This window comes from Uloborus diversus, chromosome 5 (genome assembly GCF_026930045.1).
Source record: "Uloborus diversus isolate 005 chromosome 5, Udiv.v.3.1, whole genome shotgun sequence".
In the NCBI taxonomy this organism is placed as follows: domain Eukaryota; kingdom Metazoa; phylum Arthropoda; class Arachnida; order Araneae; family Uloboridae; genus Uloborus; species Uloborus diversus.
In genome coordinates this window covers 33687590-33759678 of record NC_072735.1, presented here as the reverse complement: position 1 = coordinate 33759678, position 72089 = coordinate 33687590, and the positions used below count along the sequence as shown (strand labels likewise).

General features: G+C 35.4%; 1 protein-coding gene across 1 annotated transcript; it reads left to right on the top strand.

Moving 5' to 3' along the window:
- Nucleotides 1-39483: 39483 nt before the first annotated feature.
- LOC129223417 (troponin C) lies at nt 39484-69353 on the top strand. The gene is made up of 5 exons (XM_054858015.1): nt 39484-39689; nt 53604-53634; nt 65934-66077; nt 68289-68540; nt 69116-69353. The coding sequence occupies exons 1-5, from the start codon at nt 39687-39689 to the stop codon at nt 69142-69144; spliced, it is 459 nt and encodes a 152-aa protein (XP_054713990.1). The 5' UTR covers nt 39484-39686; the 3' UTR covers nt 69145-69353.
- Nucleotides 69354-72089: the final 2736 nt, after the last annotated feature.

Here is a 72089-nt window from a genome sequence, read left to right as displayed (position 1 = left end):
AGGGTAATAATTTTTTTACAAATATGCATTTCACATATAAAATAAAGGAAAAAGAAATCATAAACTGAAATATATTTCACCCTGTCTATTTGAATATCCCTGATTGAGTAGGTGAGAGTAAAGGCTATATAACAATAGCCTGACTAGCTCCTACCACTCAGAAAAGAACTTAATTTAGGGCCAGTTTATAACATTAGATAGTAATAACAAAAATAAATGCATAATCATACAAAGAACACATAAACACAACGCAAGTAATGCAATAAAGTATGTCGAATTTTATAACAAAATCAAAGTATACTATTAAAATACTTTATCCTAAATTAACTGCAGTAGAGTTGAGTATAAATTTTTTTAGCCTTTTCTTAAACAAATTTCCACTATTAATGGTTTTTTTAACAATTGGGTAAGGTGTTCTACAATATTGGTCCGAAAAAGTTAATGCCATTAAACAATAGATTTGTTCTTGCGTTACAACACTCCTGTTTGTGAAAATTGCAACACCACGAAGGACTTACGCGAGTGAGCTGAAAATTGCAGGAAATGCAAAGTGCATTTCCTGCATTTTGCATGATGTGCAAATGATTAGAATTGCAGACCGGTAGCGCATGCGTTTGCTGAGCAGCGCCCTCTGAACGGCGGATCGAACCGAATATAAATAGACGGCTGTAGCGAGACGTGTATGATTATCGGTGGTTATATGCTAGAGTAAACGTTAACTGAATCTTTTCGTCGAAATAAATCGAAATTTGAGCAAATTTCGGAGTTTGAACGGGGCAGAATCATCGGCCTTCGTGAAGCTGGATTGTCTTATCGTGCAGTAGTCGCTCGTGTGCAGCGTAACAGCAGCACAATCATGTGTGTTTGGAAGCAGTGGACGGACGAGGGTCGGACAGCTCGGAAATCCGGGAGTGGACCCCGAAATTTGACGTCAGCTCGCGATGACAGACACCTGGTGCGTATGGCGCTGACGGACCGCTGAGTTTCTTCTAAACAATTGGCAGCACAGTGGTCAACAGTTACAGGTGTTTCATTGTGTGCTTCATAAATTCGGAGACGTCTGCTGCAGCGTGGGCTCCGTGCAAGGATTCCTTTATACAGGATTCCTCTCACGCAAAACCATCGCCGCCTGCGGCTACAATGGGCCAATGTGCATAGGAGCTGGCGTGCTGATTGGCAGCGGTCGTCTTTTCTGACGGGTCCCGCTTCAATTTGTGGCACCATGATGGCCGAATTCGTGCCAGGCGCTATGCCGGTGAACGGCACATTGGACGAACACCCGGAGTTATGGTCTAGGGTACCATAGTATAACATTGAACGATCACAATTGCTACGAATTGTGGGCAATTTGAACAGTACCCGATACATAAACGAAGTTTTACAGCCCCAAGCTATTCCTTACCAGCAAGGATTGCCAGGGGCTGTATTCCAGCAGGATAATGCCCGTCCACATGTCGCCAGGACTGTAAAATCCTACCGTGATTCGCAGCAGGTACAGCTTCTTCCTTGGCCTGTAAATTCCCCGGACATGTCACCGACTGAACATGCGTGGGATTTCGTTCGGCGCCATCTCGCTCATGATCATCGTCCTGTTGCTTCAACAGACGAACTTTAGTTGCGCATACAAACAATATGGAATACTCTTCCGCAGACGGATATTCAAACTTTGTTTCACTCCATACCGAGTCGTGTAGCAGCTCTTATTGCGGCGCGTGGCGGCCACACAAAATACTAATTTCTACCTCTTTTTATTGTTTGTTTGGTTTGAAAATGTAATCATTTATTTGTACTATTACCACTCAACTGTGTATTAAATTTCGTTCAACTATGATGCTTTTTTCATGGTGTTGCAATTTTCACAAACAGGAGTGTAGGTAAAATATTTTCACGGTTTTTAGTGGGGTAACTGTGAACCATTTCACTGATTGTTTCTATTTCCAAATTCAAACCATTTATTACTAAATCATGCATAAAAATACAAACATTATATTTATGAATTTGTTCCACGGTCTTTAAAAAGCGTCTATTGATTTGGCATCTAGCTCTCTCAATTAAGCAATCAAGAATATTTCGGTTTACATTGCCCTTTAAAATGTTCGGTGTAATTGAAGTGAAAACATCTTTCAGGTAATCAACGAGCAAAAATGACAACAAAAATATTTTTCAATTTTTTTTTTAAAGTTATGTGACTCTGCTTTCTAAAACTTAAAAATTATTTACTGCTTTAGAAAAAATAAGAAAATGGACAGTAGTTTTATTGTTATTCGCCGCACATCTTTTTACAATGATCAACTTAGCTACTGAACTTTAAAAAAAAGTAAATCAGATTTTTTGAAAAACCTGAAGTTAAAAACAAAATATGAAAAAAAAAAGTCAAAACTTTGAGCCATTCGAAAAACAAATTACGTTTCAAACCTCCGCTTACGGTCACCAACTCAATAAAATTAAATGAATACCGTAAAAGTTGCTTTTTTTCTAGTAAAGGAAAAATCAGAGAACACAACTTGTCATCGATACCGTATTGGAAGTTTTAAGTAAGCCATTCACTTCAAATTACCACCAGCAAAATTACTATCAATCTTCAAGCATTAAAGGTAATGTAAAATCATTATGTCAGTTAAATTTTGCCTTTAAAATGAGCAAGTGGAAATTCTTTCAATTACGATGTTACGTTTTGTTAATTATTTTATTAAATTTTGGTTAGCACAACAAGCTTTCTGTGCTAGTGATGTTAGATGAAATTTATTCAAGGTAGCAAACATATTTGAACTTGTTTTATTACTCTAATAAATATTAAAGTAGCATGTTTGGGTTCAGGTGCAATTTGGGAGTTAGAAAGATTCTGTTATTGGTACTGAGAAAATGAAGAATGCTGGAAAAAAAATAGCTGTGCTGTAGTACTGCTTTGCCTCTTCCGTCGAGTTCTAACAGTGCTGAGGTGCACTATACAAAATAATGGCATAAAACTCAAACCACTGCAAAGGGGTGAACACTGCACATGTGAACAATTGAAGGGATTTTGCAAAAATAACGTGAAGCAGAGACATATTTCATGTAAAAATCTCAAAAATGTCCTTAAGAAAAACAAAAAGCAGTTAAAACGTGTTGTCATTTTTGTCTTTTTTTTTTTTTTTTGTCTTTTTTTTTTTTTTTTGAGCAATCACGATTGCTAATTGTTTTCATTTGACATTCCTTGATGTTTGGTTCCTTTTTCAACCCCACCGTCCTCTGCAGGCGCGACTCCTCCGGTCCTGAGCACTGTCTCCCGGAATCCGCTTCCTCTGGTCGGAGGCGTCCATGTCCTTTTTACACACACGCACGCTCATACACATACACACTCACACGCACATACGTGCGCCTTTATATACATACGCTATACACACACCAACGTGCATATACACAGATCTACGCACACACACAAGTCACCACTTACACATACACAACTATACTCACGTAACCGCTCAAGAGGAGGGGCAGGCTTCGGGGGACAGGAGCCGTTTCAAGAAACAATAACTCAAATGAGTAGGATCCTGTCACAACTCGTGATTGCGAAAAACATAATTTGGATTTAAAATTTCAGAATTCAAAACATTTTTTTAAGTAAAAAAAAAATGTGAAAAAAAGAAAAGTTTACATTTGCCCCTATCTATTTCCTAACTCATGAAATCAGTAAACAATTTTTCAACTATAAATTTAAAAAACAAAAATCCAATAAGAAGGAATTTTTAAAAGAAATAACTACAGATCATATTCTTAACTCATTGTCCACTATGCCGTACTAAGCACAGATCTGCACATTTTGTCAAAATTGAGTTAGTGTCACTGGGTGATCATTAGTAATTTAGTTTACCTTAATCTCAAGTTCTTTGGCAATTTTGTAACGCGGAAAATTTTAAGAAAGCTATAGCAAAAAAGTGGTATCTGCATATTTTGCGTAGTTTGCTAAAGCAATTTGAACGTAAGTGACAAAAGAAAGCGTTTAAAGTGGTATCTGAGCAGTTACACCTTTTTACTTTCTTTTACAAAGTTGTATTAGATTTTATTATCGACCTATATCAACTATGAAAAGATAAACTAATTTTAGTACTCTGTTACAGTAAACAGCTACATTATTAAATATGCTGATTACTAAAGTATAAAAGCTGTATCTACATAATTACTAAGGAAACAAGCTGATGTGCAGTGGCGGATTGGTTGAAAAAATCGGCCCTGGCATCAGGAGATGTAGCGGCCCCCTAGCTCTTATAGATAAATTTTACCTAACGATTGGGATATCACTTAAATATAAGAAAATTATTCCTAACAATTAAATATGTTTTATTTAAACGAATTTTAACAGATAGGAACACTTCTGCGCTTTAATGGTGAACACATTGATACAGTATTAGCTAAACCTTATTCTGGGGGAAATTTGTGATTGTAATTGCCCATTTAAGTATTTTTATAATGCCCGGAACTTGATTGAATGTTTCCATAATGATAACACTGCTTGTTCAGTGTGTCCTTTTCTGCAGTCATAACAAGTAACTTAATTTTCCTATTTTATGAAACTGATCTAGCGATGTTCATGGGTGAAAGACTAAGGCCGTCTTTTTAGAACGTGATGGTTCCCTCGACACAAACACACATTACTGGGCCCTGTTATAAACATTCCCTTTTTTATACTACCATACCCTGACGACCCCCAGACTCGATACGAGGTCAAAAACCTGGTGGGAGGGGTCGGGTACGAGTCTTACAGCCCCTTAATTTTTTTATTCAAACGCATGTATCAATACAAAGAGAGAAAGTGGACTTAACTTTCTGGCTTCTGGGAGTCATTAAAGTATTAGCAATATAAACTTAATGGAAAGATTAACTTTGAGTCTGAAATAGGGGTCCAGAGGGCCTTTCCCCCGGAAAATTTTCGAAATTGTAGTCTTAAAAATTCAATTTTAGGCAATATTTAGCGATGTTAAGGAAACGTAGTTTCAGAGTTTCTCCTGCTGCAATTTTTCGGAAGTGTAAATCCAAAAACAGAATTTTAAATTATCTCCGAGTATATACTATGAAGAGCGGTTCCGGGAGCTCTCCTCTGAAATTTTTAAAAATATATTAGCTCTGAAAACGCAGTTTTAGAAGATCTTTGGTGATTTTAAGTCGAGATAGATTCCGAGGCCATCCACCAGAAAATTTTCAAATTGAAGTCTTAAAAGCTATTTTTGGTAAACACAGGCGGATTTACGGGGGTACGCCGTGGGGTAAATTTTCTCCAAACAACCTTTAAAAAGGAAAACTTTAAAAAATATTTTCCAAATTTTAGCCCAACCCGAATAAACACCAGAGAGAAACCAGCACTGACAGATTCTAGTATATTTTTCTTACTGTCTGACTGTTGATTAAAGTCAACAGTAAAATACTGACCTTACAAAAAGAGCCGTCACATTCATATTTCCGATCTAGAGAAAATTAGCTCTCGTTAAAAAAAAAAAAATGAATGTATAGTGCGAATAAAAGAAATTAAAAACCAAAAAAAAAAAAAAAAAAAATTGATTGCACGAACTAATAATTTACAAAAATCGCACTCACAAAAACGATACCGTTACGAAATTTGCGATCTTTTATGATCGAGACGAAACTTTACAAAACTTTTTTTTATGCAAAAATATAAACTTCACATTTTTTGTCTGGTCGTGAATGTTTTATTACATTTCATTTTCCCACTTTTTAAACGAATTATTTTCAAAAATTGAACGCGGTAAAACTTTTCCTTTTTTTTCGTGGTAAGTAGGGGGTAAACTTAAAAGCGATTTTTTAATTTTTTTTACAATTTTTTTTCTTCTAGGAGGAAGAAAAAAATCTTTTTTTATGAATTTTAGTTACACTTACTAAAATAGTCGCTGTATTTTACAAATGATTGTAAAATACTCGCTTTTGTCATCAAAATAGTCGCCTTTGCCCTCAAAATAGCAGCTTTAGTCGAGATTTGCAGTGCTGTATCCCCCTCCCCGTCCCCTGTATTGCAATGGCGTAGCTACAGTTTCTGTCGCCCGGGGCGGTTCTTCTATTTGCCACACCTTTTCATTGAGACGTATCTAATATTTAAAGCATTGAAAATTATCGCTCAAAATAGAAAACTTCATTTAAGGTAGCAAAAGGAAACTAATTTAATCCGTATTCTTCCTACAAAAATTAAGGGGGCGGGGTCAGGCGCCTATCTAGGAGAAATATTCTGAATTTACATCAAAAATTGCAGTTAAAGTAACTTTTGGGGGAATGGGGTTCTCTACAGAATCTTTATCAAAACTGAAGTCAGTTTAAACCTTTGAGGACGATAGAGAATCAGCTTTTATTCCGTAACAAAGTTCAATAATGTTTTCCCTGCATTAATTCAGCACTGGCAAAGAAACAACTTTTACAGAAATATATTTGATACTTATATACAGAAACAGATGTTATATTTCCAGAAATATATTTCATATTACATATTTGAATATTTTCCGAAATTTGAGTTTTAAAAATACAACTTAAGTGTTGAATTACAATTTAAGGACTTACAATTTAAAGACATTAAGAATGAGGAAGATTCAAGGTCTCACGACGGAAATATTACATCTTTGAACACGGAAATGATCGTTCAGTCCAAAACCTTACATTTCAAAGGTTTTTTTTTTTCTCCTTTGCCTCCAGTATTAGATTTAAAGTATGATTCCCTTATTTGATTTTTTTTTCACACCAAAAGTGCTGAATCGCCGCCCCGGGCGGACCATACCCTCTCCTCCCCTCCCTAGCTACGCCATTGCTTTTTTGTTGCACCCCCAGAATTCACAGCCTAAATCCGCCTATGTTGGTAAAGACTAGGGCACCAGCAGTTACTCGAAAGTTAAGTTCCAAAAACGAAATTTTTGCTGACCTTCAGTGATGTTAGGAAAAGGAATTTTCCGGAGGTTCACCCCGGAAAATTTTCGAAATTGAAGCACTAAAAACGAGATTTAAAACGTTTTTCATTGATGATGCCGAGAGAGAGGAGGAGACGAGGCACTTTCCCAGAAAATTTTTGAAACTGTTAAGTTAAAAACCCAGTTTTAGACCATCTTTGGAAAAGTTAAAAAAATGGGAGAGGTTCGAGTGCTTTCATACAGCAAATTTTCGAAACTGAAATTCCATGTTATGGCGGGAGTGGGTTCGGCTGTTCTCTTATGAAATTATTCAAAATTGAAGCCAAAAAATTTAAATTTTACACGATCTTCGATGATATTAGGAGGGGGGAGGTTCTGGGGACCACCGGAATTCTTCCGACGTTGGTTTTTATCAACTTATTTTCTTTTTAAACTGCGGAGCCCGAAACCGTGAGTTTGTACAGCTTACAGAATACTTTATGTTTTGTCAAAAAATGTTTGAAACTCACAATTCGGCGGCATTTGGCCTATAATTTGATAATCTTAATAATGTAGAGCCTTTCAAGCTCCTCAATGGAATTTTACGATTGCATTTTTTTAAATATTTTTTTCCGAAAAAAATATTGTGTCACTTTTATTCCAATTGTTATAAACAGAGTTGCCGAGAGAAAAAAGGGAAAAAAATGACATAGGTCAATGTTTTTCACAGGCCCCCTTCTACACCTTTCACCATTAGGATATTTTACCCTCTGCACGAGTTCAGTTAAGAGCCGGACCCCTATTCTCCAACTAAGCTGACATGACCTCACGTCGGCCCTTGTTGTAAGCTGCATTTTAGAGCAATTTGAATGGTCATATATAAATAAAAGCGTCAAAGAAACCAAAAGTATTTTAACTTTTTACGACCGCTAAGGTTTCCCTGCTTTTTTTTTTTAATTTATTCATTTATTTTTTATTACACCACTAAAAATATATTGGCAGCCCAGGGCCCGAACAACTAAAAGTAAGGCTCTAGGTCCACATTAATTTGGAGGCCCCCTTATGCTGTGATTGATTTACATTTTAAAACACGAAAGCACTTTTAGAGGTCTCTTTGTATAGTCACACAACTATGTATAAATCACTTATGTGCGTTTATGAATCCCCTTTGGGCCCCCTCATAATCGTGATCAAGGAAATTCGTTACTGGAAGAATGATTAAAAATTCCCCTTTAAAAAAGTTTTTTTCCAATTAATAAGTCACATATTTTTTGAAATACATGTATTTTTCATATCGTTGCAATACTATGAATAATTCTTTGAAAAATGTGGAGCCCCTTAGGAACATGGGGCCCCAGTTCTAGGCCTAGTCAGCCTGTGTGGTAATCAGGCCCTGGGCAGCCCCATTTCAGAAATTCCCCCTCCCCCCCCCCCCTCTTGGTAACGTCCTGCCTCCCTCCACCCGCAAGCTTTAATCCATGCGTAAAGAGGAGCTGAGGCTGTATTTTGCGAATTTGCGTTATTCTAAACACATCCGCGCAAAATTTGCATTTTGCTGTTAGTAGACAGGCCCGAAAGACTTTGCTGTTAGTTGATCGGCCCAAAGCATGACCGGCCCACCGGGCAAATGCCCGGTTGCCCGCCGGCTGTATCCGCCACTGCTGATGTGTGCATCACATGATTTGCTTTTACTCCAATTTAATATCATTTCCCCATTACTGGCAATTTTAATGTGATTCAATAGTTTACTCTCTAAATATCACCAACAGTAGCCATATTGAAATATATAAAAAAAATCGCCAAATTTGCCAGCTTGTCTTGTTTTCAGACAAAAGGGATATTAAATTAATCACGAGGGCAATTTTATTACGGAAATTTTGTAATGAATTCGGTGATTTTTTTTTTTTTTTTTTTGCATACGAAATCCAAGCGCTTTTTAACAGTAACTTTTTATCGAGTAAAAAGAAATTTTTTAATAGACAATTTAAAAATATGCAAAAAACTGAGAAAATTTAGATTTATATTTAAATTAAATTCTAGAGGATGAGGGAAACGAGAGTTTGAAGGTCAAGGTTAGAGAATTTTTAGTTTGCTTTTGTTGCTATTTCCCCTTTATTGCAATTTTAATGTGATTCAATAGTTAGCTCTCTAAATATCACCAACATTGGCGAAATTGAAACCAGATTTAAAAATTAAAAAAATTGCCAAATTTGTCACCAAGTTGGCGACAAAACTTGGCGACCAAAAGATATCGTTATATATAATATTATACCAAAAGATATCTGGCTATATATCGCCAAGTGTTCGCCAAATTATGACACCACTTGAGTTTGCATCGAAATTAACAATGATTTCCCCCCAAAAAAGTGCAAAAGACCCCTTTAGAAACACCCGAATGCAACCAAAAGGGGAGGTGCACAACTAGACCCCACTAGGAGTCTACGTACCAAATTTCAACTTTCTAGGACACACCGTTCTTGAGTTATGCGACATACATACGCACATACGTACATACGCACATACATACGTACTAGTGATGTTCCGGATATCCGTATCCGTATCCGCGGATATCTGAAGCAAAATGAAGATCTGTATCCGTATCCGTTACTTTTTTGACGGATCTTAAACGGATCATTTCTATTCTAAAATTTTTTAAATATTTGAATAAAAGACTCTTAAATTCCGTTTAAATTAGGTTTTATTCCCTATTTAAATTATAAAGTATCATTTCAGAAGCCAATTTTTACCCCCCCCCCCCCACCCCCGTTGCAAAAAGGAAGGGGAAATAAGTTTTAAAAGTGTGTATCAGTGTGTCTTTATGTGGCATCGTAGCTCCTAAACAGATGAACCGATTTTGATAGTTCATTTTTCGTTCATAGCTTGGCCTCTTTTTTGTAGAACTTTAACTACCGGAGATATTAATTAAAAACCGATTTAACGTTTTTCACAATTATGGTAGTAAAAATTTACCCGTACGTTAAAAATGTTGGCTTTAATTGAAAGAACGAAGTTTTCTGCGTTTGATATTTATTCGAAACTTCCAACTTATATGCAGTAGGAGCTATAATCTTTTTAAGTAAATTTTAAATGCAATTCTAAGCCTTATATGCGTGATTAGTAGCGATTTCATAGTCGGAAGATAGGAGAAAAAGCTCAATGTTTTAAAATTTTTACCTGCTGTCAGTTCATATTTGTTAACAAATGTGTGTTCTGACCCGCGAAATTCATCTTAATATGAGGTCGGCTCTCTGGGACATGTTTTGTTTTTTAAAATTTTTAATTTAATATTAGTTTTTGTTATTGATTTGGGATTTCTGTTATTCTTCATTTTTGTTTTTCTCGGCATCCTTTAAAAAAAATTGAGTCTAAATTCTCTATTTACTGTTTGTAAAGGTGTTCCCGGCTCTGTATTTCGTCGGTCGGAGAAGTTCGGTGGAATGGGTCAGCGCTGCATTTATGCTGAAATAAAATGGGAAAATTTTTTTTTATCCTGTCCAGTAGCAGCTTTACACTCTTGCTCCTGTATCCTACATCTACCGAGTAAGCTAGAAATAATTTTTCACACTCCATCTAAGCATTAATGCAGCTCTGACCCATTCCTTCCAACTCTCAATCAATTTTAACGGAGATTTCTTTAAAGAGCAAATCATAGTCTTGATTATATTTTTGCCGCAGTTGACATTTTTTGAAGAAACTGCCATTATTCGGACGGGAATACCTTCCGTAACAAATTTTGCAATTGGATAGTTGAATTGGGTAAAAGTAAAAAAAAAATTGAGATCCGTATCCGTATTCGTATCTGCGGATCTTGACACTAATCATCCGGATTCGTATCCGTACCCGCGGATCTACTTTTTTAACGATCCGACACATCACTAATAAGTACATACCCACATACATACGTACCTACAGACGTCAAGAGAAAACTTGTTGTAATTAACTCGGGAAACGTCAAAATGGATATTTCGGGCGTCTATACGTTCTTAGGTACATATGTACGTGCGATCGGATCGAAAAAAGATATTCAATCAACATTCATTCGAGGTTGAGCAAAATGGAAATTAAGGCCGATTTTTGAGTGAAATTTTTTTCGCGAAAACAATACTTCCTTTTTTGTAAAAGGAAGTAAAAATCGATCTGGGGCAGTCCTTGAGCTCCATCCGTTACTCTAACAATCGCTTTTTTAAAGCTTCAATTTCTAGAAATTCCTCCGTACCTTTTGCCCCCAAACATCTGCGAAGAAAGGCTAAAATTGCGTTTTCAAAGCTACAAGTTTCAAACAAATTCCAGGACAGAGCCCCCGGACCCCCCTTTCCTATCAGTTTTAAATTTTTGTTTCCTTTTTCGATGTGTCCCCTCCTCCTAAAAAACATTTTCCTGGTTGTGCCGCTGAAATAGAGTATCACTTTGATTCAGGGCATAAGTCACTAATAACAGGGAGTGTACACTGCAGATTCTTCATTCCTCAGATCCTGGAAAACAACTTTGGAAGGAGAAAAAAATCATTTTCAGAGTACTTAGAATTTCTTGAACTATCTAATTAGTCTATGGAATCATTCGCGTATTAAAACAAACGCAACTTAGAAAAAGAAATCTGTACTTTAGTATTACAAAACGTAAACACAACGGTTAGGCGCCATTGATCGTGTAAACTACTAACGCAACGACTAAAGAGGGTAGACATATTTTTTTGGGAAAGAGTGAAACTTCTCCGAATGTATGTGCGCATTACTATCTATAACTCTGTTCTGTTTCACTGAATAACGTACATTCGTTAAAAGTTATTAAGATTCCTCAAATTTATTCATTTATTTTTTGAAAAACTAAATTTTTGCATTATTTTAGTTGGACTGCAGAATATGAATCAAAGAAATTTCCCTAGAAAATCAAAAGCTTGCCCTACCCCCTCCCCAATTTACACGGCCAAGTTACGCATCTGCTTTAAACTCATCAAAAGCAAAGCTTTTCATTTTTCAATTTATGCAAAATGGTCATTCTCATCGACTGCAATATTAACATATCATCGGAAAATGTTGTTTAGACTCTCATTCGTCATAATTGGAAGTCCATAACTAATAAACGAGATATTATTATTTTGAAAACTTTAACTATAATGCTGATTATGTCGACAAAATTTTTGATACAGAACATCGAAACTTGATTTTATAACGAGCTGCAATCCTCATATAAATAATAGCAGATGATCGAGTAAACCGCGTGTTTCAAACCTCAAAAAAAGAAAAAAAGGTTTGATGTTAACATTCTCCACTTTGTATGTCTCACTTGTCATTTATTTCCTCCTCCTTGTCACGAACGGTTACAATTTGATGAACACCACCTTAAATAAGGACTTCATTCGTAGTCAGTTCCTTGTAAATAGACATTTCTCTACCCTTTTTTCACGAATGCAAAAGAAAAATATTTCTCACCCTGGTATTAGCAGGGCCGATCCTAGCAGGTGTGCAGAGTGTGCACCGCACAAGGGCGGCCAAAGCAAGGGGCGGCCGCAGGCCGCATCATATAGTTATTTTAATCAAGCAAAATTCTTCAAGAATTTCTCACAAGTTGACATAATAAGTCGAATAAATATGCAGAATTATAAATGTTCAATTATCAAAGTAGGTGTCAATTTTCCAACAGCATAGCATATTGAGAAAAATGGAATGTTAAAGCAATGACGAAGGGGAAATGACGGAAATCCCCCCTCCCCCAAAGCATAAAAGGGTGTCTTCTAAAGGCCACTAATGCTCATCCCCAGCCTCCCAAGCTTTTATTGACCCTTAACAATGAAGACATATTTTATGTGGAAAAAAAAACTGTGCTGATAGAATTCTCTCGCAAGTATTTCAAACAACAAATTCTGTGTTCAGCTGTCGTGGATGCATGGAGACTGGAGAGACATTGGAAAATTGCGACTCCCCTGAGAGTCAAACATATATAATCAACGAACTAAAATTTTTAATTTTCCCCCTTTACAGCAATTTTTTCTAATTAAAATTACGAATGAACTGCCCGGTTTCAGATCAGGTAGGAGGACAGGGCTCTTACCCCGGGTTACAAATTTTAAGTGTGACTCCAAAACAAAGATACAAAAGGATGCCTTGACGAGACTAAAGAAGACTTCAAACTGCGTTTTTAGGACTTCATTTCCGGAAAATTTCGCTGGTTGAACCACCAATTTTAAGGATGAAATTAAGTCTCTTATTCACCCTTTCTACCTTAATGTAATCAAACATAGCCTAAAAATGATGGCTCCAAAATCCGAAATGTCTTTTCTGGGGACAGCTCTTCCCAACGTCATCAAAAATTGCTCAATGATCTTTTTCAAATTTCTTTTTTGAAATTTTTGCGGTAGAGAGCCATGAAATTCATTCCCTAAGATTACTACCAAAGATGGTTGGAATTAGCGTCTTTAGAGAGCCCCCCCCCCCCCCCCCCCCATCCTACCACCTCTCACTTAATGTAATCAAAAACAAACTAAAATTGCGTTTTTCAATCATCAGTTTCGAAGAACTTTGGGGGAAATTGGCGCGGATCCCCCTTTTCTCCAACGTAATCACTATGGCTCAAACTTTCGTTTTTAGATGGTTCCGTGAAGCCACCAAACCCTTCCTGCTTAAACTAGCCTGAAATTTACTTCAGTTTCAAAAAACAGTTCTTGTGGGCACACTGAATCCCCAACCGCTCTTTGTCCCATCGTTATCAAACAGTGCCTAAAATACGATTTTGGGACTTCCATTTCTAAAAAATTCCGGATGGCTTACGTAAATTTTCACGACGCTAGGGCATCCGGCATCCCCCATCAATCGGAGACGTCTGTAGTTGTATTTTTCAGATATTAATATCGAAAAATGTTCAGAAAGATCCGCTGAAGCTTCTCGGTTTCGTTAACGTCACCAAAGATAGTACAAAATTGCGCTTTTTAGAGTCCTAAAATCCTTCCTTCACAAAAATAGCCTAAAATTGATTTTAATTCCGAAAAATATTTCTCTCAGTTCGGTATATTTTCCCGTTTTCCCTATCGTGTCCAAATCTAGCTAAAAATGTGTTTTTGAAACTATAGTGCCAATAAATTACCAGAGGAAAGATGCCAGACCCCCTACCGTCACCAAAGACAGCCTAAATTTGAGTTTTAAACTACAATTTTGAAAACTTTCGATAGGAGACGACCGAATCTTTCTCCCTCCAGCATCGTCAACAAAGATAACCCAAAATTGCTTGTTTAAAACTTCCGTTTCAGAAAATTTTCTGGAAGAGCGCCGATCCTTTCAAAACTAAGGCCACAAAAAATAGCTGCAATTTAACTTCAATTTTTGAAGAATTTTAGGAAAGAACTTCAACATTACTTTAACCTCAAATCTCGAAACATTTCCTAAAATTGCAATTTTTGACGTCAATATTGAATATTTCTCCATTTACCTTGAATGTTCCCGACACTTTTGTCCTTGCAATCAAACACAACCAAAGATTAATTACAGTTATTTTTCATACACCAATTTCGAATATTTTCTGGGGGCGACCCCCCCCCCCCCCGTTTCTTCCTCCTCCGTCTTTCCTCTGATGTCACAAGAGACAGACTATAAAATGCGTTTTTACGACATTTTTTTATCAATTACTTTCTTCAAAGATATAAATTGTACCAAAGGAGTTTTTTCAAATTTTTTTCATGAATTCATGGGCGTTATGGTCAAAACATGCAAATTGCTCTTCAGGGGGCGGCACATCAGGTCTTTGCACACGGGCGGCCGACACCCTAGGATCGGATCTGGGTATTAGTGCCAAAAATTTGACACCAATGGATAAAGTTCACCAATTTCACAGTTATGGATGTCTTCTTGTATGAAATGATACCGCAAAACACCTTTAATACGTAAAACTTCTGTACAAACAATATTGTTACAAATCCTGTAAATAGTAATTATTGTAGTAACGTAACCTGTAAATAGTTTCCCGTAATGAATGTACAATCCCTTAACATATGGCTCAAGTATACAACCCCCTATTCTTTTTTTCCTTATTTCATTCACTGATTTTATCAATGGAAGTGTAGTTGTAGAACGTCGTAGCATTTTCTGGAATATTTGAGAGATTTCTTTTCGGTGTATTTAAGCCGTTAGCGATGGATAAACAGTTAGTTTCGATTGAGGATTTCGAACTGGGAGTGTGTATTTGCTCTGTTTATAGCGAGGCATTTCGCTGTGTTGTTTTCGTATTTGGAAGTAAATACGTGTGTAAACGTTGAGTTTACGGTGTTGTGTGATAATTGCTTAATTGCTGATGAATAATTTAGCAAGTGTTGACGATCTTTCCTGTACATAGTGTAAATAAATTTCCTGTGCTTTTATCAAGAACTGTGTCTTCATTTCAAGAAAGTGGAAGTCGCACCGAATCCGTTACAATTTGGCGCCCAACGTGGGGCTTCTTCTGGACTTTCTTGGAGTAAGTGTGACTTTGGACATTTTTTCATAAAGACTTTTTTTTGAATTTGGACTTTAATTTTATGGTGATTACTCGCGCAATGGATGAACAATTAAAACAACTTCTTGATGCAATCAACTCTGTTAAAAATGATATGGCGGCTAATCAAGAACAATAAGTGATCTGACTGCAAGTATGTTGGCAAATCAAGACCAGTTAAAAAGCGATTTAACGGTGCTGAAAAAGGACTTAACGTCTAACCAAGAAGAAATTAAAAACGACCTTATTTCGGTAAAGACTGTGATGGAAAATAAATTTAATGACATAGAGCATCGAGTTGATGCTATTGAAGAAAAATTTAATACCGTTGAAAGCCGATTCAATGCTGTAGAAAATAAATTTGAAGATGAAGATAGAAGATTTCATCTACTTAAAGAAGAGATCTTTAAGGACGTGGAAAGGAGATTGGCGACCGCGGAAAGCAGCTCTGTACAGTTTGGCGCTCCCACATCGGTTGCTCGACCGTCCATTAAACTTGCCACATTTGATGGGAAAACTTCGTGGCAGGTTTACAAAACTCAATTCATGATAGTGGCGGAAGCGAACGGATGGGACTCTGCTACCAAGGCCTGTCATCTTGCAGCATCCCTGAGAGGTGACGCAGCGGACATTCTCCAGACCCTTCCGGACAGCCAGCGCCTGGATTTCGCCGCCCTCACATCTGCGTTGGAGCTTCGCTTCGGTGAGAAGTGCCAGAAAGATTTCAGCCGACTCCAGTTAAAGTCCCGTTTCCAGAAAACCGGGGAAACCCTGCAAGAGCTAGCGGCGGACGTCGAGAGATTGTCTCATCTTGCTTTTTGTGACTGTCCTGCGGATGTTCGAGACAACCTGGCACTCAACTACTACATCGACGGGGTTCGAGATCCGGAAATCCAGAAAGCTCTACGGATGGCGGATGTCAAAGACCTGAGTTCTGCTGTTGTGTATGCGATGAAGTTAGAGGCCGCCCAGCAAGCAACCCGCAAGGATCGCCATTCAATCCGCGGCGTGAAAACTGATGAGCCTGATCCGGTTTCGTCACGTTTTGCTGAACTGGAAAAGCAAATAAAAGAAATTGCAGGAATCCTCAAAAGGACTTCGGCTCCCAAGGACCATAATGGACAATCACTTAAGTGCTGGAAATGTGGTGGCGAGGGTCACTTACGAAGAAACTGAAGCTCGTCAAGAAACCAGAGGGAAGAGCACCTCTCCCTCGCAGGTCCAGGAAAACTAAGCCATGGCAATCTCGCGGGGCGGAGGTCACCAAATTGGAATGAGCCCCATCTTAAAAATTTCCAGATTTCATCGACGAGTGGCGGCAGTAATGGACTGTTTGTTTACGCATATGTAAACGGGTTTCCATGCGAACTGATTATTGACACTGGAGCCAATGTTACGATCATTAGAACAGATGTGGCTCGTCAATTTGGACTCAACATTCTGTGGACGCCGCCCTGCGTTACCCTCCAAACTGTGGCAGGTGACAAGATCGAGATTGAAGGTAAAGTGAACTTAGAAATTGTGTTTGGAAATGCCATTTACCATCATACCGCATTCGTTGCTACTATCATAGACCCCTTCATTCTCGGATTGAACTTTTTAAAGAAGTATGACTTCAACCTCGACTTCAAGACTAACGAGCTGCACTCGACGAGAGAAGACATAGCAGTCTTTCCCGCAGAAAGTGATGTAAAATCCGCTCATCAAATAATTGCCCAAACAGATTTATCAATTCCCTCAAGGTCAGAATCATTAATACCCGGCTCCATTGAAGAAAGCAATAGTTTTAGATTTGGACTCATTGAATACCCCAACTTAAGCAATAACCCAAAAGGAGTGCTGGTAGCATCTACGCTTGTGGACCTTTCTAAGGATGTAATTCCTGTGAGAGTCGCCAACGTGAGTGAAAGGCCAAGGAATATCCGGAAAGGCGAAGTGTTAGCAACTTGTACTCCCGTAAACTGCATCATTAGAAGAATCAATTCCCCCGAGACTGTGTCTTCTGAGTCCTTGACATCGAAGTTAATTGGGAGTGCACCCTTATCGAAGGATCAAAGAACTGCTGCGGAACAATTGGTGGACGACTTCAAGCATCTGTTTTCATCTACATCGGAGGATGTTGGCCGTACGAATTTAACGCAGCATAGGATTTACACTGGAGAACACCCCCCTATTAAACAGCATCCAAGACGACTACCGTTCGCTAAGAAGGAAGAGGTTGAAACCCTTCTGAAAGAGATGAAGGAGAATGATGTAATCGAACCGTCATCCAGTCCTTGGGCCTCTCCCATCGTCTTGGTCCGAAAGAAAGATGGTTCCACCAGATTTTGTGTCGATTACCGACGACTGAATGAAATCACCAAGAAAGACAGTTACCCTCTTCCACGGATAGACGACACCTTGGACACTCTTTCCGGACACAAGTGGTTTTCGACCCTGGACTTGAAGAGCGGCTACTGGCAGGTTGAGATACACCCTGATGACCGAGAGAAGACAGCGTTTACAACTGGACAAGGCTTATGGCAGTTCAAAGTGATGCCCTTCGGCCTCTGCAATGCACCAGCTACGTTCGAGCGTCTTATGGAGACAGTGTTAGGAGGACTCTCTTACGAATCCTGTCTGGTCTACTTAGACGATATCATCATCGTGGGACGCAGCTTCGAAGAACATCTGGCAAATCTTAGGAAGGTGCTGCAAAAGCGTAAGGAAGCCAATCTGAAGTTAAGTTCGTCCAAATGTAATTTGTTCCGCCGGGAAGTGAACTATCTTGGTCACATCATCTCTTCTGGGGGTGTGCAAACCGATCCAGAGAAGGTATCTGCGGTCAAGAGTTGGAGTCGTCCCGAAAACATCCATCAGCTGCGAAGTTTCCTGGGGCTCTGCACGTACTATAGGAAGTTTGTGAAGGGTTTTTCCAACATTGCACGACCTTTGCATAAGCTGACGGAGAGCAAGCAAAAGTTTGAATGGTCCAAAGAATGCGAAGATGCATTTCTACGACTGAAGGAGGCTTTAACATCAACGCCTATCCTCGCCTATCCTCAGCCTGAAAAATCCTTCATCCTGGACACTGATGCGAGCAACGAGAGCATCGGAGCTGTTTTTGCCCAAGAAATTGACGGAAATGAACATGTCATCGCTTACTGGAGCAAATGCTTATCAAAGTCGGAGCGAAATTACTGCGTCACCAGAAAGGAGTTACTGGCCATAGTGAAAGCTGTAGAACACTTCCATCATTACCTCTACGGCCGAAAATTTCTGCTTCGGACAGATCATGCCTCATTAACTTGGCTTTTGAACTTCAAAAATCCGGAAGGCCAGATAGCCAGATGGATACAGCGGCTCCAGGAATATGACATGGAGATCAAGCATCGAAAAGGGTTATCTCACGGGAATGCTGACGCTTTATCAAGGAGACCCTGTCCTGAGAACTGCCACTATTGTTCCCGAATCGAGAAACAGTATGGAACGACTAGCTCTACCGCCTATCAGGTGACAGTGACTCCAATATCATCAGAACCTGATCCATGGAGTGACGACCAAGTTCGAAAAGATCAACTTGAAGACCCCGACATAAAACCAATTTTGGAGTTCATGGAAAGTGACAGTCGGCGACCTAGCTGGCAGGACGTTTCCATCTTCAGTCCTGCAACAAAAAGATACTGGGCTTTATGGAACTCGCTCCATTTACGGAACGGCGTGCTACACCGAAAATGGGAATCTGACGACGGCAAAACATCTAGGTGGCAGTTACTACTTCCCCGATCAAGGATTTCAGATGTTCTGAAAGAAATACAAAGTAGTGCGACTGGAGGACATTTTGGTGTCTTGAAAACCCTCAATAAAGTTCGGGAGCGCTTCTTCTGGAGCAAGGCGAAGGATGACGTGGAGAAGTGGTGCCATTCTTGTGACGCCTGTTCTGCTCGTAAAGGACCGAAGAAAAGAAGCAGAGGGAAGCTACATCTGTACAACGTTGGAGCTCCTTTCGAACGAATTGGGATCGACATCCTGGGTCCTCTACCAAAAACTACTGATAGGAACAAATACATTCTTGTTTCCATCGACTATTTCACCAAATGGCCGGAAGCATATCCCATTCCAGATCAAGAAGCTACCACCGTAGCAGAGACCCTAGTCCAACATTGGATCTCGAGATACGGAACACCTTTGCAGATTCATTCCGATCAAGGGAGGAATTTCATCTCTGCTGTGTTTAAGGGCCTATGTCAAATTTTCGGAATTGAGAAAACTAGGACAACACCACTACACCCACAATCGGACGGCATGGTGGAGAGATTTAACCGCACAATCCTGAATAATCTCTCGCTTATGGTATCCAGAAATCAACAGGATTGGGACAAGAAGCTACCTTTGTTCCTGCTGGCCTACCGCAGTGCTGTCCACGAGACTACCGGATATGCCCCATCTCAGATGCTCTTCGGACGAGAGCTTCGGCTACCTTGTGATCTCGTCTTCGGTCGTCCTCCGGATGCGCCTTCGTCGCCTGAGGAGTACATCCAGGATCTCCAGGCCCGGTTGGAAGACGTTCATAACTTCGCACGAGAGCGAATCAACATCGCGGCGGAGAAGATGAAGACCCGATACGACACAAGGTCTACTGGACATGAATTCAACGAAGGCGACAAGGTTTGGTTATGGAATCCCATCCGACGGAAAGGTCTTTCACCCAAATTGCAGTCGCATTGGGATGGACCCTACAAAGTCCTTAACCGACTGAATGACGTCGTAGTGAGGATCCAAAAATCACCTAATGCAAAACCTAGGGTTGTACATTATGATCGGTTAGCCCCATACTATGGCCATAGTTCATGAGTATTACGTAAACAACCATGGTTGATAACATAAAAGTTGTAGATAATTTTTGCTTTTAATGTTTAGTAATATTTCTTGTTATTATTGTGTTTTCTGTATCTGTTAGTTATTATTTAATGTGTGTAATTGTGAACTTGTGATAGAAATTTGGCACCCTTTCTGGGGATTGTACTGCCCGGGACGTGCAGTCCTTAAGAAGGGGGCAATGTTACAAATCCTGTAAATAGTAATTATTGTAGTAACGTAACCTGTAAATAGTTTCCCGTAATGAATATACAACCCCTTAACATATGGCTCAAGTATACAACCCCCTATTCTTTTTTTTCTTATTTCATTCACTGATTTTATCAATGGAAGTGTAGTTGTAGAACGTCGTAGCATTTTCTGGAATATTTGAGAGATTTCTTTTCGGTGTATTTAAGCCGTTAGCGATGGATAAACAGTTAGTTTCGATTGAGGATTTCGAACTGGGAGTGTGTATTTGCTCTGTTTATAGAGAGGCATTTCGCTGTGTTGTTTTCGTATTTGGAAGTAAATACGTGTGTAAACGGTGAGTTTACGGTGTTGTGTGATAATTGCTTAATTGCTGATGAATAATTTAGCAAGTGTTGACGATCTTTCCTGTACATAGTGTAAATAAATTTCCTGTGCTTTTATCAAGAACTGTGTCTTCATTTCAAGAAAGTGGAAGTCGCACCGAATCCGTTACAATATTCTTTGTAAAAGTAGGCATGACCTTTGCCGTTAGAAATATCAGCAAAAACAACCCTGTTGTAAAAATTTCTCCTCCAAGAACGCTCTTAATTCTTCCCTACATAAAAGAAAGCCTTTATTCTAAACCCAAAATCCCTCAGCCTTAAAAAGTCATGATATCTAGTTTTCCCACCAAGTATCTGCCAACCCATCATCCTCCCTGTTCTCCTCTTTCAACACACCTACTTCCGTTAGAACCTCCTCCCGCTTTCAACTCCTCAGAAATATGGATAGATCCTTTAAATTGTTTATCTTCTTTGGCGGGAAGCTTTTCTAAGTGAGGTGGTTGCTTGGTGAGCGAAAAGCTTCCCGCCAAACAAGATAAAGAATTTAAAGGATCTATCCATATTTCTGAGGAGTTGAAGGTGGGAGGAGGTTTTAACGGAAGTAGGTGTGATGAGGGAGGAGAACATGGAGGATGATAGTTTGGCAGATACTTGACGGGCAAACTAGATAACATGACTTTTTAAGGCTGAGGGTTTTGGGGTTTAGAATGAAGGCTTTCTTTTTTGCAGGGAAGAGTTAAGGTTTTCTTGGCGGGGAAATTTTTACAACAGGGTTGTTATTGCTGGGATTATCACATCTTTTTTCATTGGTATTATTACTTATTGTATTTTTAGAATTGAGAATTTCAAGTCATAAATGGACAATTGAAATAACGTTGTTTTGTGTTTTTAAGGAACAATAATGGCAAGTCTAATTTTATTTCACGTTGTTTTCTGACCAGTAAGATTCTATGTTCGTTTGGTGAGAATTGGACCGTTTAAATTTTATTGCAATTCTTGTATCCTCTCTGTTCCAAAGAAAACCGTTGGATAATAAAATACTATATTTTAAAGTATGTTGTTTTCAAGTATTTTACAACTTCGCAATAAATTCTAATACAGTTTCTTTATTTGACAGATTATTCAACATTTTCATGAAGTTTTTTTAAAAAATGTTTTACAGCTTGCGGGCTATTTTAATCTAGCTTTTCAGTTTTTCTTTAATGACTTCTTTTCTGAAATCGTGGATTATTTTACGTTTTATGGGATAATTTTAATTGTTGGGTGATTTATCTTTTTTTTTCTGATGGAACTCTTTGTCTTGTTTAATACCTAGTTTTGTTTAAAAGTTCATTAAAAAGACAAAATAACGTATGTTATGACCAAGCAAAAAAAAAAACCCCTAAGTCATTAAATATTTTAAATTTGAATGTGTCAGAAGATATATGCGTACTCGACGGCAAATCGCGGATATCACAAATTTGCCACAGCGACTGCGTATGAGCGCGGACTTAGCTCATTTCAAAAGTCTTGCTTAAATTAAGTGCAAAAATTTTGTCTGTTAACAAATTACTGCAAAACACGGATATCCACACACATATTTCATATACTTTCAATTCATAATGTGTATGTTTGTGAAAAATGCATTAATTTAGAAAATAAGCAAACCAATAAATAAGTGCTATTTTTCGCTTTCAATGGGGTGGTTTCCTTCAGTCAAAAGTACTACTTTTAGTCATTAAAATGGATAGAATGAGCAAAAAAAAGTAATAACATGGACCCAAAACATACTTTAATTTTCCCAACAGCTTTTTTTAATTAATATTTTAAAATGTCTGATTTTTCAAAGAAGGTGTGGTCTTCATGACGTCACAAATGATGCACTTTGCGCATGTTTCTTCTACGTTTCCACATTATGATAATCAAGCAGCGAATTAAAATTGCTCTCTACGCTTGCTATCAACCATATCGTTGCTTGTATCGTATCGCTGAGTAAAGATGCGAATTAAATATTTTGGAACCATGAATGGCAACACTGAATGGCATTTCATCATTTGTGATGTCATCGGCAGAAGCGTTAAACGATGAAATAGCACCGATTTAAGTATTTTTTTAAAAATAGTAAACTTAAAGAAATTATTTAAAAAATGGTCAGATTCTATGTTTTTAAGCATGCTCTTTCAGAAAAAAATACCTTTAAAATTTTGGAAACGACCTCATTATAAAGTTAGATGTATCATATTCATATGCGTAAAGTTACATATAATATGTCACGCAAAAATATTTTAATGGTTTAATCCCAGTTTCGCCGACCTTTAAAAATTTTCCCTCCTTAAGTATATCAAAACTGAAAAACAGGACGGAAGGAAATTTCGTATCGGCGAAACTGGGGGGGGGGGGGGGGGACTGTATTCTAATCTCATTCATTAATTTGTTTATCTGCTTAAATATAAACAAACAAGATGGAATCTTAAAATAGAAAGCCCAATGAGCTGAGCCCGCGCGCATGCACAGTCGCTGTGGCAAATTTGTGATATCCGCGATTTAATGTCTGGTTGCAACTGTTGGATCTGTTTTATTAGTCTTGATTGAATTTCATTTCCAAAGACAACTTTTGAATAACTAATAGATCTTAGATCTGTTCTTGCCTTGCAATTGCAGTCAGAGATTAACAAACCCTATAAGCTAAGGGTAAGTACATATGAATTTAGGGGAAATTAGTGATTTTCAAACTTTAATTGCTCCGGCGGATGATGTCCTTGGGGGTTGTATTTTTGTATATGTCCTGAATGCCCCCCTCCAACAATATGTATACAAAAAAATAATTACCATAGCCCCCCGGGGGGCTGCTACAGAACTCCGGGAAGGTACGATTTGGGGGGTAAAAACAAGGGGGGAGGGGTCAAATGGCACGAAAGGCACATCAGTGGGGCACAAGGAATGTGCGTACAAAATTTCAGCTCCATTCCTCTTCTCGTCTGGGCTGTAGCCCTGTCAAAGAAAGCGAAAAGTTTTTTGAACAGCGATTTTCTAACTTAAATTCCTCTTCCCCCTGATGGTCCTGGGGATTGTATTTTGGTTTATGTCTTCAGGGGCCATTAGAGATTGAATATACCAAAAATCAACTCCTGGGGTCTTCATGGGGCTGATATACAGAGGGCCGAAAAACCCAGAAAAAACCCTAACTTGTTATGTCGTGTAAACTGTTCTTAGTCACGTTTATTGTCTTTCGTCTTTCTTGGCGGTGGATTTGCTTTTGCTGGCTACTGACTTTTGGTTTTCTTGGCGGCCGGGACGCGTTAGTTTTCCAACAGTCAAATTATTTTCAAATAAAAAAAGAACCGACTTTAAAAAACAAAGAGGAACTAAATGTAAAACAAATAATTTGTCATAGTTACATACGATTTCCTACCCAAACGTATAAATCAAATTTATTTCACAATTCCTGTACAAAAATCAACTAAACTAAACACCCAATTATAAAATAAACGCCGGTTCTAATTACTATGCGATGAATTTTTTTAATACCTAACTAATTATATACGATCTCTTACTTTTTAATAACCATTTGAAGTCGGGGTCTCCTATAAACTACTACCTGAGTTCGTTTTGTTAAATTAGTGTTTAACTCGGGATAGGTGGGTTGTCATATACGTCATTTATACGTTTGGGTAGGAAATCGTATGTAAGTATGACCAATTATTTTTTTTACATTTAGTTCCTCTTTCTTTTTTGAAGTCGGTTCTTTTTTTCATTGAAAATTTATTTTTTGCTTTTTAGTGGTGGTAGAGTACGTAGCACACTCCTTACGTATATCTCGAGTGAGAAAGCGTCTAACACAGGAGTCTGAAAACAGCTAAGATGAGTAAAATAGAGAAAGAAATAGAAGAACAACGGTCTCGGAGACTTCCGAAGGCTGAAAGAACGCTTTTTCAAATGCTCAATTATTTACAAAGAAAATTGTCTTCATCATCAGTTTGACTTTATCAAAGTATGCTTTCCGAAAAAAAATCACGAGTCACTAAAAAAACAACAGAAAACGCTTTACTTTGCGCATATAATTTAAAGAGTTTTCTTGATTTTTCAAGGATCCCATCTTCAGATACTGACCTGATGACCAAGGGATCACCTAGGAAGTATATACCTTTTCAAACTAAAAACAGTTTATCAGAAATTTATCAGACGTTAAAATTCGGTAAAAAGTAAGTTGCAGGCATATTTTTGAATTCCCCCCAAAAATTTCAGGCTCGAGAGATAGCCCACTAAAAATGACAACCTGTGACTCTAATTAGGGATTTTCGACAAACATTTCAAATTGCTTTATCTCCGGAATGATGCATGATACGTTGCTACGGTTTCAGTAATAGAAAAAAAGTTATTTTTTACTACGCAACGTTTGAAAATGTAACTGGTAATTAACAATGTTTTGTCGCACAAAATTAGCAGATTACTGCATACAATAGGGAAGTTTTCGATTTTTCAATTTTATTTGTATATTATGGAGTAACATGTATGAACATCATAGGTGAAAAAAATTTTGCGATACGATAAGTAGTTTTTTTTAAATTAATTTTTAAAGTTCAAGCGATTGTGACGTCAGTTGGCACAGGAAATGACGTAATGTAATCTTCCGCAACGCTTAGCTGACAAGGAGGAGCCGAAGGAAGTGCAGTTGACTTCGAAGACGAAACGTAAGGCTTACCTCCTGGCATTTAACTTCTCGCGTTTTTGAAGCATTAAACCTCTCATCCTCTCGGAAATATTCGAATACCATCATTGATGTTACTTGAGGAAGATTATTAGATTGTGCTTTAACGAATCCGTTCTCCATAGTGTATACAAAAGGATTATTGAATTTCTAAAAAATAAAAATATCAGCGTGCTCAAAATGTCCGTAGCGAAAACAAGGGATCTTCAGCGGAATGCTGTCCATTAGTGCCCTGTGACGTAAGCTCGTGACGTTTCAGAAGAGCACACTTTTGCGCGTGGATTTTTAAAAATTCATTAAAAATCAATCATGGTGTTTTAAAATTCGGCGATGGTGACTTTTTTAGTTTTGAGGGTCAATTAACAATATCCAATTGTCAAAATAGGAACATTTAATAGGTTGCAACTTCCCTATTCTTTCGAGGTTTCAGGGAACCTCTTTTTCCGATTTAAGTATTGAGATTTTGGACGAAAAGACATGCCAGTGACACTGATCAACAGTTTAAAAAAAATCAAAGTTTTCAAAAATGGCATTTAAAAAAAAGAAAAATTCAAAAAAATTTTTTTTTTTTTTTTTTTTTTGAACGCTGAAGCAAAAAAATTAAACACATATTTCCAAATGATGCATATCATACAAATGATACATAGCATGAAAATTTATTTTCTCTCTAGGTAAAGAGAAAAATAAATAAAAAAAACGAAACAAAATATCTTGCCTTGTTCCGGAAATAAGGAATATAAAGCAGTTTGAACAGATGAATATGCATTCAGTATATATTCCCTTTGATCCCCCCCCCCCTCTTCTTGGAAAAATTTGACTGGTCTGAGTCTGAAATTTTTGTAAAAAAATCGCAAGTGAGCCAGATATCTTTGGCTGATTGTGTCTTGGACCAGGTATTTTTTGGGGAACAGAAAAAACATGTTTATTTCTCACTTTTTTTTTCTTTGCATTTCCTCGTAATTAAAACTCCGAGAGTATGAAGGTATTTCCGCCCCCCCCCCCCCTTTTCGCCTGAACCGATATGGACTATGCTCAGGCTCTACGTACCCGCAGAACATTTAGTGCGGGGAGAGGGGCACTGCATCAAATCCAGTAGGCAGGTAGAGGTAAATCCAGTGGGCCCAGCTAATTTTTTGCTGGGGAGCCCAAAATGTATAGATCCGGGCCTGACTATGCCTTTTTAACTACCCATATGTCTCGTTAATTTTAACCCGTTTCACTACTATTATCATTAATAATGTCATTGATATCTACTATAATAGCAGTTGCTTGTTTTCACGAAGTTATTTTATTCAGAGAATTAATCATTGAACTAGCATTAGAGATTAACTTTTACTCAAAGAAAGAGATGGCGCCACTAAAGAACTTTGAAGTTATGAGCTAAAAGCAGCGAACTTTACATTTTTATTTTACTCTTTTATTCTCTTTTTAAATCTCAATTCAATCATACTTTGTCAAAATAAACTAATTTTATTGAAAAGGGGGATTGTCCAAAATTCAGCATAACCCAAATGAAACAATGACAATCTATTGTGACTGCGAAACTTGTCGAACTTGAAAATTTTTATTATTATACAAGGGTGCCCACCTAGGGGGGGGGGGGGGGCTCATGGCGCAGACTGCACCATTGACATTTTTAAAGGGGTGTTTGAGGGGTATTTTTCTCATTTTATGGGGGTGCTCTTGCTTTTAGGGGTTTCCTAGAAAATGGGGGGCGTTCTTGCCCTTAGGGGCACTCCTGTTTGTTGCTTCAAACCTGGTCAAATTTAAAAAATCTTGGATTCTGTCAAGTTTAGCTCAAATAAGAAATAAGTACATTTAATGCCCTAACATGAACATTACTGATCATTAGTAGCTTTATTTTTCAAATTTATGACAAAACAATATATAACTATGACTCGTATATATGTATGAAATTCTAAATTTCTGGTTTTTTACCAAAGGCGTTTTTCGGTTGGAAAGTAAGAGAAAAACAATCAACTTGTCATCAGCTATTGTTATTACCTTTTCTTTAAAATTATTTCAAACGGTGAAATACGACGTAAAAGAACACACAAAATTTAGTAAATTTCAAGTTTCTCTAAAAAATATCATTTTCCCCAGTTTAGTGTTTCACCCCCCCCCCCCCTCCAATTTATTGTCTGATTTTAAATCTGGAATGATTTGAAGATTTTAATCCGTATTATCTATTTTGTTAAGTCACTAAATAATTGTCTTCAACGGAAATTCTAAATTTTTTGAAATTTCTACGGTTTTGCGAACTTGTGATATAGTGGTCAAATTTAAGGCCTTCAAAGATGCTTCGAAAAAAGCAATACCAAAATGCTATTTCAGTTAATTATTCAAAAGAGCGGAAGCGGTAAATATGTGCTGTAAGACCCATTTCTTTATGATGATAAAAGCATAGCGTATCTCAACCTTTTTTGACCCGCGGGCTGGCGAAATTCCGAAAAAACTTCACGGACCGGTGGGATGGGGGCGGGGGGGTCCGTCTTTCTCGTTCTTTTTTCTTTCATTGTTTTCTTTTCATGTATGTAAAAAAAGATATTTATTCAAAAGAGCGCTAAAAATGTGCTGCAAGACCCATTTGTTTGTGAAGAAAAAAGCATAGCGTATCTCAACCTTTTTTGCTACGCAGACTGGCAAAATTCTGAAAATAATTCAGGGATCGTTGGGGTAAGGGGTCCTTCTTTTCCGTTTTTTTTTAATTAATTTTTTTTTTATTATTATTTTATTTTGTTTCTTTTTTTGCATGTAAAAAAAGAAATTTAGAATTTTCGACATCTTGAATTCAAATTATACTTTTCGCGATCACGAGTGTGTATAGACGTGTGTATATGTAGGCGTATGTGTCTGTGTATGTTGAGGAGTAAGAGTATGTATGTGTGTAGGCCTGTGTGTACATAGGCGTACATGTCTGTGTGTTAAGGAGTAAGAGTGTGTAATGTGTATGTGTGTAGGCGTGTGCGTGTGTGGGCATCTGTGTATGTAGGCATGTGTGTGTGTGCGTGTGTGTGTAGGCACAAGGCCACAGAGAGCCAAGGCGGGCCCCTTGTCAGTTATGTCGCCGGGCTCCTCCCGCCCTTCAGAAAAATAAAAAAAAGAAGAAGAAAGAAAATAAAAGGGGGGAGAGAGCTAAAAAAGGGAGGGGGGATCAAAACTGCTTACTGGAAAATAATTAGCTCTATTTTAACTGCCACAACAGTATATACCAAAAGAGTAAATTTTACTTAGTTTTTACGTTTTAGCACATTCAGAGTCCCTCCCTCCCCTTTTCTTCTTTTTTTTTTCTCTTTTACTTTCCACCTTTTTTCTTTTGCGTCAGTGTGGCCGCCCCCCCCCCAATCCCGAGCCCCTAGCTTCCGACTAGGCTGACATGGCCTTTCGTCGGGCCTGTGTAGGCATCTGTGTGTGTGTAGGTATCTATGTGTCAATGTGTATTCAAATGAACGCTAGATGCTGTATAGGGGAGGGACCAGCTTTTTTTTTTTTTTTTGACTGTCAATAATATTACCTTATTCTGACACCATCCACCTACAAACTACGATACTCATTTCGTTTGTTTTTTTTTTAAGTTAAAGTTTATATTTATTGAAATAAAAAACGTGCTTTCGGACAATTCGGGTCGGGCAAAGCGGATATAGGATTTAATCATATATTCATTTATGATTTCTTGATTCGTGTGCTGACTTAGATTTTATATTTCAGTAGAATAAGTCGTATAGCTTTAAAAAGTTAATTTTTAGGATAGCAATTAATTTGTCTATTAATTTAATCAGTTATTTCTTTATGTTTTATAAACAAGTGTGTTGACTTTAAATTGAATAAGTACAACTTTTTAATATATATATATACTAGCAAAAATACCCAGCGTTGCCTGAGTCAGTAATAATTATGAGAAACAATTGTTACTTGCATTTGTTTTCTGTTTTAAGTGGAAGAATTAAAGACACACATTTTTGGCGTCATTAAAAATCTAGCTTCTTCCTTACTCATAAAACTAAAATAGCAATAAGTATAAAGAACAAAATAGTATTCATTTAGAAACGAAAGCACGGCAGTTAAGTATGTACAAATTTGAAGAATTCCAAAAATATGAAATTCAACTTCACATGTTTAAAAAGATTTATCTGTTAATACTTTTTCTTTCTTTCTTTTTTTTTTTAACATAAAGTCTAAAACTTTCTTTGTATAGCTATTAAAGTGCAAACTGTTTTTAAAAAAATGTAGCCGCCCGTAATCCCCTTATACTTGCTTTAATTATTTTGGAAAATTTCAATTAGTGTGGGTTCTTTGTACGATTTAAAATGTTACCAAATTTGCGGCAATCGTTATGGGATACCTTCGATAATGTTCCCCCTCCTTACTTTGTAAAGCGGTATGTTACTAATTTTCGTTAAAGATATATTGTCGCCAGATGTTGAGATACTTTTGGTCACCACAAAATGGCGCTAAACAGTTTCATCCGAAATGCTCCCAAAATAAGTAGTAAAATATGGCGATTGTTTGAAATTGTTCAAAAAGAAAAATTGAAGGAAGTTTTTGAGCTATTTATGGATTTGACTAATTTACTCGTAGTTGGCGGATTACTATGCGTATTTAAAAAAGTTTGAAAGATTCTTTTAATGGCGATATTTAGTTTACATGATGAAAGCTGAGAAACATTATTACGTAGTCTTTGACTTCCAAAACAGTAACAGTTGAAAAAACTGCCAAATGCATCAGCTACTGAAATCTTACTGTAGAAATTATGGTGAGGTTTTTGCTGGTAGATTGGATAATGATTAAGTGTCCAATCAGCACAAATAGTTATAAAAAACCAATTAATTGCATTAAAGTTCAGTTTAAATCGTTGAGTAAAGAAATTACACCGAGAGGCTTCGCTATACTAAGAAGTTGAATCCGGAAGTTGCACCGCTGTATCCTAAGATCCTTAGCTTCCTGCTAAACATCTTGAGATACATTTTGATTCAAAACATTCCATTACTGAAAACTCAATTGGTTATTAATTTAAACTTAGATATTGTTTCAAGTTTATGAAGCACGTTTTAGAAACTGCATTAAAACCTGAATCAAAATACAAACCACTCCACCAGCTACTTTATTCGGTCTCTTTGCGAGATTGGTGAAAACTATACTTGCAAAGCGATCATGTTATCATAACCCCGCTCATTATTGCACCACTGTATCCCATAATTCCGACTTTAACGTCATCTCCTTTTAACCATAGACGGGGCTTCTCTATGTAAATTTCTTTACTGTATGGTTTAAATGGAAAATAATCAGCCAAATCCAGTTATTATTTGCCAATCATGTGGGAAAACGTTACTTTAAGATTTGACTTGAGAAAAGCCTCAAACAGTCACACGAAACGCAAAAATATTGAACAGTACAACAATTCTAGCTATCAACTGAGAGTTGAGATGATACACTAAATAATGAATTGAGTTGATGAGAGCCTTCGAACATGTAACTAAAAAGCTCATAATTCGTTTTTTATACAACTTAGAACTTTCTAACAGATGCCATCTTCAGCAAAAAAATTAGCGCTTTCGATGGACACATAATGTTAATATGTGCACGTTTTTTTCACCCCCATATTGGGGCATTTATGCGAAAATTGGGATTAAAATTGGAATAAAAAAGGAACTATCAATCGGATTTTTTTCGAACCGGTCTGTAAACCTTCCCAGTACCAAAATGAACAAACGGTGAAAGTTTCAGCCAAATCTGCCGGGTAGTTTCTGAGATCTTAGGGAACAAATTTACCAAACTCCATTTATATATATATAGATTTTTAATAATGGCTCGGAGCTAGTCAACTCTTTTAATCATTTATAACTTCATATTTGATTGGCAAATGTACTAACTCACAATTAGTTAAGCTTACCCGCTTTGGGCTCCATGTTAGGGCAAAGCGGGTTTTTTAAATGTTTGTAAAGTTTGATAATAAATAAATATTAAGTGTGAAATAATACAAAACTCACTTTTTACTTTGAACTTCAAGAACTCTGCTAGGAAATAAAACAGAAATTGTTGCGATAAAAATCCAAAAACCACAATTTTCGAGCGTTCTTCGAAAATATACCCGCTTTAGGCCACCCTCCCTATATATTTTTTAAAAACTTTTAAGTTAATACCAATTCCTGTTGCAGTCCTAGTTTTTAGTCGTCATTTCAACAGAGAATTTGCAAAAAAAAAAAAAATTTTAAAGCAGAAGTTGAAGGTTCGCTCTACGTTCCAAGCAAATGTTTTTCGATTAGAAAAACAAAATTGAAATTTATCGCAATTCGTGTTGCGCTCACCATCAGCGAAGGTTCTATGAAAGATTTTACTATGGAAATTTATTTTAAAGCGCTACTTAAGGGTTTAGTGCACCGACGGCCATATTTCTTACGTCCCAAGAGAGTGACGATGTGTCCTTATGCTCTCTTATCTACTAGCTGTTCCTTGCCACTCGAGCAAGGAAAGATAGCTCTAAACTGTATTTTGAAGATTCTTTTCTTTTCGTTCTCTCCAATACCGGGAAAGAAATATTTTCTAGGGCAAAAGTCTGAAAATGACCAGTGTGTGAAATAAATTTCAGAAGTTATGACAGATCGGAGTAAAGGAGTAAAAAAAAAAAAAAACATCAACAAAACATTGAACAGTTTTGATTGTAACAGAGAGTTTTAAAGAAGATATGTGATTGTGATTGACGCAACAAGTAACATTTGACAACAAGTGAAGAACAGTTTTGATTGTAACACAGAGAATTTCAAAGAAAATATGTGATTGTGATTGCCGCAACAAGTAATAGAAAAAGACTAGCTGCGTCGGCCGCCTCTGCACGGCCTACCTCGAAAATAAAAGTTACATCAAGTGACACGTGCTCAACAATCAGGCTTGAACGAAAAAAAATCGGTAAAATTCTGCTGCAGTCTGCAGAAAAATATCCAAAACGGAAACATTTTAATTTACCTAATTGCAGGAAAAGCCTCAAAACATATTGGAGAAAAAAAATGGCAAAGGATTTTTCATTTAATGATTTTCTTCACGCTACATATTCATAGAGTAAAGAAATTACATAGAGAGGCAACGCAACACTAAGAAATTGAAGCCGAAAGTTGCACCGCTGTATCCCAAGATCCTTAGCTTCTTTAAAACTTCTCTACCTTTTTATCCCTTTTATCTGAAAGCGCACTGCCCCTTTTTTGGTCTGGAGGAAACACTCTAGTTCTCTCTGGGCATTTTTTTCTGAAACTGAAATTAATTTTTGTCTATAGTACAAATAAAAGGGTTACGAAGCTCTCACACGACAATTTCTATAAGTGTATGTCTAAGCTATCTTTAGTGACTTTAAAGGGAATGCCTAAGGTTCGAAGACTTTGTCTGGCAATTTTTCGACATTAAAGAAGTCCAGGAAACAAAAATGTGTCTTTTTTTTCTTTTTTTTTTATCATTTAAAAAACTTCTCCATTTTTTTTTTCTGCTGAAAAGGACGTTTGAATCTTGTTTCTATCTTAATTAGAACGAAAGATATAATTATTTTTGTTGCATTATTTTAACTAATATTATATTTAACTTTAAAACTTCAAACGCGTTTCTCTCTATGATGCAATTTTTCCCGATTTCTCGCATTTAAACTTTTATTAGTCAAGAACTGATAAAGATAAAGTAATGAAATTTGGAGCATATCTTTTTCAAACAGTTTACTTCGATTTTTATACGGTGAATTTGAAAAAAAAAAAAAAAAACATTACTTCAAAAAATATGATTTAAAAAAGGAAGTATCTATGAATTTTTCGAAACTTTTCTTCAAATATGTTTTATTTTTATTGAATTAATATTTTTTAAATCGTCGAATAAAAATTAAAACTTAGATATTTGTGCATAGTTTTTTGAAAAAAAAATTGAAAATTGACCAAGAATATTTTGAGTTTTAACAATTTAAAGCAACCCCATTTTTTTGAAAACAATAGCTAAATTTAAATAATTTAAAAAAAAATATTTATGTTATGATTTTGCGAATCAAACTGATCAGGGCAAAAAATTTCAAAACTCTAAACTGTTTAATACCATTTTTTTCCAAAATGTGTCCCGGACTACCCTAAATCTGTAATACACAATTTCCTTCTTGAGCCTTGATGCAAAAACCAAGAGCAGGTAAGTCCAGACTCACTCATTTTTGGTAAGACCAATAAATTACATTAGTGTCCGATCGAAAGGCTAATATCTTTCACCCATTATTTACTACAAAGCAAAGGTCTAATCTTACATTTGTGAACCGTTGTTGCACCAATCGGAACAACCAATTCTCCACACGCAAAAATGAATTTTTAAAACAGAAAAAGTTTGGACATAACTCGTTCCTGCATCAAAGTCCTCAATTGTAGACTTAATATTATTGTGATTTTAGGACTGCAAAGGGACCTCATACCTGAAATACCATAGGGACCGAGGGTTACCAACTGCTCCGCATTTTACGGAGTTGCTGCGCAAAAATGGCGAAACTCCGCGGCTCCGCAAAGAAGTTCTTTTGCACCGAATTTCTCTGCCGAAGTTTTCCAGCTTAAATTTTGCTATTTCATCATAACAAACATGTAAATATGGGAAATTAAAGATGCTTATATTCAAAGATTGAAATTGTGTATAAAGCTGTTTTATTAATTTAGAAATAATTATTTTCATACTAGTGCTTAAAATAATTATTAAAGCTCTTTAAAAAATCAGATAAGTGGTTTTAGTAATTTTATTGATTTTTATACAAAATTCCGAACTGCTCCGCAAAATTTTAAATTACTCCTAATTGAGGAGCACAGATGCTCCTCAAATTGCTTCTCCAAGGTTGGCAACCCTGGGACCCCTTAAGTCTAGCCCTGATTACAACTAATGTTGCTCAAAAAAAAAAAAAAAAAAGAAGAAGAAAATCTTGCCCCCCCCCCCATTTGCCTTCCCTGGAACTCAAGCCTAAATCCGCCTATGTTCAGAAACTCGCCCTTCTAAGTTGAAATTTTGTCCTCTTTCAGATTCAGTCAGACTTTCTTTCCCGATGCGATTCTGAGATGAAAATACTCGTATAGCGATAAATTACATTAAACTAATGAAATCGGTTGCCACCTGACAGCATTTAGTTGAATCTCCGCAACCAGTGAATACCAGACCAGGGGCGTGTACAGAAATGTTTGAGGCCCGTCATAAAAGACTTTTATGGGGGACTCCATTTTGTTTACCACTACGTCCCTACTGTATGTTTCACCCTTCATTTAAAAAATCTCGGGCCCCCTTCAGGCTCGAAACCGGGCCAACAGATGTTCCTTCTCCCCCTCCCCCCCCCCCAACCTTGTGAATGCCGCTGCTCATGTATCAACAGCCCAAAGCATGGCCCATACATTTATAGCAGGGCCGGGGCTGCTTTGTCTAATGGTGCAGGCCAATTGTTATTAATAGACGTACTAATATAAGATTTTGAAAGCTCTATTTTCGTCCCGGAACCTTTTTTCAGGCCGCATCGGACCCTAATTTCTCTGGAGCTCTCCCGTTTCCTCAATGTGGGAGCCATGGACCCCAGAGCTCTAAAAACTAGAGAGAAAGTTGATAAAGAGAGGAAAGCATTCTCACCTGTAGACTTCGGCCATTTACTTTGGCTAATGGGGGCTAAGGATGGGAGAAAAATTAACCTGCTTCCAACCACTTTTCCCCCATAGAGTGAACAAATTTCATTTTTTCTTCTTTTTTTACGCTTTAAAAAATGTTAGATGTGAATTAAATGTATTAAGTTCAATAAAAAATTTCTTAAAGTGGCCCACTCGGGGGTTGGCCCAGTCGGGGATCCCCGACTAGCCGACCTGGCCAGTCCGTTAATGGGTCTTAGTACATAAATCCAACCACTTTGTAAAGTCAGTGAAAAGTGGAGAAAAAAAGAAGCATGAAGTCGGAGTCGGCCTGTTTTCCAACGACTCCGACTCCGACTCCTTTACCCCAAAATCAGTCCGCCTCCGACTCCACAGCCTTGGCAACTAGTTAATAAATAAAAGAAAATATGAATTTTGTTTGAGATGAGACCCTTTTCGATTCGAAATAATCCATTTAATTCTTATTCTACTATTTGACATATCCGAGTTGTACTCCAAAAAGGAAATTCAGATATTTTCCCTAGCTGTATTTAGGAAACTGAAATAATCTACTCAAAAGAAAATAATTAAAGCATTTCTAAAATAATGCGAAATTTTGACCCAGTACAGATGGTAAAAAATCTTTTTTTTTTTACAAATAATTTGAGTGATTTGATTTCAGCAATATCTCATTTTCATTAAACTAATTCTGATAAACTGTGAAATGTGTTCACATGTCGTAGTTTTGTCTTTTTTAAATTAAAAGGGCAAAATAAAACAATTGGCCATAAAAGACTCTCTAAAAAACTTGAAGGAAGTTTTAGTATATAAATCAAACTTTCAAAACTTTCACATGGAAACATTTTTTCTATTTTACTTTACGAAAAATTCGGAGAATTTGACAAATTTCCAAAACGGCCCTATACTTTTTGAGGTTTTATTCTGCAAAGAAAGCCGAATAATAAATGTACAGAAATTTTCAGCATTTACAGCTTTTGTCCCCTGAGTTTTTTTTTTTTTTTTTTTTTTTTAACTTTCAGTGTATAAACTCTTTTGATTGTCAAAACAATATTTTCTTAAGAAATAAAATCTAAACTAAACATCTCTAAAAAGGCATTATTGAATAGTTTGGCAATGAGTTAGAAATATGAAATAATCATGAGCGGGAAATATGAAATTAGCATGTTGTCATTTTGCTTTTTTTTTAATTATTATTTTTTTATTTTCCTTTTTCTGCTACTACCTTTTGTGGGCTTAAGTGCTATGCAAAATGTTTTTTTTTTTTTCAAATAATTATTTTGCTTACTATAGAAAGTATTATTACATCATTCGGAAGTACTTCATATAAGCTACTGTTATTTGAAGCAACGCCTCATTAATACTAATGCTATAATCGCATTTGCCTCAAAAAGTGATCTTCCGTTAACACCCGCGTTGACTTCCGATACGACGAGAGACCATGTCAGCCTAGTCGGAAACTATGGGTCCGGCGACACTGACGCAAAAGAAAAGAAAGAAAAGGGGGAAGGGACTCCGAATAAGAGAAAACGTAAAGATTAAGTAACATTTACTCTTTTGATATTTGCTGTTGTGGCACTTAAAATAGAGTTAATTTTTTTTTAGTAAGCAGTTAGGATTTTTTTCTCCCACCTCCCCCTTTTTTCTTTTTTTTCCCTTTTCTTTTCTCCCACCTCTTTTTTCTTTTCTCCCTTTTCTTTTCTTTCTTCTTTTTTTGGGGGCGGGAGGGGCCAGGCAACATGACCTAGGGGCTCGCCTTGGCTCTCTGCAGCCCATGACGGAGAACAGCGTAACCTAGCAGCAATTCGACGATGGATCCAAACAGTTCAAATACAATCATTAGACAATCATTACTTTGCTATTAATTTCTAATACCTTCAACAGATGACAGTAGCCTCCGTATCGAAATTTACTTATCCTCGGTCCTTCGATTTAGGTTCATTTTTGCTCTAAAAGTGAGAAAGCGACAAGCATTTAGTATAAAGGGGGCCATGGTAACCTGATCGGTAATACATCGAACTTTTGACCGGAGGGTCCCGGCTCGCTCCTAGTCGGTCGGAGATCCACCATCTTTATTAATGGTGACTGGGGGACGTTGAATATGCTCGCGGTCACAAAGTCCTCTAAGTGAAACGATACCTCGGGGGGGGGGGGGTGCTGGAGCAGGGGTTGCTCGGTTTCAGTCTGGATCAAAAAATTAGAGCTGTCTTCAGGGTCCTATCCAACTGGTTAAACCACAAATAGTGGTAGGTACGTTAAGTGGTTGTTGTTTGAAGTTAAACTAATAATTCAAAGCAAATAACTTTTTTTTTTTTTTCACATTTCCACGGATATTACAGACGGAAGTAGAAAATGCATACAAATATATCAGAAATCATTGGAAGTCAACTTTCAGAGTCAGACTATTTTACTTTTTGCTATGTTTGTTTTCATTGCGTTCTAATTTTGTTGTTCCTTTTCACTTATTCCAGTTTTTTTTCTTTGACGGATTTCTCCAGTTTTCTCTTTTTGGAATTGTGCAGAAGTAAGATGCCACTTGTGGTAGTGGAACGCAAAGGAATGAAATGGGTTCCTTAAAAGTTTGAGTAAAACGCGAGCAATGTTAAAACCGTGGGAAATCTTTCGTTGAAATGTTGTACGGAATTCATTATGTACAGCAGCTGCTCCCCTAGTACCGTCTCTTTTCCCAAAACAAATGAAGATTTTCCTGTCGTAGGTAATCTCCAAATTTTTAAATTTTGCCACATACATCCCTTTGCTTCGAGGTGCATCATTTCATTCTCAGAAAAAAGAAACCGCAGAATTGGAGGTCTAAGGACCTTTAACCTTCTAAATTTTCGATTTTCTGGAAAAAAATATATGTTATTGCATAATTTAATTCTGAACAATTCGATACCTTATTTATTACCATACGCCAAAAACTTTTCAAGTTATCGTAAAAATGCGTAACCTCTCCCCCATAGAGATTTATGTCAATAGCAGCTGTTTAAGCCTCTTTTTCTCAGTTGCTGGTTTCTTCGGTTTTCTCGTTTTGCGCGCATGATATCTCAAAAAGTTTCTCATAATATTTCTGTAAAACATTTCATGCATGTTTGTGTTGGTATATTTTTATGGGTCTGAACCTAAATTTTAACTAAAAATGAAAGTTGATATTTAAAAAAAAAAGATATTTTTGCACAAAATTTTGGAAATTTTTGATATTTACTTATAAAATTTCAAGAAAATAAATAAATAAGTTTTTAAAAAATAAATAAATTTAGGTTCAGCTCATAAATGTAAACCAGATAAACATAAATGAAAAGTTTTACGAAAAATATATAAGAAACTTTCTGAGATATCATGCGCGCAAAACGAGAGAAAACCGAAGAAAACAATACGTGAGAAAAAGACGCTTAAACAGCTGCTGTTAACATAAACCTCTATGGGGGAGAGGTTACGCATTTTTACGATAACTTGCTCCATGTGCTGTAAGTAGCAGGACTGCGGAAAAAAGCGTCTTGCTCCGATTCCTGGATTTTTGGAGCATTCCACACCGACTCCTACACCCCAAAATTCCGTTCGGCTTTGACTCTGACTCCACAGCCGTAATAGATTGCGGACTCGGAGGGAAAAGGACTGACTCCGACTTTTTTTGCATTTTAAAGGCTTCGACTCCCGACTCCTAACTTTTTAACCCCAAAAATCACTCCGACTCCGAACTCTTACTCCACAGCCATGGGAAAGGCGGACTTGGACAGTAAATGCCCGATTCCGACTTCCGACTCTTGGAATTTCAATCTCCGACTCGACCGACTCTAAACATTTTTAACCCCAAAAAATCACTCCGATTCCGAGCTCTTACTCCACAGCTATAGCAAATGCAGACTTGGACGGTAAATGTCTGACTGCGACTCTTGGAAATTGCAGTCTATGACTCTCGACTCCGACCTTTTTAACTCCAAAAATAACTCCGACTCCGATTCTGACTCCACAGACACGGCATGATGCGGATTGAAAGGGAGAATGGCCGACTCCGACTCTTGGAATTTTTAAGTCTTCGGCTCCCCGACTCCGACTCCTTTAACTCAAAACCAGCCCCGATTCTCACTCCGCACCTCCTGGTAGTTAGACCCTGAAAACGACAAACTATTAAGACGAATAAATAAAATTTTCATGAATTAAAAAGCTGCACTTCTGATGGCAATGCCACAGTTTTGCTCTATTCCGTTACGCAACGGCCCCCCCTGAGTATCATAACAATATCTTCTTCTATTTTTACTTTGCACTGAAAACAACGGTTTTGTGCTGAATACTCGAGCGCCATCCCAAGAATCCCAACTGCGTCACGAAAACGGAGGCTTTCACCTGTGAAATCGCAAAAAAGAACACCGCACCACCCTCGGGTCTCTCTTTAGCCCGGCGAAGATCTCATGCCAAGCAGTTACAGGAACGTCTCTCAACACCGAGAAAAAATCGGCCACTATTCTAAATTTAAACGCCTCGCATTCGGAAACACTAGACGACCTTGCCACGTGACCTGTACGAAAATGGGTGTTCCAGTGGCGGAAGATTTGTTAACGCTTCCCGGCGCCCCTTGCGATTCGGAATCGAGTTTTGGAGGGTCCCAATTTGGTCCCCGTTGCCAGTTTGTTTCTTCTGCCCCGTTTGTGTTCCAGTTGCTGCAAGGAAAATCCGGACGGTCTTTTCTCATAACAGTTCCAAAATGGTGAGTTTCTGGACTCGGAGAATTCATTTTTTTGACCCTAAGAGAACCATTTCTGTGCCTTAAAGTCAGTTCAATTTCAAGAAATATTATTTTTTTTCTCCTTTTTTTCAAGCAATGAAATTTCAAAACTCAATTTTTTAAATGCTAGGATTTTTTATTAATAAAATAAAGTCAAAGCCTTGGTTTACCTGGGAACAAGGCAGAAACCGTAGTAAATTTGTAATTTTTTTTTTTTTTTAAATCTCTCTCTCTATATGTATTATTTTACATTGTTTTAATCTATCAAAACTGTCAAAATTGTTGTTGCTTAAAGAAAGCTAAACATAAATATATAACAAAATAAAAATTATTATTAGGGAGAGGTCAGAAGGAATTGGGGATGGCGAGAGGAAAGAAACAACAGCTGCACTTATGTCAAAATAAAATGTAAAAATTTAATTCTAGCTTGTCCAGTTGATGTAGCTGCTGGTAGAGTCTTTCTTGAAAAAAAAAAGCCTATTAATAAATAGGTTGAATAAATGTGCCGAGAGTCTCAAATTCCGGTGGAAACGCCAATGCAAATAAACAACTTCGAACCCTTGTTGCGGGCTAACTAGGGCCGCGCCTTGCCAGTCAAACCGCCTTACCTACTGAGGTTCGTATCTAGTGGGATTTAACCTAAATCTAGAAATTATGTCCAAATCCGTAACTCCCCCAAGACCGTGCCGTTCGGCAGTCAGAAAAAGAAACCTTTACTGAAAGCACCCTGGAATTCAAATTTCGTCGATTTAGAAGGGAAAAAAAGAGGATAAGGGGAGAAAACGTTAAATCAATGGATAAACATCATGCTGCTTGGTTTAACCTTTTTTGATTTTTTGCCAATTACACTCAAATGTGGGTCAATAACCTAAATATCTAAAGCAAGGAAAGACAATCTCCAATTACCTAACAGTGCTGTTCTAGTCTAGTGTACATACAGTTAAAATCTAAACAAAGCAACTACTATCGTTTAGGCCAGAACACGTAGACTATAGTCGACAAGGTTTACGACATTTATTTAATTGTTTCTTTCTAAGTTTTGTGAAGTACAAGTGTTTTTTTTTTTTTTTTTAACTAAAAATTCATGTTTGGAAGCAAAAAAATTGAAAAAAGTCCAGATTTTAAATGTTCAAATATGTTCTTAATTTCTGGTTTCAAGTATAAAAAATAAAAGTTTCGTTAAAAATAAAAAATGTCACCTTTCGTAGACTTAACGTTGACGCAAGTCAAAGACTGAATCAAAATGAAATAAATTTAAAGCGCAAGTATTTTTACTGTGAAATAAGGACTGTTTTTATGCTTTTAATACAGTCAATGAATGCTCAAAACAGGAAGGTGTGGATGTGCATGGAATTTGCGATAAATTTTTGACTTCCGGTGGGCTATTGTTTAGGGGTAGTTAGTAAGGAAACATACTGAAAGTCCCCGACCTTGGGGGGGGGGGGGGTGAGCTAAAAGTGGGAAGGAGTGGGGGAAGAAAATTTTGGGGTTTTCGAGAAAATGTCGGAAACGGTGGAAAAAATGCGTTCAAAGTAAAAATTCAAGCAAAATAAATTTTCTATGAAATTGTTTCTACACATATGTCAAATTTCTAATAATTTTCCAGGTATACGTTATGGAAAATCGATGATTTTCGGAAAAATTCTCTCTTTTTGTCAAACATTTTTGCTCCTAGTGCTTCCTGGGATCAGTATTCATGAAAATTGTCAACCACAAAGTTGTAGAGCTTTAAATTTCCTTCAATTTGATGTGCCACTTTGTTATATTTTATTCAACCAATGAAAAGTTACAGAATTTCAGACACGCACTTTCATGGCAAAAAATGGAACACTTGCCATTCATAAATTTCAAACCTACTCGAAAGGATCGCGCATTTCCTCATTCTTCAATGAATTCGACAATCCTGATGGACAATAAAGAAGTAGTTGTGGATTACTACAACACAAATGATGTTTAAGGTGTGTGGGAGGTGGGGGTCGTGAAATTGCGAGTTTGTGACAAGGGGGAAGGAAAGAGTAAGAAATGTGACATCAAGCATTTTTTAATACCGGTACTTCACCATTAAGTTCCTAGCTACAGGTTAACTTGATGGTACGGCAGAGTTTTAGAGATCAGTCTTGATGTTTGCAGCTACTTTGATAAATGATCTGTAACGGAACTCATTGAGAGACTTTTCTGTAGCTAGAGCAACATACCATGATAGATAGATATGACCTCCAATGGATTCAGGAGAAGAAGAACTGTTGATATATACCTTAGATACATGTTGTATGATTTTAGATTTCTGGCAAAATGTTGTGATTAGTTGAGGATTTGGCTATCAAGATGACAACCAGGAGGACTTCCTCTCAAATGATAGCTACCGAAGAATTTTGCCATCTGATGATAGCAGTCTTCAGCAGTCATCAACGTCAACATCACCTAAAGCTAAAATGTGTTTGTCAACCCTACTCTTTCCTCCGTCCCCTTTTTCCAAACATAAATGAACTGTTAAATAAAAAAACAAAGAACTTTACAAAGAACAATCCGATTCAAACCATTTTTTACTTCCTTTTACAAAAAAGGAAGTATTGTATTCGCGAAAAAATGTTCACTCAAAAATCGACCTTAATTTCCGTTTTGCTCATCCCCGAATGAATGTTAAGTTTTTTTTCGAATCGACCACAAGCGGATAAGTGCCTAAGAATGTATAGACACGAGAAATATCCATTTTGACGATTCCCGAGCTAGTTACAAGTTTTCTTGTGACGTCTGTATGTATGTATGTGCGTATGTGCGTATGTATGTCGCATAACTCAAGAACGGTACGTCCTAGAACGTTGAAATTTGGTACGTAGGCTCCTAGTGGGATCTAGTTGCGCACCTCCCGCTTTGGTTGCATTCGGGTATTTCTAAAGGGGTCTTTTGCACCTTTTTGGGGGGAAATCATTGTTAATTTTAGTGGTGTTATAGTTTGGCGGAACCTTGGCGATATATCGCCAGTCTTTTGGTCGCCAAGTTTTGTCACCAACTTAGTGACAAATTTGGCAATTTTTTTTTAAAATCTGGTTTTAATTTGGCCACTGTTGGCGATATTTAGAGAGTTAATTATTGAATCACATTAAAATTTCCAATATTGGGGAAATAACATTAAATTGGTGTAAAAGGAAGTTATGTGATCATCAGCTCGTTTTTCTAAGAATATCGGCCATGACTCCGAACTCTCATGTTTCATTTTTAGAACTGCGCAGTTCGTAGTTCAATTTTGGATAGTTCAAAAACAGAAAGATAAGGAAAAAATGTATTGATGTCTAAAGAAAATGTTAAAGATTTATATAAAAATGAATTAAAAGGTGTATTTACTTCAAAAAAAGCTTTTATTAGTTAAAAGCTCTTGATATAGAGGTGAACAAAAAGATTTTTCATTTGATCACGTTATAAGTATTTTTTTAACGGTTCAAAAATATTTTACTTAAGCACCAACGAGAAATTCAAATCTTTTTACCTAAAAAATTAAGAATGTTAAAAAATTATTACATTTTTAGCTCTAATAATTCGAAAAAAAAAATATTCTCGTTTTTTTTTTTTTTTTTTTGCCTCAATGAGAAGCAAATTAGATAAAAGGCGAGTTACATTTTTCGGTAAACTTAACAGTGACGAATCTTTTAGGATCGATTGATAGAATCTAAGTAATTTTGCTGTTGCTATAAGTCAGAGGAAGTCTTGCCCCCCACCCCCACCCTTTCCTTCCAAGCACTGCCCTATGTGGTCAATAGAAGCGGGTACAATCGGTCATTTGAAACTGAAGCAGGCTAGACTGCAGAAACTGGTTAAAGAATTAAAATATTCATAGTTATTACGTACATAAAATTTAAAATTTACTGAGAATTAACATCATTTTGGTCACACTATTTTGAGAATACATAAAATAAGAAGAATCAAGGAACTAAAAACAAATTAAATATCAGGTATGTAGTGACCCTGCCCCTATTAGTCTTTGACAAAATTTGAGCACAGTGGCTTGCTTGCTAATATGAATCGCGTTTGCTCTAAATAGTTTTGATTCCATTAAGCGGCTATTTCAATGCACAGATAATTCTAAAAAGGTGGATTTTTTTTTTTTTCTGTTTTTGGCGATTTGATTCATTAAATCGGCTGATTCATTTAAGCACTGATTTCAGTTATCCGGCGTCTACTGTATGTGGTTGTGAGTGCCACAAAACGCCTTCTCGGGTTCTCTTCAATGTCCAGTTTTTGCTCGATATTTTGACATTATGTGTGCTTGTGATGAAAACTCAGATTCAGTCACAGAGACTGAATAAATGGACAAAAAACTACACTAAAAGTCTAAAAAAAAGTGGAGGGAGGGGGGGGGGGGGCAGAGCGATATCAAAGATATTTACATGCGGCCACAAAATCGAGTTGGCAATACGAGTAGTTAGTTTTGTCTTGTTACTTTATTTTGTTTTTATGAATACATTCACACTTCCCTTGAAATTTTTCTATGCCTACCTCTGGGGGAAGCCCCTCTCTCCCCAGGGTGAGATTTTTTTCCCCAACGCTTTAATATTTCCAGTGTCATTTTAACTTTTAAATGCATTCCTTTCATAACTTTCTGATGGCAACGAGGTAAAAATAGGATTTTTTTTTGGAGCTTAACTTCGGCGAAGGTAAGAGATTATCCAGTGTGGCGATTTGAATGCAGGCCCGCGTCAAGCGTGGTCGGGCGCCGTCGTGCAAATGTCTTTTAAGCGCCTTTATAAGGAGTGGCGTTCGAGGAAAATATAGTTGTAATGTGTGAGGTTTTGCAAACAAATATAATACGAAAAAAAGTTTGTCATTTAATTTATTAAAAAACAATCTAAATATTTAATTTTTGAGTACACTTTATGTTTTTTACTTAATATCTTGAAGTTATTTCGAGTTCAGTAACACCTCTGATATGCTAATGTGTTTTGGAAAAAAGAAAATATTTAAAATATCTAAGTTAAACGCCGCTCTAATTGTGAATAACATTGAGGTCTAAAAAATATCTTAAAAATGCTTTTGACAATATTGTTGTCTGATTCTAAAATAATGTCCTCCTGAATTCAAAACTGGCCACCATTTCCCCCAATCACGTTCCACGTTTTTGTAAATGGCGGTCCACCATTTTTTTTTATTTTATCTACAGTTTTATACCATTATTTTTATTTTGAGGGGAAGGGATAATTTACTATATTAGCCCATTTACACTCTTCTGAGGACCTAGAGAGGTGTAAATTTAAAAGCATGAACATTTAGACTGCGTCAAGAGACTCATAGGAGATTCTCCCCTAAAATAATTCAAAAATCATCAAAACCGATCTTTTTTTCTAGCGTTTTACAATTTTTTCACTTATTTTTCGGCATAAAATCAGAGTATAAGGCTCAACCTATGTTCGAAATAATTGCGGAGTACCATTCCTAAAAAGTGGATATTGATGTTGAAAAGTGGTCGTCATATTTTGATTCAGGGGGGTCATTTTAGATAAGAATCAGCAAGAGTAATGGCAGAAGCATTTTGAAGTTTTTTTTTTCCACACAGTGTCATTAATCAAACTTCTTTTATGCCTGTCAAAACATGACAACAGAGTACTGATTATGTTCTCAACTGAAGTATAGAGAATATTTCACATTAAAATCTGGAACTGAATCTTTTCCGGTATGACTAGTAATTCTAAAATACAGAATCGTTAAAAAGGTTTTGAATTTAATATCGAAAACAAGTCGTTACTTTTTGGAACTAAAGATGTAGCCGAATTTGTTGCCTAAAATGTATAGATATTACGCGCAAGTAAATTTTATTCAAAGGGGAAGGGCAGAATAATATAATTATGGTCCAGTCTTAATTTTTGGAACTAAAAACGTTACCCTAAATTGTTGTCTAAAATGTATAAATATTACGCATAAGAGACGTATTACCACGCAGACATTTTCACCGCAAGAACTAAAATGAGGAACAGCAAATTTCTTGCGCCTCGTATGCTCAACATCGTGCATAGATATACCGAAATGACATTCACGGCTCTACATTATTAGGAAGAAAATACTAATGTAAGCACTAATTAGTATCACGTGCTTTCAGTGTAAAATATTGCACTTTTGAGTAGCCTATTTAGACACAATAAGGCAATAAGCTTTCCTTTTAGATAGACAACGAGACGGATTGTTCGTTTCAATGAGCAGTATAATTTCACTGCCCTCATTCATATACTTTTGTGAAAAGTTCAATTTTATATTTTCGGTTGGAGAGATTTCCACCATTTGGAGCATTTTCGATTGGTAGAGTTGGGCGCCTTTTTGACTCTGGCGCCATCGTGCACCGCACGACCTTGCACATAGGGACGGCGCGGCCCTGTTTGAATACAGCAAATTTTGAGCACTTCATTTTTTTAGCCAAAACAAATTAAGAAATTCAACAAAAAAAAAAAAAAAGTCCACTAACCATTACCTTAATATAATCATTATTCCACAGGCTCCAGCCAAGAATCCTTCGTGTAGAAAATTCTTTAGCATTCCACTTCCATGAGTTCTGAAACAAAAATAAAAATAATAAATATAATTACAATTAATTTATAACCTTACTAATTACAAATATTTCAAGAGACATTAATTTAAATAAAATTTTAAATATTCATTTAAACAATGCATTAACTATGAAAACTAAAGAACTATAACTGAAATTATGTTACATTTTCTCTTTTTATAGACTTAAGGCATATATTTTTTAAGAATAAACGACATTTTTAAATAAAAGGTCCACTGTCGAAACGAACTATGACTGAGCTAAGAAAATAAATACCTTTGTGCTGAACAGTAAAGTAAGACAAAACAACGTTAGAAGAAGCACAAATTTGTAATTTGTGCTTCTTCTAACGTTGTTTTGTCTTACTTTATGACTGAGCTATTTGGTGAAATTTTTGTTTTACGCTTTATTCATTCCTTTTATAGCAGTGATGTTACTTTTAACTAATTTGAGATTTGTAAGTAAACACTATTTAATGCAAACTATTTTTAAATATTTATTCCTCTTCCAAACTATCATTTTATTAGTTTGTTTATATTATTGTTTGTTTATTTATAACTTACATTTTTGTTTTATTTGAAGGCTAGACCTCCAGTGTGTCCAACAAGTGTTTATTCAAAAATTAAAAGTCTTATTTCTAGCATCTTTAATAGTGCACTCTCTTCCTCTATCTATGAGTAATTTATATTTGTAAAATTTAGCAAACTAACATATGCTATCTTATATGCTAGAAACATGACATGACATCCGTTTGAAGCTGAATTTCTTCAAAAAACTTATTCTTTATTAATACATCACTGACCATTCACTCAGAAAGGTTATTTCAAAAATTACAGAAGATTTGAATAAAATAGAAATCATAGTTTTTCTTTCTTTTCTTTTCTTTTCTTTTTTTTTTTTTTTTTTTGAGCAATCACGAACTGCTTATTGTTTTAAATTTTAAATTTGACCTTTGAATGACTTTCCTATGATTTTATTTCCCCCCGCCTTCCTCTGCAGCACCACCGTCAATCGCCCCCTGCCGATGCTGCGCCTCTAGTGAAAACAGTCTCCAGGTTGCGTCCATATCCCACACACACATGCATACATACACTATACACACACGCATGACTACACACATGAATGCCTACACTATGTCGCATATATATATACACACACACGCATGACTACACACATGAATGCCTACACTATGTCGCATATATATATACATACACACGAGCGCCTACACACACACGCGCGTACATACACACACACAAACGGCCGCGTATATACACACAATCACACGCCTACACAAAGATACATACGCCCGCGTACGTACACACACGCACACGCCTACACAAAGCACAAAGACGCACACGCCTACGCAAACACACACACACCTACATACACACATACGCTAGTGATTGCGAGAAACATACTTCGAATTTAAAATGCCAAAAATTCAAATTTTCTTTTTTCTACTTTTTTTTTTTTTTGCTTTGCAACATAAAGTGCGTAGGATAAAGGCTATGTATGGAATATCACATTGGGCTGAAGACCTCCTCGACTTTGCTGGTACATATTACATACTCTTTTGTCGAAATTGTCGATGATCATTTTGTATAAATGTGTCCCAATGTCGTCGTGTAGAATAATTTCAAGGGAGACTCGAATGTTTAAAAAATAAAATATGAAGTAAAACTATCTATAAGTTGCTCAAATTTGTGATCACACTTAAAATGTTCGACATTATTACCCTGTTTTTTAAGATTTTAACTGTAGTTTTGTTCCACGTATCCCTATGAATCTGAATTTTTAACATTAGCACTCATGAAGTCAAAATACCGAGCAAGGTATTAAAGATAACCTGAGGTGTGCTTTTTCACGGTTACCATTTAATATTCAAAAAATTGCTCATGATAAAAACTGGTAGTCCTCCCATTAATACAATGTACTATGTCTCTTTAACATCCTCATATAAATAATAGCCGATGATCGAGTAACCCGCGTGTTTCAACGATGAATCTCGCGCCAAAGCATGATAATTTGATAATATGTTTTGATAATGTGTAACATGCAGGGAAAGACTTGATCGTGATAAGACTGAACTCTATCCAGTAACTTGACGGTTTTACTGGTAAGACTGTGTCATTTCAGGGGAATCAAGAAACGAAAAAACGGGCGATTTTCTAATTATGTATATTAATGCATGTATGATGAAAGTGACTGGCATTATATGTCAACCTCACTTGGTCCTGATTATTTCAAATTGATTTGTATTCAGTTTTTTTTTTTTTTTAAATCTTTGATTTATATTCTAATAGTAATATGTTCAAAAAACAAAATGTTTAGTTATATTAAATGTTGGTTTCGAAGTTATCTGTATTTTCCCAGGGGTGTTTGTGAACCGAAATGTCCGTAAATTCCAAAAACTTTAAGCTAACAACACATTTTAAAACTCAAAAATTATTTTTAAAAAAACAAAAATTTTTTTTAATGGTTTTGTCAGTGATTTCAATGAATTTTGTATGCGTATTTGAAAAGTGTTTCCGGGGGTGGGGGGGGGGGAATTGAGCTTCCTCATAGCTTCAGAAAATTTCACACTGTCTTAAAATTTTACTTCAGTCCACTATCACCCCTAGTATTTGCCTTTAATGAACAGCTTAGTTTCAAATTTCAATTTTCCGATTGTACTACTATTATTGACTGCATATGAGGCAGTGAGAAGCTAAGTGATGCCAGTAGATTATTTACATTTTCGAGTAAAACACGTTCAAAGTTCAGATCCTAAGCAGGCTTTCATTGAAATTTTTTTCTAAATCATGCTTTATAACAGCAATTACCAGGTCTACTAGTATCATCTCAAGCCCCAAAACGGAGAAGAGTTTCACCTACATTTTGTACTGATTTTCTCCAAATTTTTAATTTTGGCACTTACATCCCTTTGCTTCTCACTGCCTTACATCATAGAGGTGGGGGTCGAAAGGAGCGTGATCTCACTAATGAAAAAGAGTAGTACATCTTAAAAGGTTGAGAGCTCCCGACATAAATCTTTGACTTCAAACATGATTATTTTTATATTATTAAATATGATTATTTTAATTTTTATTTTTTAAACATTCGAGCCTCCCTTGAAATTAATTCTACGCCTTCTCCTAGGAGTCCCCCCCCCCTCCAGGTATAGAACCAATCGTTTATGTCAACAAGCTGACAGCCACTCGTGCATTGAAGAAGGATATTTCTTTGCATTAATATTTATACAAAACAAGAAGACCCGAAAGACGTTGTTATGTCCAAACTTTGTAAATTGAAAAGTTAAAAAATTTTTTGAACCGTTCTGTTGAAAACAAAAAGGTAAAAAGAAAATGATTTAAGCTGCTTGGTGTCAGAATGCGTATATTTATTACAACTTGATTTATCTGATTCCCACTGAGCAGTTGTTTTATTAACTCTTTTTTCTCCCGTACTTGATGGTTTGCTCCTTCAGCCATACTTAAAGGGTAAAAAGCGTCCTCAGATATGAAGTATAAAAAACTAACTACCCATCTAGAACAAACGGGAAATCCCTCTGCAACGTCCGCCATATGAAAAAGAACAAAACAATCGAAAGGATATCGTTTAAATAAATGATAAAGGTAAAAATTGTTCTCTGAATAAGCGAAAATCACTCATGCCCCCCCCCCCCCTCCTTCCGATGTAAAATAAAAATTCTTCAACTAAAATGACTAAACACTCTTTAAAAACGGAAAACAATTCTTTGCAATTTGAAATATTTCGCCAAATTAACAAAAAATACAATAAATTACATTAACAGTAGCTTTAAAATGTAAACAAATGATCACGCAATCCTGTTGTTTATAGCCAAAGTCCACGTTACTGTAATCCAGCAGATCAGTGAGAGAAGTCAACTCCGACTAATTAGCGGTCCAATCTTTTGAACGAAAACTTTTAAAACTTCATATATTGCCTAATTTGTTCTTTCCACCAAAGATAAAAATCTTCCACTGCACTGATCTTTTGTGTACAGAACTACCCTGTTGTAATTTATATGGACGAAAATAAAATTTGTTTCGTCTTTAAATTCTATCATATTTTCCTTTGATAATGTACAGATCAGTTGATAATGTACAGATCAGTTTGATAATCCTTAAAGTATTCATGACATTGGTGCCAAAACTCAGATGACTTTGAGCCGAGAAACAAACGTTGCTAAGTACGGTACTTTCTGATCATTTGGTCAGGAAAACCTACTGCACTGATCCAGTCACATGGTTCAACTACGACGACAGAACACACGTTTTTCGTGAACTTTCTAGTACTTTACTTTGAAATATATTACGGGACCTAAAATCGTTGCTTTCAAGAGAGAGAAATGAAGGAGCTTCACTTTCTCTCTCTTCGACGTTTTATCTATTCTCAATTGACATATCACAGTAGGAAATTTCATTACAAAAAGCAGAGGCTTTCTTATTGTCCTTTGGCAGCGGGTTAAATATTTATTTCAGTTCTCGCTCAACAATAGGTTAAAACAAATATGAATCATTTGGGAGATATAACCATCCAATGTTTAAAATAATTAATTAATTAACAAAAACTTTTCCGATTCGATTCATCGCGCTTCGAAACCATGCTCGCCACAACTTAATTACACACAAAAAATGTGATCAAAATCGGTCCAGCCGTTTAAAAGCCTTATGGTGACAAACGTCCGCACAGAAGATTTTTATATATTAAGATTATCATAAAAAACTAGAAAGTCGCCCGTCAAGGCAGGGGCGCCGACTCGGAAAAATTATTGGGGGGGCCGGATGTCACTGGGGTTTAGGGAGTATGTTAAAGCACGAAGCCCCCCCCCCCGAAAAAATTCAGATTTTTGTGCCTTGAAAATGAAAACTTACATATTTTCTGGCGTGTATAATTTATACAAACAAACATATGTGACAGGGCGTTTTCAAAGTAAAACATTCTAAAAATTGGTACACAAATTTTCTGCTTCAATTAGATCATGTCACTTGCCTTAAGTGAGGGATAATTTTACAGTTCCATTTTGTGGGGAGACGTGCAGTACCATAGCTAGGCTACGGCACTATACAAGGTAGTGCACTTGAGTTGCATGGAAAGACACTCCCAGTAGCACCGATTCAAAACAACTATTGGGGAGAGGGTACCATAACGGGAGCCTTGCTAGTTGAAATTTTCTAAATTTGAGATAAAAAATAGTGAGTTTTAAAGTTTTTTAAGCATTTTAGAGTCACATGATCAACATTAGAACCCCAAAAACTCGACTCTCGGTAAATCGACACTCTGAGAAAATCGACAAGACGACACATTTTTTAGCTTTGAAAAAAAAAATGGTATTTTTGTGAAAAGCTAATTTAATTTACAGTAATAATTATACTTTTAGTCTATTAGCAGTGAATATATAGCTCTGAAAAGATTGAAATGATATTTAAATAAATCTAAACTATCATTAAAAGTATAAAGCATAAAAGATTGATGTCGCACTTTGATTACTAAAAGTGAAATAACTAATTTAAGCTTGCTTTGAATAAGGCCCAGAGTTCATTAAATAAAAATAATGTCTCAAAATTAATGCTTTAATAGAGTTAAAAAAGTTAATAAACAGATAACTTCATTAACTCTAATGATTGAAGAAAACTATCACGCCTTCCATTAAATGTACAAATCAAACCCTGATATATTTTTTCCAGATCAGCAACACTTATTTAGATGAGATAGCCGGCGACGACAGACTTCATCCGAAGGTTTGCGCACTGGGACAAATTCTATGAATGCTCTCAGCACCGTAACACTATCCTTATTCACACCACTCGTTTTCAATTAACCTGCTTACTACAGCAATAGTTATTTGTTTTAATTCATTACTGAATGTATTTTACAATGTAACTATCTTCAAACAAGGAAAGTAAAAAATACCAACATAATTTTGTGATTTTAGAAACCACAATATGACAAATAATTTCTTAAATTATTGAGGGGGCTCTGCCCCCCAAAACAAACTATTGAGGGGGCTCGGGCCCCCTCAAGCCCCATGGAGTCGGCGCCACTGCGTCAAGGTATGATGAAAATTGTTTCTACATTTGAACGAAGCAATTGCCTGTTAGGTGATATTTTGATTATTGAAATGTTACACCCTAACTCTAGTGGATTAACCCTAAACTCCGGTAGAAAGCGTTAATAGTTAACCACTTTTTCGTTTATTCGCTCTACTAAAATGACAGTATTACCAGTAAAACAGTTAAGTTACCGGATTCAGTTTAGCGTTGTCATATTAAAGCCTTTCCCTGCATGTCAAACATTACAAAAAAAAAATTATCATGTCGTGGCGCTAATGTCATTGTTGGTGATGTCAGCAGCGTTACTCGATCATTCGCTATTATAAATAGGGTGTCCCAAAACGACCGCATAAACTCTGCACAGCTAGATTCCTCGTTTGGAGTACATAAAAACTGCTCAAAGAAGCGTTCTTGTACGATCCATAGTTTACAAGAAAAATACGAAAAACAAAGTATGACGTCGCATTTGTTGTTTTATGTAATGTACGGAAACTGCTGTTGAATATTCAATAAAGTGTTTTCCTTGCACCGGTAGTGACGTTATACTTCATTTTTCTTTTTTTTTTCCTCAAAAAAACTATGCATCGTACAGGAATGCTTTTTTGGGCAGTTTTATGTACTCCCAACGAGGAATCTAATTGTGCAGAGTTTATGCGGTCGTTTTGGGACGCCCTGTATATGAGAATTTCAACAAAAGATTGCGTATATACCAGCAAAGTGGAGGAGGTCATTAACCCAACTGATTTTTATTTAATCCAAACCTTGCGTAATTTTTGGAACAACCTTTCTAAGAGTATGGTCAGTGATATATTAAAAAGAAACAAGTTTTTTGAAGAAATTCAGCATCGAGCGGATGCATGTCATGCAGGGAATCCCCCCATTAGTGTTAAATCACTTATTCTAGGGAACTAAATCTGATTTTAAAACGAGAAAATACGTAGGAAATGTCTGATGCAGTAACAGACATTTCCTACGTATGTCTGTTACTATTCCAACTATTATTATACATTTCATTAATGAACTGTTATTCCCTATCCTAACAGTTCATTAATGAAATGCGTTCTTATAGAGCTTCAATTTCATCAACCCTAAACCATCAGCTGTCAAACTGGTTCATTTCTATCGTTGCCAATACTAAATTGATAAATACTCTATTTAATTCAAATCTTCCGTAAATTTTAGGACACCCTTTAGTTTTTGAATATTTTTCACTTATAATAAATTCAAGGAACATAATTTAGTCTTTTTATCTTTTATTTATTTATTAATTTTTAAATAGTGAACACAATTTTAAAACTTTTCCCTCTTTTATAGGTTGAGGAGCTGAGTAAAGAACAGGTGGAGAGTGAGTATTGAATTTACTTTACTTTTACCGTATTTCCCCGCATCTGGTGACCCGTATTCGAGGGTCATCAGATTTTCAATAACACTTACCTGGTCCTTTCCGGCATACCGGAAAAATCGAGGTTACGAAAAAAATAATAATGCAATAAAAAAACATATGTTCAGCTTAAAAATGAATGTAAGTTCAATACATATCTCATTAGTATTAAGAAACAATTTAATTTTGTAAAATATTAACTAACAATGTCATTTGTTATTTTAACAAGAAAAAAATATTATTAAATAACTAATAATTTTTAAAAAATTAAATGAAAAATAAGCAGGGCAATTCCACGAAAATGTCAATCTGAGCATCAAAATTTTAATTTAACAAAACTATAAGTATTGTATTTCATTAAAAAGCTTGAAATATATATTTTTGAAGTGTATCAAGTTAGGTTTTAATTTCTAATTTTTCGTATTGAAAATATGCCGTAACAGACGTCTCTGTCTTCCGGGTTTTACGAGGAAATTTGGTGTATAGTAATCAACGTTTTTCATCAAAAAAAATTCTAACTAAAAGAAAAAAAAGATTAGTGTATTTTGTTATACTCATAAAACTTTAAAATGGCTGCAATGCATTTAAAATAATACTCCTGAAAACAAAATTATTTTATTTTTAGCCTTTTAAGTGGTAACAAACAATCTAACCCTTAATTTTTAGAATGACAACATATTTTATTGATTTTATTCATTATTCATTCTTACAGAATTTAATAATGCTTGGGCCTAAATTTCGAAAATAATTGCCTGCTACTCCAAAAATACATCGATTCAAAACAAAAGAGGAACTTCTTTTACAGTCAATACAACCAAAAGACAGATTTAGAAGATCACAACTTTCACAGGGGGGAAAGGCTAAGGTGACAGTCTTGAAAAAAGGTTTTGTTCAAACATATGAGTGGCTAAAATGATGTAGAGGAAATAGAAAAGAAGTTTACTTTTTATTGCTCAATAATGTTACAAAAATGTAATCTATTTTTAAAACCTAAGAAAAAAAAACTATGAAGGGAAAAGAGGTTATCGATAGAAACAAATAAAATCTTATTTTAATTGCTTATCTGTTGCGTAGAGTTTTATTTATAAGTTCAAAAGGCTGTTAGATATTCGGTCATTTATAGACGCTATACCAAAAAAAAAAAAAATATATACTATCGAAGGAAGTACTACAGAGTTGCAAGCTCCTACAGTTTTTTCATTTCATAAACTATAGCTAGGGTGCACTGAAGGTGTAAACTACTTGAACAAAGTACTAGGTAACACAAAATTGTTACAAATCAATCTTTATATACGTATTTTATCGCCCTTACTTTTAAACATCATAATTTGAATACTAAAAAAATATTTTTTAGTAATTTTCTATATGGTCTATTATTTTTGGGGTCCTCATAGGCTGAAGGGCCCCTGATCTAGCCCTAATGGCAAAGAAAGCTCTGCTTTTTTGTTCACTTATTTGTATGTTTTACTGCATACTTCTGAAATTTTTATATTAGGATGTACGAAATTTTGAAATGTCAGTCAGCAAGCTGTTCTAATTACTGTATTTTTCTTATTTTAGTAATATTTATGAAATCAAATGTCATATACCGAAATGTTATTTATTATTTCTTGATCACAATTTAAATTTATGAATAATCCTTCTGCTTTTAGCGGATGGACTTTTACTCAATCTGTATTACTTTTCCCGCAGGTTGCATTCATGTCAGTCAGTTACCATGCTTTTAACATTCTTTTTTTTTTTTTAATCATCTGAAATGCATTTTAGAAATTCAATGATACCATTCAATTCAGCTTAAGGAAATCAGTATACTAAGAGAAAATGTTTTCATTTTTCATTTTTACTTATTTTTATGGCTATTTTGTGCTGCATGTTTGTAATATCAGTCAGTTGCCAATACGTCAATCGGTTACAACGTGTCAAAAAAAATACAATATTTATTTTAGCAATACAGTGGTTGCCTCCTATATAAATCACGTTTGTTCCTTTGATTCCATAAAGCGGCTGACAATTTGATTAAATAAAGCGGTTGGTTCAACTAACCACTAATTCAATTAACCGGTGTCCACTGTATTAAATTTAACAAATATATTTTCATTGCTTACTTTTTGTGTAAACTCATTTATAAGTTTTGCATCTTAATTTTGAACATTTGCATTAGTATATTTAGAAATTTTCAGAAATGTCAGTCAAACTGCTCTAAGTACTGTAATTTTTTATTGTAGCAATATTTTTCAATTCAAATGCCATAGGTCGAAATTTTATTCATTGTTCTTTGATCCTTAATTGAATTTAATAAAAATTACATTTACTTTTAGAAAAATCTCTTACTGAATCAGTATTACTTTTCGCACAGGTTGCATTCATGTCAGTCAGTTACCATGCTTTTAACAATTTTTCTAGAATCACCCAATATGTATTTTGGAAATTCAATTATACCATGAAATTCAGCGTAAAAAGTGCAATAAGAGAGGAGAAAATATCTTTTTTTTTAATTAAAATTTCGTGGTTTATGTTTTAAAATACTTACCGTTTTGCTCTGTGAATGCCAATCAGTTACCCATGAACTGCCCGGCAAACATTTAAGCAGTAAGTTGCTGCCCCTTACCTTCAATAAATAAAAATTAAACTCACCCCTCTAAAAGAAACCTAAAATAATTTATTTGATAAAATAATGAACAAATCGCAATAACAGTGATTGCTTCTGAATTGATTACTGTATTGGCATATAATTAAAGCCGTTAATAATGACCTACCATAAATAACAAGCTCATATTATATGCAATACACAATTCGAACTGAATGGGGAAATTTGCCTTCGTTTTGTTGCAAAATTAACCTCGAATATTCGGCATGCCGGAAAATTCGATTTTCCTGGCATGTTGGTCAACCTCCTTTTTTTCCAGCATGCCGGATAATGCGGGGTAATATGGTATTTGATAATGTATTAAATTAGATTTAATATATAATAGGCTGTTGAATTTAAATTTGACATTGAACACAAAATCTTTTTTTTTTTTTTTTTAGATTTGATATTTGTGAAAGATCGACTTCTTAAAGGGGGTTTACTCGTAAAATAAAAAAAATAAAAAAAATAAATCTTTTAAGGACAAAAATAAAAACTCCAAACATAAAAATATTATGCAACAAAACAATGTCAGCAAAGTCATAAAAACATTTTTAAAACTTAATTTGCTACGTTTGAAAATACTTTTGGCTTTGTATATTATTGACAGAATATATTCAATAATCTATCTTATCATTCATTATCTTTTTGATCTAGAGGCTCCTTTGAGAAAATGGTTAATTCAAAGTGTTCCTCTCTGTGTACAAGGTTGAATACCTTTGCCGTATCGTCATTATAAGAACTGTGACTGAAGTCTTGCTCTAAAACAACGATAAAATTAAAAATTTTAAAAATCCCAGACTGAGTTGCAACTGTAGAATCAAAAGGGAAAACTGAAAACCCATTTAAAAGCCTTATATTATAAAAAATTAATGTCAAGTATTTTTTTTTGTTATTAAATAGAAACTGGCAACAAATAATAAAAATCACGGGGTCTGAATTTAGGGGTTTTTTCTTCTTTCAAAAAAGCTATTATTTGAAATCCAATAGAAAAAAATTAATTCATAAAAATAAAATTACTAGAGTTGTCAACATAAAATAAATTAATGTAGTACGTAGGGCATGAAAACTGAAAAGAAAGTAACCAAGACAAAAAGATAATTGATGCACTTAACACAAATAAATTCCGTGAAAACTGCATCTATAAATACAATTCAACTATTTACTGTAAAGTTAACAGTTATTCCCAAAGCTTGCACTTTTTTCTTTTCTAAATGGTTGTGGATGTTGTAGAAACAGGCTTACCGTTTTCTGGAAGGACCCTTTTGATCAAGGAACAGAAAAAAATAAGATATCGAAGCCTCAACCAACTCAAATGTATAAAATTATTTTTGCTCCTTTAATTTACATTATAAGGTACAAACATCTTAAGATAATGAATGGTAAGATAGCTAATGTTTTTTTGAGCAATTATGATTGCTTATTGTTCTCACTTGACTGTTTTGATGTCCTTTGATTTTATTTTCCCACCGCCACCCTCTGCACCATCACCGTCGACCGGGTCCTCACGATGCTGCTCCTATAGCGAAAGCCGTCTCCAGGTTGCATCCATGTCCTACACACACGCGCATACATACACAACTACACACACACACACACACGCGTGCACACACATATACACACAAACACATACACACACACATACACAAACACATACACACACAAATACATACAGACACCTGCACATGCACACACACACAAACACATACACACATTCATACAAACAACTACCCACACATTCATGCCTGCACACAGACACAAACACATATGCCTACACACACATACACATACCCCCCATACACACACATGCACATGCCCCTACACATAACACACATACCCCTACACACAACACGCATACCCCTACACACAACACACATACCCCCCACACCCAAACACACACGCCTACATACAAACACACACGCCTACATACACACACTCGTGATTGCGAAAAACATAATTTGAATTCAAGATGTCAAAATTCAAATTAATAAATTTTCTTTTTCTTTTTTTTTTCTTCTTTTGGTCGAATTTTTAAAATATATTTTATGAATAAGAAACGAAAGCAACAATTACATTATTTTTTTTACAAGTAAATCATTTTCAAGAATTTATAATTTATGATAAATAAAGTTTTCATAACATTTTGGCGCGTTGATAAATTTGATACTTATTATATGCGAAACCCCTTTTAAAAGTCTAAGAAACTCATGGTTCCACAGAATCCAGATTGAAGCTTTGGAAATAGAGGAAAAGCGCGTCATATAAATGAAGATATGACAAATATCTTCATCATTTTTGTAACTTATTAGAGCTACAAATTTTCTGCATACTCTAAATTTTGCACAATTACAACGACTTTCCTCGTTTTAAAGTTCAATAGTAATAATATTACTTAATATTTTGTTCTTGACGAAAGCACAACGAGTTTTCCAGGCATCAAAATAGTAGCGTTTTATTGTAAAGTTTTTTTAAAATCTCATAAAATTATACTTCTGAAACTTACCTCTATCGATGCAATGCCTTTAAACCATCGATTCTGTAGGTCCTCCATACTTTTCGCTCTAATCCGTGATTAAACTTTTATCGGTAAGAACAGCAGAAAAGAACGATGTTTTCTTCAAATGTGTTTAAAACTTATCTGACTTATGTTTTTAAGAAATTGAGAACTATTTGAAAGTTGACAGATTTATATATGTTCCATTATAAAAGTAACTACACAGATTAAATAAATGTAGGACTTGTAATTGCCTTAAAATATCTCCATGCACAAAAAATAAAATTAAAATTGAAATTTAGCGTTAAATTGCAGTTTAAGATTCATTTTTTTCAAAATCTCTTATGTCATACACGTAGTTAGAAAAACGCTTTTATAACTGTTACAAAAATGAAATTCCAAGCCACTTGGAAATATCACACAGCGCACACGATTTTTCTCGATACGAGGGAAGTGAAAATTTTCTAACATTTGCTGTGTAAAGTTTTCAGTATTTCTAAGAAATTCATTTTCGTGTAATTATTTATTTTGTAGAAAAAGCATATTTCTGAAAAACTTGCTGGTTTAAAGCTAATAAGAGTACCTCTACTTTAAGGAACAATGACTACGTTTTTATTATACTCTATTGTATTCTCCATATTTTTCTCTGAAATTTAATTTCACTAATATAACATTTACAAGATTTAACTCTTTGATTAATCAAAATCTGAAGCTTCAATAAGATTTTCTCATATTTTTGCAACCTTTCTTCGTATCAAGTTGTGTGTCCGTCGATAATAAGAAGAAAATTAACGTTCTACGGCGGAAATGACAGTGACAAATGATGCATATTTTTGTTCCACCTTTAGAAAGAATTATTGGCTGGAGCCCAAACAGCAAGAGCAGTTAGTCATTCCAGCCTTCATTTGTAATTATGGCCGAAATATTTCACGAAATTCTGAAAACTTTCTTAGAAGTTCAATGACGCAGGAGTTTTCCTGAATCAGTAACAGATATTAAAGTTCGTTGTTATAATGATTTTAGGGTATGTTTAAAATATGAAAAGAATATTCTTGATTTTATTTTAGTTCAGTTTAGTGTATTCATTATTATTATTATTATTATTATAGTTATTTAACGCGACCGCACTACTTTAATGCGTGACCAGAAGTTGAAATTTTAAACTCTCGTGAAAAAACATTACATAATGTGTCATGATTTTTTATCTGGTAGCTTCTTTGGAGTGTTCATTACAGCTTTATAGCTTTTTTTTTTTTTTCAATCCCGGGTGGCTTAGGCAATTCAATAAATGTATTACATTTTTTACTATTATTGAATTTTTTTTTTATTATGACATTAGTTCCTTCATTTTATATTTGTTCACAATAAGTTTGCATAAATAATACAATTTTTGTACAAAATTATGAAGTGCGGCAACGAAACTATATGTTTTCAATCATTTTTTGAAAAATTTCCAATACCGGTATTCCGGTATTACGTTCTAAAAATACCGAATACCGGTATTGAATTTTCGGTTCGGTATTGCAATCCCTAGACAGGATGAAGCATCTGACATAAGAGTCGGAATTTGATGAGGTTGCGGAGTAAAGATAACTGTCAATCGTTGAGTATCCTCATGTTCTATTTAATTTTATTAGACAGATGATGGCCAAATAGTATGTTAATGCATTATCAGGTAAAATCTTAAAATTCAATATCATACTCTACTGCTGCCATTTTTCAGAACCAAGTTTTTATACAGGACGAAAGGAAAAAAATAATTCCAACGTTTAAACTTTAGAAATAGCTAAAATATGTTTTTTTTTTTGGTATTATTTGACATAAATGTTAGATATTTTAAGTGAGACTAATACTTGTTTGTGTGCTGGAAATTACTTTTAAAAAGTTTCAAAAGATTTGTGCCAAAGAGGTTGTAAAGAGGCCCGTTATTTAGAGGTCCCCCCCCCCCACACACACACCACCTTCTTGCTTTGAAAATATAAATCTTTTTACGTAAAAAATAAGCGTGGTTTTTGTTTCGTTTTTGATAAAATTTGCATTGAGTATGCGTACCCCCCCCCCCCTCCCCCCTTCTAAGAAAAATTCGGAATAACGGGCCTAGTTGTAAAACTTGGAAAGTTCTGTGAATTAGAACTGTTCTTTAAATTCTGTTATTATTAAGACTCAGTGCTAAAAAAAATAGAGAACTCCGTAAAAAGTTCTGAGAATCTGGAATTAATCTCTCTTAGAGAGAGAGAGAGAATTAATAGCACAAAACATTTTTATGGTTCGTGATAGTTACATAAACTGTAAGAGAATGAACAATTAAAGAATCAACACACACCCTGTACATGTCTGAAGTCTCATCGGAATTCCTTTTTTTTCTTTTCTAATAATTAGAGCTAAGCTCGGTTTAAGGTGAGAATTAACATTTAGGGTTTCCTCGCCGTTTTCATACGTAAGTTAGGGATGCCCCCTAAGAGCATGGGCGCACCCCCTCAATATAGCGGAACCCCCCCCCCCCCCACCAAATGAGAAAAATATCACCAAAAACACCCCTTCCCCAAATTTCAATGGCGCAGTCTGCACCATGACCCCCCCCCTCCCTATTTGGGCACCCCTGCATATATCATCTGCTCAACAATCTTCGTGTTGTTCTTGGAAAAAATTAAAATAGCATAAAATATAAACAGGTGTTTTGAACAAAGGCCAGTGAAGTAATTAAAACAATGCAAAATAGCTCAACCATTGGAAGCATTTCAATTTCAGTCAAAAAAAATTAAGTCGCTGAGAACGAGAAAAGTAAACATTCTTTGACGGGGAAACTGTTCTGTTCTATCTGGCAACACTCTCGGTAGATCTTAGATGGTAGATGCGCAACTATTCCTTCTGATTCCAAACTCGCCACAGCAGCACTCTCTGGGTATAAATATAAATCCTCGAATTCTATTCCGCGTTCGAAGCCAAATTTGGCATCGCCTCGCAGTTTCAGTGTTTTGTTACGAATAGAAATGACGGAAACTATTTTCAACTTTGTTCTTCACAATTGTGCTCTTGGCGATAATTGAAGATCTCTCATTTTCGTCGATGCCAACTTTTCTTGTCTGTGATAATAAAAAGACGTAATTCATTCACGAATGTACGAAATGGTGCCAATTAACTGTAGGGAAATATTGCGTAATTGAAAGTCAAGGTTAAAAAGTCGAATCGAAATTTTATACGGAGTTCTTTTCAGTTCATTTATTTTCAGGGTCCGAAAATAAATGAACCCTGCTTCCAGGTCGCCCGGCCCGGACAACAAAGAGAAAAAGAATTTGGAGACTAGTTCTTTCAAAATAAGAATCTTCCAGGTTACCTTAAGACTTCTTATACAGTGGCTCCCAAAAGTGTTCGTACACTTTGAAATTTTTTAGTAAAACCAAAATAACTCAAAACTGAATTCGAATATCAAGTCCAATATTTTTTCACATCATTCCTATGTCATTCTAAATATAACCCATTGGTTTTTTTCAAAATATTGACGGATCTTCTTTTTGAAATGAGTCAGAAAACGAAGAGACAGAGAAATAACACGCCACAAAAGTCATCGTACACTTAAATATTTTCGAATAAATTCATGATTAAAATTATCATATGCCGTTTTATTAATATTTTTGCATTGTATTGACCCTTATAAGTCATTTGGCTTTAATTTTTGGTTTATTTATTCCATAATATATTGCTTATTACTGTAAAATAGCTGGTATTCGTAAAAAACCGCAAACGCCATTCAAAATTTGAATTCTTTTCCCACAGTAGTGGTGAATTGGTTTGAAATGTCCCTTAATTAGTTAATTTATTTGTTTGTATAGTAAAGTACTTGGTAAAATGCTTTAAAGAAAGGAATCGGACCGAAAACAAGGTAAGGAAAGGTCAACCGGCAAAGTTGACAAAACGTGATCGTTGATTTAAAGTTTAAAAATTTATGAAAAATACACATTTCAGTAATGTAAAAGTTTCTGCAGAGTTAAATGAAACATTTTACATTTAATTTTCACCTAAAATTGTTCGCAAAGTTCTTTGATTAGCTGGATTAAATGGGACCTCTTCCCGCAAAAATTTTCTTGGTCGTGCCAAAAACAGAAAGCTTACGCTTTTCGTCCCAAAATCAATGATAAATAAGCTAAAAACAGTCTAGAATCATGTCTTACTTACAGATAAAAATTAATTTAACATTTTTGGTTAAATTGTTGTATAAATGTAAGTAGGAGAAAAAATTAGGAACTTAATCTTAAGAACATAGTTGGATCAGTTAATCAGGACGGTGAAGGTGTTTTAGTGTGAGGGTGCATATCAGCATCAGGACTTGGTAGTTTGTAATTTTTTGATGAAATAATGAATCATGCTGTTCCTTTAAATATTTTAAAAACCAATTTTGAACTCTTAGCCAAAAATTTGGTTATTGGAAACAACTTTGTTTTTTATCAAGATAACGATAAGCACACGGTTTTCAACGTTTGCGTCTAGTGCCTCGAAAATCGTCCTAAAATTTAGAAAATACCCCCTCAATCTCCAGATTGTAACTTAATGTAACGTATTTAGAGATATCTGGAGGCTAGATTACGAAAATAGGGCTTTAAAACAAAAATAGAGCTAGAAATAGTAATACTCGAAGGGTGGTATAACACTTACTCAGAAATTACGCTAAAGAAAGAATGAAATCTATTCCCAGATGTTTAAAAGGTGTTATGAATACTGTATGATATTCTACTAATTAATAACTTATTCAAAAGTTAGATTAGTCAATAATGTATAGACATTTTATAAAGTGTACAAAGACTTTTCTGAGATAAAATTTCCGGAACTTTTCGGTTTTTGATTTTTAAAAAATTAAGTTTTAATATTTTTTAAAAACTTTTCATGCAGTTTTGTTAAAAATTGATTATAGATCTTATAATTAAATACCTATTCCGAAATATTAATTCTAACCAATTATTTGGGGCCTATTTGGTTGAAAGTCGTAGGTGTACGAAGACTTTTGGGAGCCACTGTAAGCTTTGAGAAATAACTCAGCTGTCACCTTAAATGTTTTTCTGGCTCCTAAAATTTCACAATTTTTGCCGGTCTTCGTTTATTTTCATATTTAAGTGGTTGCTTTCAGAAACACTAAAAAAAATAATTCTAAATATTTATGTAATTTTCTGTAAAACGACTACCGAACTTAAGATTTTCAAAGCCCTTCGGCTTCTAGAATCATGGCAACATTTTTCCATAAACAAAACGATAAGGAAAGTAAAAGATATTGAAAGAATAGAAGAAAAGGCAATGAAATATAATGTTTTTTCCATAAAATAGTGACTAATTTACTTCATATTAAATTTCAACGGTACAATATTTAATCAATGCATGCAATTATTTATCCAAGTTAAAATTATTTCTCAAAGTTCTTAGCCCCTCCTGGAAAATCTTTGTTGATAAGCTTCCCTAATCACCTACAATGTACCACCTTCAATCAGTTTCCAACTTTTTCTTATACAAATGTAGCTGAGAACGACGAAAGTCATGTAAAGATATATATGGGTAGACTTAATTTTTAGAAAATAGTACAAGAAGAAACGCAGAGGAAATTAATGTTTTTAGTCTTTATTTTCTTCTTTATCAAATACATAGAAATTAAGTATTGAATTCGTGAAATTTTTTGAATTGCGAAGGATTTGCACGTTTCGAAGTGTGCTGAGTCCATTTTGACCACTTTTAGAAAATGTCTGTCGGTCTGTCTGTCCGTGTCTGTTTGTCTGTATATTTGTAACCGCTCTTTTTTTTTTTTTTCTTGTGGTCACCCTGGAAGAAAACTACTGCATGAAATCGAAGATTTTCAATTTTATTTCTTTCTTTCTTAAGCTGTCACCAACCGCAACATTTCTGTCATATAATATTAAAGAAAACCGTGAGGCAAAAGTGTAAAAAAAAATCACAAAGAAACAACAAAATCTTCATTTTCAAATTTTTATCCTCATTGCGCCATCGGAAGATATTAACAGATTTCAAAAAAATTTCTTTGTTTTTAAGTTCACACATGGCAACTTTTCCGTGCTACAGCGACTGCAATTTTTTTTCGCACCACCCTATTGTACACGTTTTAAAACTGAAAACAGATCAAGAATGATGTATGAAGTCTCGCTCAACCACAACAGTTGCTAACGCAAAGGGACATTTAATCTTGTCTGGTTGTGTTTTTAAATAGTCCTTCTATGTCATCGAAAAAGTATTACAAAAACTTCGATTTGCGGAATGAAAAAAAAACGTATGCAGAAAACATGGACTCAAATACATAGAACATCGCATTAAATTAAATTTCAAGCAACCAATATGGAAACGAAAGTGTAATGAATTTTTTTTTGGGGGGGGGGGAGGGGGGTTTCATGCAGTGGCACTCATTGAACAGAAGTCTACGTCAAACATTTTTTTACGAACCATCAAACGACGTGAGAAAAAAACCAATAGAAAAATTCTGAACATCACAGCCAGAAGGACGTAAGTCACATTATGATAATTTTATTGGAGAGAGGAAAAACTCTTTTTTGGCACATGCAAAGGATGGGACGTGCACTCTTTTAACCCTGGTTAAAAAATTGAAAAAGATTTTTTTTTTTTTTTTTTTTTTTTATTTATTTTATTTTAAGAATTACTTCACATGGTTCGATGCGGAATAGACTTCGACATACAATGCACTAATAAACGGAAAATCACTATTTCTGGACGTACGTCAGTCTGACTCTGAGGTACAGTAGAGCCGCTATATAGATAGGCCGGTGCATCAGCTTAAGTTTAGCCATTTTGAATCGGATTTTTCATTGTTGCGGAGCTAGGGTTACCAGAGCAAAATTTCAAGTTTAGCCAAATCGACAAAAAAATAATATTTTATTTAACAAACAATTCATGTGCCGCTAATGATTGTTCCCAGTGAAAACTCAACAAACACGATAACTTGCGAGAAAAGACAACCTCTCAAACACGCGCTCCGATCCAAAATGGTTGATCTTAAGCTGATGCGTCGGCTCGTATATATAGGGGCCTTAAGGTACAGAATTTATAGTAGATAAAAATCTGATTCTTCATTTAAAAGTTTTTAATTTATAAAAAAAAATTTAGGGCAAAACTCATGACCAATTATTTCTCTTTTAGTGTTGAAGAAGGCCTTCGACATGTTCGACAAGGACAAGAAAGGTTCCATCAACACAAACATGGTATCCACCATCCTCAGGACACTAGGTCAAACATTCGTGGAAAGCGAGCTAAAAGAGTTAATACAGGAAATTGATGCTGATGGTAAGAATTTTGTTGATGTTAAAGATATTTAAGCCACAAATATTTTCGCTGAAATTGTTGGGCACAAAACTAACTGGTAGAAACATTTAATTTGTCAAAAAAAAAATCAGTGGTTAGAAAGATTAATTGTTTTAGAAGAAATGTTTTTACATTTTTGCAAAGAAAAAAGGTACTAAAAGCAAGGAAGTTCCAATTTCTAAGGGGGCCCCTCTAGCCCTACGATATGGGCGCCCTTGCAGGGTGTTCCGTTTTAACCTGCAAGATCTCTATTTTCGCAATCGTTAGTCCTAGATGCATACTTTCAATTGCAAAAATGTTTGAAATCAGATGCAGAGTTATGATGTGAAAAGTTTGAAGCATAAATAAAAATGAGTAAAAAAAGAACAAAATTTAACTTTTTACACGGGTCCCAGGTCCCTTAACTTATGTATAGGGAAATAATCTCCATTGAAAGATAATTCCAGCACAAAAAGTTTGACTTTAGAACGACCAATACTCACCGAGATATGAAATGCAGCGTTTTGTGACTTACACCACTTTACACTCGCTGTCAATAACACCTTTTGGGGGGAAATATTTGGGTTAAGTGTTTAAAATTATATGTGTGCATAGAGTGTGGTTTTTCAAATTGTTCGATGTTTTGTAGAGTGTTTTTGCGTATCATGACTTAACATTTGCCTTTGTTTTTGAATAATATTGAAAAATATAAATACTTTTTTCTTTTACTTCTACAACCTGTCATTCTTCTGAAAGTGCGATAAGTTAAATGTTATCTCCTGTATGGTTCCTTAAAACTTTAATTTCGAATATCTCCTTGGTCGCTCAAATGTCAAGTTTTTTGTGTTAGTAATATTTTTCAATGGAGATTATTTTCCTAAATATAAGTAAGGGGATCCAGGGTCCGTATAAAAAGTTAAAGTTTGTATTTTTTGACTCGTTTTTATTTTTGCTTCAATCTTAACCCTGCATCTGAATCTATCGTAGTTTTCGGTATTTTGACTCCAAATGATAACTTTATGTTTGGCATGTATATATATACAGGGTGTCCACCCTAATCGTGGCTCAATAGCCAATTTCTAAACCGTTAGAGATATGCGTATTGTTCCAGTTGAAAAAAATCTTTAAATTAAGTAAGGAATCAAAATTTATGAAATTTTTTGTCAAAGAATTAAATTTTGAAAAAAAAATACAAAATTTAACTTCTATACAGTTTCCCTGTTCTAGCGGTTGTATTCAGTGCTAGCGGTACCCGCACGGCTTTGCCCGTAGTAGAATATTAAAAGGTCATCTGGTTCGCCTGTATATTTACAGTTAACGGTTTTTCTGATAGATTTAAAAACTTAGTATGTCAGAAACCAGCAAAAGCCTTAGAAATATTTTTAAAGAGGAAAGAAGTTTTTCCTTTTTCCTTACTTATAAAACACAAAATAAGACATTTTTCCAAAATTAAACGCTATAGAAAAAGAAGGTTTTAATTCAATATATTAATGAGTTACTGCGTAATTAAACGGCGGCCCTTACTTTTCACCGACACGAAATTTCCTTCCCCCTTTTTCCAGTTTCAACCTTACTTTTCGATGTATTTAAGGGGGGGGGGGAGAAAACTTTAAATGTCGGCGAAAAGTAGGGTAAATCTATCAAGCAACGTAATCTAGTAACTTTTTCTTTTCATGTGTTTTTAACATTCAAATAAAATGTATCTAACTTTATTTTTTTTTAATGTCTAAAAAGCCTAACTGTACGGTCTTTTCGTTGTCTTACTCGCTAGACAGTGGTGAATTGGAGTTCACGAGTTCTTGGCTTTAACTTCCAGGCCCTTAAGCCAAGGCTAAGGCAGAACTACAGGCAATATAGTACAGGAGATCGATATGGCTGTCGAGTTATTGTTTGTACTATTGTAATGTCGAATTTTCTCCAGTTAGTATTGTAATAAGTGCTTGGTTATTAAATGGTGTCCCCCACTTTTTTGCCAACAGGAAATTTCCTCCCCCCCCCCCTTATTTTGCAGTTTTAATCTTCTTTTCGATAGATTAAAGGAGGAGAAAACTTTGAATGTCGGCGAAAAGTAGGATAAACTTAATAAGAAACGAAATCTAATGTTTTTTTTTTCTTTTCACGTATTTTAACATTCAAGTAAAATATCTCTACTGTAATTTTTTTTAATGTCTAAAAAGTCTAACTGTACGGTCTTTTCGTTGTCTTACTCGCTAGGCAGTGGTGAATTGGAGTTCGACGAGTTCTTGGCTTTAACTTCCAGGTTCTTGGTGGAGGAAGATGCTGAAGCTATGCAAGAGGAGTTAAGAGAAGCCTTTAGGATGTACGACAAAGAAGGAAACGGTTATATCAACGTCCAAGACTTGCGAGAAATTTTAAGAGCTTTGGATGACAAACTGACAGAAGATGAACTGGACGAGATGATTGCCGAAATCGACACTGACGGTTCTGGAACCGTCGACTTTGACGGTAAAATTTGTTTTCTATGTCTTACATAATCCAATTGATAATGAAAGGAAAAGACCGTTATGAATATTATAAATGCTTCTAATCCAGAGGTTCTCAAACTGGGTGCCGCGGCACCCTGGGGAGAAGCAAGGGGTGCCTCGAAGCGTCACCCCTTGCTTCTTGTTGAAATTACTTGCTTCTTGGACAGTCATTTCAAACCAAACTTTCCCAGAAAAATATGCATGTTTAAACACACTCATATTTAAGACAGAAAGTTAGATAATGATAAGAAATTCTCTACCTGACTTGAGCCGCACTTTTCCTCGTTTGTGGAGTCATTTTCTTGGAATAATTGAAAACTACAGGAATACTTAAATATTGTCCTTTCTGACACAGAAAAGTTGTTTTGTCCTTTTGAGTTCTAGAAACAATAACTCCAATGAGTAGGGTTGTGTCGCAACTTGTGATTGCGAAAAACATAATTTGAATTCAAAATTTCTGAATTCAAATTAATATTTTAATTTTTCTTTTTAAAATTATGTTATTTTTTATTTCGCTTTCATTTGCTATTCTAAATGCTGCGATTTTTGTTGCAGAGTTCATGGAGATGATGACTGGAGATTGAGGAGTGCATCACTTTCATAATCTTCTGTGCTTCGGCCAAGTACCATCAACGGAAAGAGGACAAACTAGTCATTCATGGGAAAACGTTTGCAGAGCTGGAAATTACATAATAAATTCAACTACATCGTTTAAACCTATGTGTATTTAACTGAATTCACAAACTTTCATGAGAAGTTGTTTACCTGAAATAAACATATTTATTGAATTTTACTGATTGAACATTTAATTTCTTCAAGTGAAACTAATATATCTTGGTCTGTAAAATATCTAATCTAATTATTACTGAAGTATAATAAATGACTTATTGCTAAGAATCACAAAGAGTTATTATCTATTATTATTATTCATTTTAAATTTAAGGAGTGTGATGTATAGCTAAATCAAATGAGGTGATAATAATAACAAATAGCCAATCGCAGAAAAGTTACCAATTAGATTCACCAAACAGTCAATCAGAACTGACTTCACACATCTGCTTTTAAATCATGGGCATGCGCAGAAATTTTGGGGCCCATCACAAATGATTTTACCGCCCCCCTCCATATTGTTTACCCCTATGGAGCTAAATATATTTCAACCCCCATTTCAAAAATCTCGAACCCTCTTCCCTTTATTCCCTGTTCTTGGTCCCTGAGTGAGGGATAATACTAAAAACTAAAACTGGTCATGCTAGCTGAATTCAATTATTTTCAGGAAGTACACAAAAAAGTGTGTTAAAACTCTTATTTTTCTTGCAATATAATTAAATTTCAAGTAACCAATTTGAGAGACATTTAAATAAAAAATTTGGATAAATAAACCCCATTTTTAATTAAGCACTTTTATTATTTTAACGGAACAATTTGAGGCCTGCTTTCGCTTATATCTCAGCAACTACACCACTTATAGAATTCGGGATTTCACTAATGATTTGCTTAATCTTGACGTACAACTTTATGCTGAAAAATGAAAAATTCTAAAATAAAATTATTATTTCGGTTAGGATGGGAAACAGCAAATTTCATGTAATTTCTCCAATAAATGTTTAACTATAAAACCCATTGTTACAAATTTTGTTGCCTTGCAACGGCAATGTTAATAGTAATCATAATGAAAATTTTGAATCAAGGCTTGTCTGGAGCAAGCATAAAATTTATTCACTGTCGTTGCTTTCTTCGGGTTTTTCCTCATCTATGCCAATAATCGATAACGGGGCTAAGTAAAGAAATATTTTAGGATCTTTATCACAAGTAACTTGTATCTCATCAAAAACAACCCTGTTGTAAAAATTTCCCCGCCAAGAAAACCTTTAACTTTTCCGCACAAAAAAGAAGGCCTTCACCGAAACCCAAAAACCCTCAGGCTTAAAAAATTTTGATATCTAGTCTGCCCGCCAAGTATCTGCCAAACTATCATCCTCCCTCTTCTCCTCTTTCGTTACACCTACTTCCGTTAGACCCTTCTCCTACCTTCAACTCCTCAGAAAAATGGATAGATCCTTTAAATTGTTTATCCTGTTTGACGGGAAGCTTTTTGCTCACCAAGCAACCACTTCACTTTGAAAAGCTTCCCGCCAAACAAGATAAACAATTTAAAAGATCTATCCATATTTCTGATGAGTTGAATGTGGGAGGAGGTTCTAATGGAAGTAGCTGTGATGAAAGAGGAGAACAGGATCATTTCACTTTATTTCTTTTCTACGAATAGGGAATTGTAATCACAAAAAAAAAGATCAGATTTCGACCCAAATTTCTCTTTTAAGATCACCCAATTTGAAGTTGGGTATGCCCACGGTGACTGACGTTACAATTTGACTCTAGTTTTAACCGACTTCAAAAAGGAGGCGGTTATCAATTCATACCGTATGTATGTTTTTTTTTTTTTTTTTTTTTTGTCCACTCATAGCGTCTCACCTAGTGAACCGATTTTGATGATTCTTTTTTTAATGGATAGGGGATGGCTCAACTTAGGTCCCATTACTTTGTTTGACCATATTTGTTCTTTAGAAAAAAAAGTTATGGGCAAAAAACAGTAAATTTTATGCAATTTCCCTATTAAATGATTTTGCAGCGAAGTTCGCACTTTTCATCCGTGGATAACGGTGGCTCAGTGGTAGAATTCTCGCCTCCCACACGAGCGACCCGGGTTCAAATCCCGACTAGGACAAGGTGAATTTTACTAAAATTTCGTTTCTACTGTTTCCCGTATTTTCTCAAATCTTCTATTAATTTCTGTATCTTTCCAAGTCTGGAAAGTTCCAGCACTTTCTCAAGTTGTATCTAAGGAGATGTAACGTTCATTCGTGATTTTGAATAAAGATCTCGAATTGAGACTAACGAGTATTCACTTCATTTGGCTTTCACATTGTCTTCGCTATCTTCATCTACGCGACAATAGGAAACTCATTGTTATAAAAGTTTGGTGCCATATAACAGTAACATTAATAGTAATTGTAATGATAATTTTGAATGAAGGCTTCTCTGAAGCAAGCATCAAATTTCTTCAAGGGATATTTCGATAATGGGGAATCTGGCGCTGTCGTCTCATTTTTGGCGTAAATAATTTTATTTTAGTAACCCTGCTGATTTATAGTAACACTATGTGAATTATCAAACTCTTCTTTTCTTCAGTGCTATTGCTCCATAGTAGGGGTAAACCTAACCTGGAAGCGAGGTGATGCAGTGATTAGGATCTGCTTAGCCTTCACAATGCTACCATTAGGTTTGACTCAACTACTCTGTAGTATTTTTATCGTTATCATCTATGCCAATAACAGATGATCGGGGCCAAGTAAGAAAATACAGGATTGCATCATGAGCAACTTAGATGCTGTGGAATGTAAATTAGTTAGGAAAAACGTAATACTTAAATGGTTATAATTAAATTAACTACGCATGATTTCCAGAGAGGAACAAAGATAAGTTTTTAGTGCCAATCGCTTAAAGTTTAACGCGTGTCAATAGTTTT

Bases quoted from the DNA above. Each gene is read 5' to 3' on its own strand.
- LOC129223417 (XM_054858015.1), top strand. The intron at 53,635-65,933 runs GTGAGTATTGAA...TTTCTCTTTTAG, and splicing joins GAGTAAAGAACAGGTGGAGA to TGTTGAAGAAGGCCTTCGAC. The intron at 68,541-69,115 runs GTAAAATTTGTT...TTTTTGTTGCAG, and splicing joins TGGAACCGTCGACTTTGACG to AGTTCATGGAGATGATGACT.